At 36.0% G+C, this 70,327-nt stretch overlaps 7 protein-coding genes across 12 annotated transcripts; 3 read left to right on the top strand and 4 right to left on the bottom strand.

Moving 5' to 3' along the window:
- Positions 1-4,557: 4,557 nt before the first annotated feature.
- On the bottom strand, positions 4,558-5,643 carry LOC110719227. The gene has a single exon (XM_021898127.1). The coding sequence runs from the start codon at positions 5,641-5,643 to the stop codon at positions 4,558-4,560; it is 1,086 nt and encodes a 361-aa protein (XP_021753819.1).
- Positions 5,644-8,467: 2,824 nt separating this feature from the next.
- On the top strand, positions 8,468-10,688 carry LOC110719598 (protein LURP-one-related 17-like). Its single transcript, XM_021898570.1, has 2 exons — positions 8,468-8,891; positions 10,095-10,688. Exons 1-2 carry the CDS (start codon positions 8,592-8,594, stop codon positions 10,479-10,481), a joined length of 687 nt encoding a protein of 228 aa, XP_021754262.1. The 5' UTR covers positions 8,468-8,591; the 3' UTR covers positions 10,482-10,688.
- Positions 10,689-12,214: 1,526 nt separating this feature from the next.
- On the bottom strand, positions 12,215-20,874 carry LOC110719597. 3 transcript variants are annotated; one of them, XM_021898568.1, is made up of 7 exons: positions 20,122-20,874; positions 17,774-18,103; positions 15,281-15,436; positions 14,426-14,763; positions 13,640-14,156; positions 13,475-13,507; positions 12,215-13,098 (listed from the first exon to the last, which is right to left on the bottom strand). In XM_021898568.1, exons 1-7 carry the CDS (start codon positions 20,300-20,302, stop codon positions 12,596-12,598), a joined length of 2,058 nt encoding a protein of 685 aa, XP_021754260.1. In that variant the 5' UTR covers positions 20,303-20,874; the 3' UTR covers positions 12,215-12,595. The 3 variants fall into 3 exon arrangements, with proteins under 3 accessions (XP_021754260.1, XP_021754259.1, XP_021754261.1); XM_021898567.1 differs by having other exon boundaries at positions 15,281-15,439; positions 20,122-20,857; XM_021898569.1 differs by lacking the exon at positions 13,475-13,507 and having other exon boundaries at positions 15,281-15,439; positions 20,122-20,865.
- Positions 20,875-25,157: 4,283 nt separating this feature from the next.
- On the top strand, positions 25,158-30,484 carry LOC110719596 (serine/threonine-protein phosphatase PP1). Of its 2 annotated transcripts, XM_021898565.1 has the most exons (4): positions 25,168-25,595; positions 27,690-28,249; positions 29,750-29,962; positions 30,113-30,484. In XM_021898565.1, the coding sequence occupies exons 1-4, from the start codon at positions 25,418-25,420 to the stop codon at positions 30,125-30,127; spliced, it is 966 nt and encodes a 321-aa protein (XP_021754257.1). In that variant the 5' UTR covers positions 25,168-25,417; the 3' UTR covers positions 30,128-30,484. The 2 variants fall into 2 exon arrangements, with proteins under 2 accessions (XP_021754258.1, XP_021754257.1); XM_021898566.1 differs by lacking the exons at positions 29,750-29,962; positions 30,113-30,484 and adding an exon at positions 29,503-29,717 and having other exon boundaries at positions 25,158-25,595.
- Positions 30,485-31,158: 674 nt separating this feature from the next.
- On the bottom strand, positions 31,159-35,883 carry LOC110719595 (lysine--tRNA ligase-like). The gene is made up of 6 exons (XM_021898563.1): positions 35,109-35,883; positions 33,483-34,510; positions 32,410-33,381; positions 32,149-32,255; positions 31,645-31,716; positions 31,159-31,546 (listed from the first exon to the last, which is right to left on the bottom strand). Exons 1-6 carry the CDS (start codon positions 35,253-35,255, stop codon positions 31,233-31,235), a joined length of 2,640 nt encoding a protein of 879 aa, XP_021754255.1. The 5' UTR covers positions 35,256-35,883; the 3' UTR covers positions 31,159-31,232.
- Positions 35,884-40,938: 5,055 nt separating this feature from the next.
- On the top strand, positions 40,939-54,837 carry LOC110719594 (E4 SUMO-protein ligase PIAL2-like). 2 transcript variants are annotated; one of them, XM_021898561.1, is made up of 18 exons: positions 40,939-41,144; positions 41,316-41,516; positions 41,886-41,963; positions 44,033-44,105; positions 44,244-44,309; positions 45,257-45,322; positions 45,414-45,496; positions 46,465-46,516; positions 46,691-46,762; positions 49,725-49,792; positions 49,876-49,924; positions 50,030-50,114; positions 50,227-50,328; positions 51,129-51,180; positions 51,826-51,877; positions 52,701-52,817; positions 52,933-53,811; positions 53,914-54,837. In XM_021898561.1, exons 2-18 carry the CDS (start codon positions 41,326-41,328, stop codon positions 54,502-54,504), a joined length of 2,676 nt encoding a protein of 891 aa, XP_021754253.1. In that variant the 5' UTR covers positions 40,939-41,144; positions 41,316-41,325; the 3' UTR covers positions 54,505-54,837. The 2 variants fall into 2 exon arrangements, with proteins under 2 accessions (XP_021754253.1, XP_021754254.1); XM_021898562.1 differs by lacking the exon at positions 41,886-41,963.
- A 1,775-nt stretch (positions 54,838-56,612) lies between these two features.
- On the bottom strand, positions 56,613-69,990 carry LOC110719593. 2 transcript variants are annotated; one of them, XM_021898559.1, is made up of 9 exons: positions 68,885-69,990; positions 65,957-68,569; positions 65,770-65,873; positions 64,093-64,162; positions 62,715-63,530; positions 61,899-62,101; positions 58,755-58,875; positions 57,892-58,092; positions 56,613-57,210 (listed from the first exon to the last, which is right to left on the bottom strand). In XM_021898559.1, the coding sequence occupies exons 1-9, from the start codon at positions 69,038-69,040 to the stop codon at positions 57,070-57,072; spliced, it is 4,425 nt and encodes a 1,474-aa protein (XP_021754251.1). In that variant the 5' UTR covers positions 69,041-69,990; the 3' UTR covers positions 56,613-57,069. The 2 variants fall into 2 exon arrangements, with proteins under 2 accessions (XP_021754251.1, XP_021754252.1); XM_021898560.1 differs by lacking the exons at positions 56,613-57,210; positions 57,892-58,092; positions 58,755-58,875 and having other exon boundaries at positions 61,982-62,109.
- Positions 69,991-70,327: the final 337 nt, after the last annotated feature.

The following is a 70,327-nucleotide window of genomic DNA, read 5'->3' as shown; positions in this document are numbered from 1 at the left end:
AAAATTACTGGATTTTTCTAATAAAAAATATTTATATTTTATTTTTATAGAATAGAAATTATTTAACAATTTTTTTTGTTTAAAAGAACAAGGCTTTAGTTGATCTTTAGTGAATAAAAAGTTAATTTCTATATATTGTAGGATGGGTGGAATTATTGATTAATAATACCAAAAGATAAAGCACAAAATATGTGAAAATTCTTGTGAAACATATGACACCAATTAATCAATTTTACAAAAAAAAAAAAAATGCTAAAGATAAAACTAAAAGAGTATCATAATGTCCATTTCCTACGTTTAAGCTAAGAAAATACAAATAGTTTGATAATTCCAAACCTGTTAACGTCCTCAAGGTACGTACGCAGTCCCAAAATTGTCTTCCTAGCTTAATGGCATTATTGTTAAAGAATTTACCGATAGAAAAGTTTTGATTAATAAAAGGAGTAAAAGAGTGAAAGAAGATGGGTGAAATTGTTGTAGTGTTATTATTGTATTCTTACTTCTATGGCATTGTATTTATAGCCATGAGTTACACTAATAATACAATAATTACTCACATAGAGCCATATGAGTTCACAAGTGTTTGGACCTATATGAGCATTGTGTAATCAAATCAATAATTGGCATTCACTTATTAGACTTGTCTTCTAACACTCCCCCTTGAATGCCACTAAAAATCTTGTTAGGTAAAACTTTATGGGATAAGACCCATATCCAAAAGAGTACACCAATATTATTGTATTATATGCTTTGGTATACTGCCTCGTTAAAAACCTTGTCAGGAAAAACCCGGTGGGATAAAAACCTGATCGAAGGGAAAAAGAGTGCAGTACATATAATACTCCACCTGATCTCAGCATAGTTCACGAAGATGTCGCATTCCGATTTTGTGAACTAACTGTTCAAATTTCTTCGAAGGAAGTGATTTGGTGAAAAGGTCGGCAAGATTTTCACAAGACTGAATTTGCTGGATATTTATTTCCTCGTCCTTTTGCAGATCATGTGTGAAGAACAGTTTTGGGGCAATATGTTTCGTTTTATCTCCTTTAATATATCCTTCAGTTACTTGAGCGATACATGCTGTATTGTCTTCAAAGATGATGGTTGGGTCTTCTGTTATTGCGTTCATTCCACACTCCTTTTGGATATTACTGATCATCGACCTCAACCACACACATTCCCGTCCTGCTTCATAGAGGGCTATCAACTCTGCATGATTTGATGATGTCGCGGTCAATGTCTGCTTTGTTGATTTCCATGATATTGCAGTGCCGCCATAAGTGAATACATATCCATTTTGTGACTTGGCATTTTGAGGATCTGATAAGTATCCAGCGTCTGCATACCCAATGTGAGCAACATCTTGTTTTGGTTGGTAATATAAACCAAGGTCTTGTGTCCCTCGTAGGTACCAGAGTAAGTGTCGAACTCCCTTCCAATGCCTATATGTTGGTGCATTGCTGTGCCTGGCTAACAAATTCACAGAGAAAGCTATGTCGGGTCTAGTATTGTTAGCTAAGTACATTAAGGCTCCAATTGCACTTAAGTATGGTACTTCTGGACCCAGAATCTCTTCATTTTCTTCTCGGGGTCTGAATGGATCATTTTTCATATTCAAAGAACGAACAACCATTGGGAAGTTGGTTGGGGTTGCTTTGTCCATGAAGAAACGTTTCAAAACTCTTTCTGTATAGTTTGATTGATGGACAAAAATGCCATGACTCAAGTGCTCAATTTGTAGTCCAAGGCAAAATTTAGTTTTCCCAAGGTCTTTCATCTCAAATTCTTTCATCAAGTATTTTGCAGTTTTCTCGAGTTCATTTGGGGTTCCGATGATATTTAAGTCATCAACATAAACTGCAATGATAGCGAATCCTGATTGTGATCGCTTTATGAAAACACAGGGACTAACTTGGTTGTTTTTGAATCCTTCTCTCATAAGGTATTCACTCAGACGGTTGTACCACATCCTTCCAGATTGTTTCAATCCATAAAGTGACCTTTTTAGTTTTATGGAAAGCAGTTGTCTAGGCTTGTGGTTTTCTGGTAGTTTTAGTCCTTCGGGGACTTTTATGTAAATGTCCGTATCGAGTGACCCATACAAATACGCAGTCACTACATCCATTAATCGCATTTGCAGTCCTTTTGTGACTGTCAAACTTACCAGAAATCTTAATGTAGTTGCATCAACCACTGGAGAATATGTTTCTTCATAATCAATCCCTGGAATTTGAGAAAATCCTTGGGCTACAAGTCTTGCCTTGTATCTAACTATTTCATTTTTCTCATTACGTTTTCTTACAAATACCCATTTGTATCCAACGGGTTTTACACCTGCTGGTGTAAGGGTTATTTTCCCAAAAACTTCTCGTTTTTCAAGTGACTTTAACTCAGCCAGCATTGCCTCCTTCCACTTTGGCCAATCACTCCTACGTCGACATTCTTCTACAGTTCTTGGTTCAACATCATTTTCATCAGACACGATGTCGATTGCGATGGAATTTGCAAATGTTTCATTAACGATAACATCTTTCCTATTCCACTGAGTCTTTGTAGAGACGTAATTCATTGAAATTTCATTGTTATCGATGTTTTGAACATCTTGTTCATTCCCCGTAGGGTTGTCTTCTTGTTCGTCCCCTTTTGGATTATCATCATTTTCTTTACTTTCATCCACATTTGGTCTTTCTTGACCTTCTGACGGGGGAACATTATTAGTCTCATTTTCTATTCCATCCAATCTTTTTAGTTTCCTTGGCTTAGAATCTTTTGAACCAAGTGGTCTTCCACGCTTTCTGCGTGCCTGAGATTCATTTTCTATGGCCTTATTACCAGTTGGGATTTCAATACGTGCAGGGGCATTTTCTGCTGGTATATGTGATTTTGTCACCTTCTTTGTGTCTACAAATGCATCGGGCAATTGATTTGCAACACTTTGTAAATGAACAATTTTCTTAACTTCTTGTTCACACATATTTGTTCGTGGGTCTAACATCAACAGTTGTGTTGCATTCCAAATGAGTTCAATTTCTTTCTTATGTGGGTCCACTTTCTCTCCCCCTAAGGCTGGGAATACTGTTTCATTAAAGTGACAGTCCGCAAATCTAGCCGTAAATAAGTCACCAGTCAATGGTTCAAGGTATTTAATTATAGAGGGGGATTCAAACCCGACATAAATTCCCAGCCTTCTTTGTGGACCCATTTTTGTTCGTTGGGGTGGAGCAATGAGAACATATACAGCACAACCAAAGATTTTTAGATGTGAGATACTTGGTTCTCAACCACAAACAAGTTGTAGTGGTGAGAATTTATGATAAGTTGTAGGTCTCAATCTAATTAGCGCTGCTGCATGTATTATAGCATGTCCCCAAGCAGATGATGGCAATCTTGACCTCATTAATAATGGTCTTGCAATCAATTGTAATCTCTTAATTAGTGATTCAGCTAGACCATTTTGTGTATGAACATGAGCTACTGGGTGTTCAACATCAATTCCAATTGACATACAATAATCATTAAATGTTTGGGATGTAAATTCCCCAGCATTGTCAAGTCTTATTTTCTTTATTGTATGATCTGGGAATTGTGCTCTTAATTTGATGATTTGGGCAAGTAATTTTGCTAAGGCAACATTTCTACTTGAAAGTAGACTAACATGTGACCATCGTGTAGAGGCATCAATTAAAACCATGAAATATCGAAATGGTCCACATGCTGGATTAATTGGCCCACATATATCTCCCTGAATTCTTTCCAAGAATTTTGGAGATTCAAGAGCAATTTTGTTCATAGATGGCCTTATTATTAATTTGCCAAGTGAACATGCAGAGCATGTTAATTCATCTGATCGGGGAATTTTGACATTTCTTATTGAATGTCCAACTGAATGTGCTATTATTCTTTGCATCATCCCAGTTGCTGGATGTCCCAAACGATCATGCCATAAAATAATCAAATGTTTGTCATCTAACTTCTGGTTAGATATCATATTGATTTCCACGGGTCGTATGTTTATATGGTATAACCCCGAAGAGTATGCTGGCAATTTCTCATATATATGTTTCTTGCCATGTTTTTCTGCCGTGAGGCATATATACTCTTTTTGATCTGTCGTCATTGTTTCTAGATGATAGCCATTTTGGCGTACATCTTTAAAGCTTATGAGATTTCTTCGAGATTTACTCGAATATAAAGCATTATTGATTATTAATTTCGTTCCATTTGGAAGCATTATACAAGCCTTTCCAGATCCTTCAATTAATTTAGCTGACCCGGAAATGGTGTTTACATTTGCTTGAAAAAACTTTAGTTGTGAAAAATATTTTCTATCTTTTAAGATAGTATGTGTTGTTCCACTGTCCAAAAGGCATTGATATTCGGAACTAACTTCAGGTAGATCCATATCTTCATAAAATAAATTTAAGATTAGTTTAGAATAATATCATACAAACTTTTATTGATGATAAAGATTTAAAGTACATGACTAGAAATTTAAAATACAGGGAACTAAGAAAATACATTAAAACATAGCATATGTTACATTAGTAGATGGGGAACCTAAGCATTGTTGTTTTCTCCAAGAATGAAATCATTCCCAGTTTCAGCATTGTCCATGAAGAAATCGGACACATCAAGGGTAGGACATGGAGCATTTTCTTCATTAACATAATTTGCTTCTGCATTTTTCTCTTTGCCTTTTACAGAATCCTGGTAAAGGTCTACCAAATGTTTGGTCGTACGACAAGTACGTCCCCAATGTCCTGTCATGCCACATCTGTAACATGTGTCTTTTCCTTTTGAAAGAGTTTGTTTGTGGCTTCCAGATGACTGTCCCTTCTGTTTTTCAAAATTTTTGAAATTACTGTTTCTTTGAAAATTGTTTCTACCACGTCCTCGGCCTCGTCCGCGATAATTTCCACGGCCATTGTAATTTCCACGTCCACCTCTTCTTGTAGCATTTGACTCGGGTGGATAGGAATTTGTTGCATTTGCCTCATGATGAGTGGCCAAAGACCCAGTTGGTCTCAGGTTATGATTTTTCAACAAAAGTTCACTATTTTGTTCCGCAACAAGCAATACACTCATTAATTCGTTGAACTTTTTAAAACCTCTTTCACGATACTGTTCTTCCAACAGTATGTTACTTGCATGAAAGGTAGTGAGTGTTTTTTCAATCATCTGTTCATCCGAAACTGGATGATCACAGTATCTCAATACAGACACTATCTCATGTATGGTTGAATTATAATCAATTACAGATTTGAAATCCTGGAACCGTAAATTTTTCCAGTCAAATAATGCCTTAGGAAGGAGCACCCTTTTGTGGTGTCCAAATCTTTCATTAAGGCAATCCCATAATTCTTTGGGATCTTCAACCATCATGTACTCAGTTTTAAGGCCTTCATGTAAATGATGCCTTAACAACACTAAGGCTTTTGCCTTATCTTGTTCAGTAACAGGTTTTGCAACAGTCATTGCAGAAGTGGTAGTATCAGTCGTTTGACCAGAGGGACTTTTATTTTCTTTAACAGTGTGCTCCAAGCCTTGAGCTTTCAAATTCATCATTGCGTCCACTTTCCATTCCAGAAATTTCTTTCCAGATAAATCTAAGATGTTGAACTGTCTTTTCATAAGGTCTTCCATTTTAGCTACAACAAATTTCGTGATAATTAGTTTATAATAACAAATTATATGTACAACTCACATGTTTAGTTCTTCCATATTTATAATTAAGTTAATAAGACACGTGATAATTAAATTTAATAATAATAAACCATAAATAATATAGTCTTTTCTCCCCCTTGGTTTATTATTGTGAGTAATTATATGATTAGACAAAAATTAATCATGTTAGTTGCAAAAAAAAAACAGCAAAACGACAACAATGACAGTAGTAACAATAATTATAATGATAACGATAATATTATACAATGATAATTAATAACAACAAACATACATAATAAAACAAAAACAAGCTTTTAATATACTAAAACGACAAATAAGTGAGTTTTATTTATACATAATGACAAAAATTAATATTGCTACTAATAAAATTACAAGCGCCGTAATTAGAAGGAAATATTGTTTTATCTTCATTAAATCTTCCTCAAAAGTGAAGTTGTGGGTGTTTTGGGTGTTTTGGTTGCCGTCGTCGGGGAACATATCGGAGAAGAAGGGGGTGAATTTTTTTTTAGGTGATTTTTGGATAAAAAGTGGGAAGGGATAAGGGATTTGTGGTGAAATTGGGGGGAAAATCCGTCTTTTATAGAGGTAGGTTTATCCGTTACTGTTCTGTACAACTGTAAAAATATCATATAATAGTCTAACGTACTGGCATAAAATTATGGTCCATATATATATATTTATAATTGTAAAAGGTTATCACACTGGGAATGCAAGCCATAGTGGTCCGAGAGCCCTAATATCTATAAAAGATCATGGGTTCGAAAACGGAAAGAAACACAAAAAGTATGTAAAAGTAAGAAAAATAATAAGTATAAAAGGCTGCATCTTTTTGTTAATCTAGTTAATAATAATATGCATGCAAAGCTACTACTTAGCAATTATAATAACTAAGATAAAAATTTACGTAAAATGAATATGTAATATCAACATGGATCAAACAAAGAAACATCAACATGAATAAACAAAAGATGATAGTAGTAAATTCACAAGTAAGAGAACTTTCACCGTTGTTTTTGAGGTATATATAGTAAATGTTTGAGTTTCTGTTATAGAGGATCCCAAATATGGGCAACTATAGAGCATACTCCTCGAAACATTTAGAAGTAGATAGTATTATTTGTTATAAATTTTTAGAAGTAGGTATAAATATACCTGACTGAAAACTGGTGCTGATAACGTGTTAAAGAATTTACCGATAGAAAAGTTTTGATTAATAAAAGGAGTAAAAGAGTGAAAGAAGATAGGTGAAATTGTTGTAGTGTTATCATTGTATTCTTACTTCTATGGCATTGTATTTATAGCCATGAGTTACACTAATAATACAATAATTACTCACATAGAGCCATATGAGTTCACAAGTGTTTGGACCTATATGAGCATTGTGTAATCAAATCAATAATTGGCATTCACTTATTAGACTTGTCTTCTAACAATTATTTATTTATTTTTAATAATTTTATTTTTGGTGATTTTTTTTTTTTTTTTTTTTTTGGCATAGTTGCACCACTTGCACAATTGCACTTGACTCTGAAGTACAAAGTACATTTACAACAGCTAATCCAACAATAAATGACATACGCGCTACTTTTTCATCCGCTCAAAAAAGGATTAATCATGTGGATTTTTTTTTCATTGAAAAAAAGGTATTCTCTATTTATAGCAATAAATAGTGACATGTAAAAAATCCAGAAAATTAAACTTGAACCCGAAAATTCAAACAAAAAATGTAAGTAACCAAATCAAATTATTAATTTACGTTTGTCGAAAGTGCATATAATTGACCTGAACTACAGGTTTATATAGTTTGTCGAAATCACAAACATGCAAATTGCAACTTGTAAATACAATTGTATCTTTTTATTGGTAGTCATGCATTGTAGTACTCCCTCTGTCCCATAATATTTGGAACGTTGGAATGGACACGTACTTTAATAAAACTACAAGAGTGGGTCCATATAAAACATTTGTTTATTATATAAAAGATTTTCTTTTGTATTTTTATATTGTAAGAAAACAACAAGTGGGGTGGGAGTAGGGTTGGTGAGAAAAGAGAAAATATGGGAAAATATTTTTTTTATTAGTGGTCTCATTCCATATTTAGTAATGTGTCAAGTATTGTGAAACGGACGAATATAGAAACTGTGTTAAGTATTATGAGACGGAGGAAGTACAAAATTATTATAGACCCTTTTTCATGTCATTATATGCAAGTTGTATAGGAGACCCTAATCAAATTAACATATGTAAATTGTGTTTTTTTTTGTAAGTACCGTGTTTAAGCAAAGATGGGACTGATCGAACTGAATACTTGAAATATTGAACCGAATAAGCATGCATGAAAGTTGTAGATGTGGTTTCAAGTTGACAAAAACTCGACCTTAGTATATATAATAATTACCTGAAATACATTTACAACAAGAATGTTACCAATCCAGAAAAAATCAAATCACACCGGCCGTAATCCATATAAAATTCTTCTACTACTTCGATCGTGTAGTATGTTATACTCGAATAAATTACTTTGTAAAATTAAGTATTTCAAATAAAAACACCTTTTAAAAAACACGTTAATATCGCAAGGAGGGTTGAAGTAAAAAGAATTACTCTACAAACGTATATATCTCGAAACTGTTACATTAAAATCAGTCAATAAAAAAAAAAAAAAAAAAAAGTCATAACAAGTACCAACGCGCCTATTAAATATCCATCTGTAAACACGTGGCATCATGGTTGAATGGTCGGCACCCACCCAACTATTACAACTAGCTTTGTGCTTCATTTCTCACTCACTCCTTCCCTTCTTCTATAAATATCTCCTTTCTCCTTCCTTCTTCCCAGTTCAAACTTCACCAATAATCCAACTAAATTCATTTATTTTCACAACCCAAAAAACCAAAAAAAAAATTATGGTTCTATTTCTTAAACCTAAATCTTGTACAAGAGTTACCGATGAAAAACGGTGTTTAGAAGATTGCAAGGAATACATTTACAAGGCCGATAACGATAAAAGTGGTGGTGCATCATCAACTACATGTACGTTTTTAACTGTTTGGAGGAAGTCACTTTTGATGAGTTGTAGTGGTTTTACCGTTATTGATTGTACTGGTAATTTAATTTACCGTGTTGATAATTACCGTGGGAGACCTGGTGAGATTGTTCTTATGGATGCTTCTGGAACATCTATTTTCACTACCCGTCGTCATAAGGTAATTTATTATACTCCCTTCGTTTCAAAATAATTATTCGTTATATTATTATTATTATTATTATTATTATATGGTTATTTTCTTTTTGTGTGGATGTAGTGTAGGAAAGAGAATATGGATAGTGGTGAGGTTGTTGACAGTCGATAAAAACACGAATTCTTATAGTGGTTCTAGGGTGGGTTGTATTAGGACTTTGAAAGAGTTTTAATGGATTTACATTATCATCTTTCCTAGTCAAGTATAGTTTACATAATTGTATGTAACGTAGATATTTTATAGGATTTATTCCTTCTTTAATAAACTTATTGTTTCAGGATATTTGATATATTTACAGTTAAAATTGTGGATTAGTAAATGTGTTACTTTTTTTTATTTTATTTTTTATTTTTTGAGGGAATAATAAATGTGTTACTTAAACGGTTGCAAGTATTGTAATATGAAAATGTGGCCGAATTTGCTTGTTACAAAAGGGGTAAAATAATTGTATGTTCGGTCGAAAACTTTTTTTTTTTTCTTCTTACCAAGAATTTTTTTTATTTATTTACCCTAACGGCTAACGCCTACCACCAAACACCAAAAGAAGCATTATTTTGGGGGGCCACTAAACATTTATCACTGTTCAACCTCATGCTTACAAGTAATGGCTATGACTTTGTTGCCGACTTTGTAACATGATCATTCAAAAGAAGCAACTCAAGCAACTTGTTCAACAGAGCACATGTTAGAATTTGAGTATGTCGCGGTTGAAATTTACGTGCTCGATCTTAATCCCTTAGTGTACCTTATTTGGAATCAAATCTCGTCTATTAATAGATGCTAACTAGTTTAGCTGAGATTAAATCTTGTCTAAATTATTTACCGATTACGGCTATCCCATTACAACACTTATAAAGTAAATATAGCTTTATCTTAGGACGGTGTGAAAACTTGTACATAAGATTATTATTTACCCTTATTGTACTACGTAACGCATTTGATATAGTTGGAAAGAATAAGTCCTTTGAGGCTTTGAGTAATTGGTTTCCAGTCCATAGGATGACTACTCGTCTATAATAGGCTCTCTAAAAGTGGATAAGAAAGAACATATTCTACGTATCAAAGAGAACAAGTTTTAAAATTGTTTTGATAAACTCCTAGATTTTTTTATTTTTTCATAATTTATACTAATACGCATTCTAATCTAAAATTTTCTTTGATGAACAGACGATACGACTAGTGGACGATTGGCTAGTATACAAGGGTGATGCAAGTGATCATCACAATACCAAAACATTCCAAAAAAAGCAGCCTATTTGTTACGTGAGGAAGAATGTTAGCTTACTACTAGCAAATTCCAATGTACTTGCGCATGTTTTCCTAGGGGCAACAACTAATAATCCTATATATGTAATAGAAGGCTCTTACGCGCAAAGATCGTGTAAGATGATCGACAAATCCTCGAAAAAAGTTGTAGCGGAGATCAAGAGGAAGGAGGCAGCGAATGGACATGCATCCTTTGGTCTCGAGGTTTTTCACTTGGTTGTATATCCGGGATTCAATCCTGGGTTCGCGATGACCTTGGTTTTGTTGCTGGATCAGATGTTTAGTTAAGAAAAAACAAATGTTTCTTTTCTAATTGTTGTTCTTGAGTGCCCCTCTGGTTTTTCCTGCCAAGACGAGGGCTGATTCCCCTGTTGTCTTAACAAAGTGGGATTGTAAAACTAATCAATCGCTAACCTGTTTAACTGACCGCGATAGCTGAAGCTTCTTCGGCTAAGTAAAATACATGGAAAGTTGCTTTTTTACTTGCATATGAAATCTATATTTTCCTTAATTCTCCTCATTTCTTGAGCTGTGATTCTAACCGAGCTAGACTCTGGCATCTTTAATACTTACTAGTTATAAGAGTGTGCATATGAGCTAGTTTAACTAAACAAGTCTCAAGTGATCACTCAAAACTGTTTTCGATTACGCTCTTAGATTTAGACTTCTACTGCCTCTGTATGGAGCTCCCTTCAGCCCTTCCCCCCAAAACCTGGTCATCCTCCTAAACAAATGTTATTGCAAAAAGATCTCCCGATTCCTAGCTACTGACGCTTGTTTATCTTCAGAATAGGCGAGTTTCAATGTCGTGTCCGAACCGTAGTTTTATGACGGATTGGTTCAATGTGATTAGACTTGTCAATCGGGTCGTTCGGGTCACGGGTCGAGAAATGCTCAATCCTAACCCAAAGTTTCGGGTTCAGGTCAACCCAACGGATTTATAACAATTTTTTTTTTTTGCTTATTTTAAAAATTTCTGATTTTTCAAGCTTACTTTGCTATTGTTTTCTAATTTTTTAATCGAAAATTTTTCACCATATTATTTTTAACTATTACATTCTGAGTACATAATATAAATCGTCACCATTTCAGCAAAACACATCAAATCCTAACTAATAAAAAATGATAATAAACTTTAAAATAAAACTTTTAAGCATCCCAAAATTTAAGGAAGATCAACATAATAATATATGTGGACTATATAATATCTCTTGACATAATATCTGTACACATATCAATCGGTGGTGTGACGTTGATGTGGGTTGTACGGATGCAATTAGTGTGGGTCGATAATTGATGTAGAGGTGATTGGTGTGGATTTGAGCAAGAGTTATATGAGATAGATAAATGAGAGAGATAAAATGAATGTCCAATGGTAGACAAAACAATCAAACTTAATCAATAAACTAATATTAATTTTCAAATAAGTGTATTTATTAATTAAAAAATAATAATAATAATAATAATAACAATAATAACAATAATAATAATAAAATAATAATAATAAAATCGGGTCGACAAGTCGGGTTTGACCCACAAATTTACGGGTTAAACGGGTTCAGGTTAAACGGGTTCAGGTTAAATCGGGTTACGGGTCAAAAAACTTTGTTCATGACCCATTAAAACGGGTCGGATTCGGATCGGGTTTACGGGTCCGGTCGAAAATTGACAGGACTAAATGTGATCACTTTACTAGTTTACCTTGTGTAAATAAATTTCGTAAAGAGAAAATGCTTGCAAAATTTTATTTACAAGTAGTTATATACAAGTAGATAACCACACTCAGTATGCTGGAAGCAAATCCTTTTGAGAGGCAAAATAATGATGCTCACCTGCTATGTTTCCTCCCTTAAAGAACAAAAAAATTTCGCTTACAGTAACACTTTGAGCTTATACATCCATTTTGTTACACGGTGAGACCGTCTCATACAAGGCTTAACCATTTAGTTGAAGTTAGACAGGTTGGGAATTTCAAATATTATCCAGTGTGGCCGAAAAAGCCTATTTACAGAAAGATCAGACATCAACAATTCAGTTATTCAATATATCAGTGATAATTCTTGCAATTCTGCACATAGGTAACTAGTTATAGATTAAAAATGGCAACAGACAGGAAAGAGGGAACTGAAATTACAATTGCCTCATGGAATGGCTCTGTACAAGGCAAAGAATACCCCCCCGAAAAAGGAACCTCTAAAATCTGTTCAGCTTATAATGTTACAACACTGGAATTTGGGGCCTCACTTCAAGGAGGACCCCACCATCAATCCTGAGCTACACATAAACAACAATATATACAAACTAACATGTTCAGCTAAATTTCATATGCAGTCATAACTTCACAACAGATCTTGGTATTACAAGGAACAACTTCCCGATGAAAGCTGCTAGATCCATTCAAGCTAGCTTCTTGTCCTGTTCCAATCCATTGGCGAAACTTTTCTCAACTTCTGTGGGTTGTGGTTACTCCTATCCAAAACCCTTGGAAGAGGAGGTGGGGGAGCCATAAATTGTGGTTTCACAAAGTTGTTTCTAGCTTCTGTAACAGAATCCCTAGACAATCTGCTTGGGGATGTTCTGTTTGATCTTGGAGCAGAAACAGAACTCAGTCCTATAACTGCATGAATGTGACTAAATTCTTCTCTCCGTTCAACCACAGAGATTTTGGGCTTTTTTGAAGAAGATCCATACTCTATGCTCTTGACTACATGATTGACTAATGTCTCTGACTTGGGTGTCATAAACTCCTCGGGTTTTTCACTAGATCTTGACTTGCGAGCTTTCATGGATTTTTGGAATGGTTGTTTTGACCATTTCAACATTCCGTTTGAAATCCTATTTGAGCTATCACTTGCAATGTCACAAAGCGTCTGAGCAGCAGCCAATACTCTGGGAGAATGCAGTGCTGCCAACAAGAACCAAACAATGATGAGAAGAGATGCACAAAGGAAGAAATTTTAATGTTGGAAAACCAAAGTTGGGTAACCAATCATTTATACATTCTTTGAAGGTATTGAGCAGGTTTCCATTAAAAAAAAGGTATTGAACAGGCAGAACAATACTTGCTCATAGCTAAGAACTTGTAAAATTGATATTATATTTGAAAAGGGTCTGAATATTTTCTTGAAGCATGACACATGGCTCACACCACAAGCCATATAATATATCAAAACAAATAAGTTTATGCTGTAGGTCTGACTAGGATTTATACAGGTGAAGAGGTGAAGCATAGATCTTAAGAGTGGTGAAAATAATCACGCTTTTAATCAATAGCCACATACCACTAATCTTGGAGTGCACATTGCTTCCAGATTCTGCAAACACGTAACACACATCAATCCCAAACACTAAACACAGTGTAAAATTAATTAAAAAAGATAGAAAAGAAAGAGATGAATCCAAAAGGGCATTTCCACTACCAAAAACATAACGAGCTAGGTTCTTACCAGAGGGTGGCAGACATGCTGTTGGGCATGCAGCTGATGAAGAATTCTGCTGACAGCACAGTTGATTGACAGGAATGGATGGACTTCTTTCGATTTCGGGAAGTTTGTACATTAATTGTCCTGCTGGAACAAGACTACTATCATAAGTGAGCGAGTCCAAGTCCACAAAAGCTTCATTGCCCCCTCCAATAAAACTGGCAGTGCTCCTTATCCTTGCCCATCTACCTTGGCATGTGCTTTTATTCGATAATCTTACAGCATCATTATTAGATTTATGGTGCCCGTTAAAATTATGGGACCAGGGAAAAGGCGGCAAGCTAACTCGATGAGATAATGTCTTGCCATTACGTGAATCATTAAGCTTTGAGGATACCACTGGCTTCACTGCATCCTGCAACAAAGAGTCCAAGTCCTTTGGTGGAGGAAGTGCCAACCTTTCCAAAATATTTCTAGGTTGATACGATGGAGAATCCTTTTTGTCAGCAGGAGATTCAGCCTTTACAGACGCTTCCAGATCCTGAAAAAAAAAAAAGGGCATGGTAATTAATGCATAAGGATGAAAAAGGAGACCACTGCCAAGTACAACTAAGACATATTGTTACCATGATGTTTAGGCTTCATCTATTACTGCTGGAGATAAGGGACTAGGAAAAAATGAAATTCTCCCCCATGGAGGATAACTAATTACACTTTTAACCTTAAAAATATGATTCTTGTAAAAATCATGTTAAAACATTTGTAACACAAACAAAAAAACTAAAATAAAAGCTTTCAGTAGCTACTTACCTTTTCACATTTGGGTAAACCTGTAGTAAGACTACAATCATCACCATCAGAACCATTTAACGAACTTGTGTTAGAGGGAGATGATGACAAAGGAATTTTCTTGTTGGTCTCGATATCCATCTCTTCTGCTTGTTTGGCCTGTTGCATCCCTGGAAGCCGAATAACAGAACAAGCCTTTTTAACATAATCCAGTATATTCTCTGTCAGATTAGCTACTTTCTTCCCTTTATCTTTTCCAAGATTAGAACATTTATAGGTTCCATCAAGGAGTTTATCCAAAGAAATGTCATCCAAAAGTTTTGAGACATCATGATTATCTGGCTTGAGACCATATATTCCTGCAAACAAATGTCAAAGGAGCATCCAAGTTAATATGCTAATACACATACATAGCAAGCAACAAACAAAAAGGCTTCGCAAGTATAAAAGCTTTACTTTAAAGACAGCCAGAACTTGACCAAAAAATTAACCGTAATAACTGAGAGTAATTCCAAATTGATGTCTACCATTTTGAACAACCAGCAACTAGAATGTCCTACTAAAAATGACAACTCATTTGGTAAAAAAAAAAAAGGTGCCAGACAAAGTTCTACTTATTGCAGGGTAATTTGTTCAAACAGGATACAATCAAAGCTAAGAAACAATACACTACATACGAGTCATTTATAAATAGATATATGCAAGAAGTTAAGAAGAGTCATGCTAAGACAAAGCTTTAGAGGGTTATAGAAGAGAATTATTAAGAAAGCACAAAAAAATGCCACCCTCAGAAAAATCTTCTTAGCTGGAGGTTATGGAAGATCCAAACCTCAGAAAATTTATAGCAATCTCACAATAGAGATACCAGTTTCATACCAAAAACATTGCTTCCTCCACTTGTAGGACTAAAGTTTGTCAAGCCAACTTTCAGCGAAAATGGATCAAATTTTGCCTTCAGTGGAACTTTAGAACTTCTTCTATCACCCCTTCTGCCATTTATATTGTTCTTTTGTTTAACTGTCTGAGATTTGTCTACTGTAAAATAAATAAAAACCGATATCAGTCAAACTACAAGAAGATCACTGAGACAAGGAATAAGCTTACAAAAAAACTTGAATCTCAATCCTCATATGCCATAAATAAATTAAAAAAAAATACAGACATCGCATTCATGCTAACTATTTTCCACATGAAGACAAAGTCGAGACAAAACCATCGGTTGTTAACTATCAGTTGGCTTGACAGCAATGATAATTGATAATTGCTATTGTACTGCTAGACCAAAAAAGCAACACACCCAGTTCTAGAAAAAGAAAAAGAAAATGAAAGGGAGAAAAAGGGAATACAACACAGATGACTGCCTTAACTTACATCACCTCAAGAACCTTTCGAATACATTAGGTTTGAGAGTTGCAAATCTTTTCTATTGCTTGCATTGTCTTAATCTCCAACCTAGTTGCAAGCAAATCATCTACTTCCTATGTTCTAGTAATATTGCAACAACTGGACTTTTGCACTATTCATCACGCTTGTTTGACCACATGTTATGATTTATACGTAAAGTAAAATATAGTCATGTGGGGTCTTGTTAGATTCGTCTCGTAAAATACTTTCACAATATCAACTTCTATAATTTTTATTCTTATATAATTATAGATATTTACCATATAAAATGTGCTTTGGGATGCGTAATTTCATCCTTGTTGCAATATTTGTGGAATAGAGGAAGTATATTATACACATTTACTACTGACTTAATCAACTAGATCAATGATGGTACAACATATCTAAACATCAAGACAAAACTAGAACCAACTCAAAGAGAAACTAAATAGAGAGTATATTGAAGCCTTGTCTATTACAAACACAAAGCTTGACTAGAACAAGAACAAGTTTTTTTTGGAGATCCTGTATAATACTGCCAAAATTAGGCACCCTCGCTTGACAAGAATAAATGAGACTATTGATGGACTTTGAGCAATGCATGAAGAAGCAATATAGGATCCACAAATACAGCAGAAAGCAGTTACTAATATTTTCACCCCACTCCGTCAATCTCAAAAAAAGAACTAAACGCCTAAACCTAAACCAAGTCAAAGCTCGATATTCTTAATTTGCTGCTAAGAATGGCACATGCTCTTTAGAAAATATATTTTCATCTTGAAAACAACGGATTCAAAATAAAAACCCAAGCGCATTATATACCAATAGAGATGTTGAGTAACTATGTCACACTAAAATGTTTGACAAGAAATCATATATAAAGAGATTATGTTAAAAAATTATATCAACAACATGGCCAAAATGAAATGTAACTTTGTTTAAAAATTTGGAAATGGAGAGAAAGGAAGGGAAGGGAACAACTTCCCTCATCTGAATAGAAGGTTAAGGAAGGAAAGGGAGGGAGAGATCCACCTTTTCCTCTTAAATATTTATCTTTGTTTCCAATTTGAAGAAATTTGGTGAGAAAATGGAGCTCCGTCTTTTCCCTCTTTTTCTCCCTCCCCCCCCCCCCCTTCTCTCCTCTTCCCTCCTATTTTGTTATCTATACAAATTGTCAAAGAACATGAAACCCACTAAAGGGTGAGTAACCTCAAATGAAATTCAAGCTCAATATTCACATACATTTGCTTAGAGACAAGGAATATTGTATGAGATATGGCAAAACAAAAAGCTACACGATCATGAAAAAGTTAATATAAAGCTTGATTAAAATTGTCAATTTAATGCTCTAGAAATCCAACAGCTCAATACCCAAATATTTGGTTAGCAATTGTGGAGGGAAAGGAAGAGAAGGAAAAAAGAGGTAAGAGAAAGGGATATGAGGGGATGGAAAGAGTGAGTTTTTATTTTCATTCCAAATCTTTCAACAATAGGGATATTTGATGTATTAAAAGGGGAAGAAATACAGATCCCTTAAATTCATTTCTCTTCCCTTCTCACAAGTCTTATCTAAATCTTAGCTATGTATCCCTTCCCTTCCCTTCCCTTCCCTTCCTTCCCCTCCAAATCTTTCTATCCAAAAATAGTGTGAATCTAAACATCAAATATTACATACAGTCTCTCAAAAGCACCAAAGATCACTAAGCTTGATTGGGAAGCAACATCAGGATGTGACATACATGGTTTCAAGACTATGACATACCAAGTAATAATCAGATAGATTAAATGAGCTATATATAAACAATTTCTTGCAAAACCAGTAAACTATATTATCAGAAGCCAATCGGAGTTCAGGACTGGAAAGAAGAATAATGATGAATAAGCATCAGGCTGAACAGTGATAAATGCTATCAGAAGCAAAACATTATCTTCCTTGTCAGATAGCAATGCCAGGAACAATATGGTTTTTCACACCCAGCACATTACCTGCATTGGAGCATTTCACTAGGTGCGAGCCAAGCTTATCTGATTCTGTCTTCACTTCGTCGGCCTCTGCATGAGATGAAAAACTGTCCGATTGCAACATTCGGGGTTTCTTAAACAAGCCACTTCCATTTCTTGGAACCTTTCCCACCTTCCTTTGAATCTGTTTTCCTTCATATTCTGACATCAAGATGGTAGAACCACTTGAAATCCCGTCAACCAACCCCAAGGATACATCTTCTGTAGTTGATCTAGATGGAAGAAAATTGTTCCTGCATAATGCTGCATCTGATTTCTTCAACCAGGGAGGTGGCCCAGAAGCAGTGGAAGTACCTGATCAATTTTGGAAAGCATTAGAGGATCCAAAGCAAATTAAAACTTTAATTATCAATATTCTACAGATATTTGCTCCCCTATACGTAACAACAATGTTCCATATTCAACTTGAAGACGAAGCAATTTATCTTGATACTGTATGACATTAACACCAAAATATGTTGGTTAAAATGATTGCATATTTTATTTTTATTTTTTTAACCTATCACGAACCAGAATTTAGCAAGAGTTATATGATTTAAGAAAGCCTCATTGTCCTTAAAGAGTTCTATCCATGTAGGCCCTACTACAAACCAAAACCAGTAAAAAGCTTACACATGACCAAAATCTTTATATTAAGTTACAATTTAAGTTGCATAAAGATAAATAATTGAGAATTTAATTGCTTAAACACAGAACAAATCCATCAACAAACAAAGGGCACTTGAAATCATAGCAGATAGAAGTAACTCACGGCACAAGAGACCATCAGAGTCCAAAAGCTTTAACACCAATGTGACCTTTTTATTCAGGAAGTCAGAACGATAGGAGATGGACGCAAAGAAAATGAAAAGGAACTACCAGCATACACTGCATGGTCTACATCAGGCACGTAGAATTTCACACGATGGCTACAAATATGATTTCTCCGGTATCCAAATACTGATGCATATCCTCCAATAAGACAGCTTCATATACCATAGTTTGTGCATGACATCATTTACTAGCCATTAACAATTTTAAGAGCTACAGAGAGTTGCAACACAGCAAGCAATATTAATCAGACACTTAAACTGACAAACGCCTATTGCTTGAAATGATTCTACAATTGCGACAATCAAACCGTGGGAAGACAAAAGACCAACACCACTCACAATAATTAGAGCCGGCAAAAATTGACACGACACGACAACACGACACAAACCGAACACGAAAAAAAGGGGTTAGTGTCAAGGGTTTTCAACACAATTAATTAAACGGGTCGACACAACACGACACGACACGTTTAATCAAACAGGTTGGGTTAGTGTTGAGATTCTCAACACGACACGAAATTAACCCGCCTAACATAAAAATCAAATAATTTATGGAATTATTGATAAATATATTGAATAAGACCAATATTTTTCAATTCAACACAACAAAACGACACGAATCGAACACGAAAAAAGCGGGTTAGTGTTAAGGGTTTTCGACACGATTAATTAATTGGGTCAACACGACACGACACGACACGACACATTTATTAAATGGGTCGGGTTAGTGTTGACCTTCCCCAACCCGTTTAATTTCCGACACGAAAATGAACACGACACGACATGATTGCCAAGTCTAACAATAATACATGTTCAGTGGATCTGAAACATAGCCAAATACTCACATTAAGACAGAAAGGCATCTTAACAACGCTCATTGCTAGCAATGATTCTACAATTGCGACAATCAAACCATGGGAAGACAAAAGAACAACACCACTCACAATAACAAATGTTCAGGGATCTGAAACATAGCCAAATACTTACATTAAGACAGAAAAGCATCTTATCACACAATCACACACGATATACCAATACAAAAGTAATCTAATACTCAAGACAATATCAAACGATTTCAACCATACTGAAAATTATAAATATTAACAACAAAATTTTCTTCTCTGGTTGCTACAAGAATATCCAAGAGTCTTTTAGGAGAATGTAAAGGACCAGACTTTGCTATGGTTAGCTCTCGAGGCCGACCCAGCTCAAATCCGATTAGTCCGAGCTTAAAATAGGCTCTCTCGATTACCAGGTGAGATACCTCAAGTCAATAATAACTACTGGACATTTCTATATTCTTGATCCAGAACAAAGACAACACAAGATAAGATAATTATTTCCTATCCAATAAAAGTACCAGATTAGTAAAGTAGCCTCTAATTAAAAATCTCCAATCAACCCAATATCCAATCAATCAATAGTTCAATACTGAGCTGAAACACGCAACAAATCAATCAAAACACTAATAAAAAACAACATTAAAATCAAAAAATTCACCTCTATGATTATGTAAAGAGGTATTGCATTCATCAATTTTCGGACCACGAAAAGGCGAAACGGTGTCGGAATCACGAGCTTCTCCATCAGTAGAACAAACCCTAGCTCCAACAAAAACGTCTGAACCCATCAATTTCGGCTTCGAAACATCCACCGGAATCGCCAGTTCAACAGCTTCCATCACCGCCACGTCATCATCATCACTCACTCTTCCACTCAAACCAAACCACCACCAATAAATTCAATTTCAAACTCAAAAAAAAAACCTAATTACAAAGCTGGAACACCTCGGATCGGCGAAATCGATGAATCGACGAAGAACAAAAACCCTAGGAGAGAGAAAATGGAAGCTCGGAGAACGATTTAGAGAGAGAAAGGGGTTGCGGCGGAGGAGAGGCGAAAATGGAGGCGTCTAGGGCAAGAAAAGGAGGGGGGTAGAAAGATAAGTATTTATAGTTTTCGGGAAAAGGGAGAAATGAGGGTGACTTTGGATTATCGGAGGGGAATTTTCCGGTGAGGTTTAGGGTGAAATGACGGTTTTGCCCTTGTTTACGTGGCAAGTTGTGGGGACATGAAGGGGAATTAATTGAGTTTGTAGGGGTTTTTTGGGGATTTTGTTGGTATAAAGTTGATTAGTAGGGTTTGTGGATTGGCCAATTGGGATGTGACTCGTGTTTGGCTGAGCTAGTCAAATGAATGGATAGATTGGGATGTGGAATTACTTAAATGCCCTTGTGAAAGAGAGAGTGTATTTTAGGCTTTTTGGTAGGATTATAGTGTTGTTTATTGCCTAGTTGATACTCCGTATGTTATTACTCGTACTTTACTAGGGTGATGAAAAAGTGGGTTGTAATTTGCAAGTGTGTATATCTCCGAAAAACATTAAAAAAATAAATAGATAATACATACTTCTACTAATTTTTTATTTTGATAGTATTAGTGAGTACATAATATTTCCTTAAAAAAAAAAATAAAAAAAAAAAAAAAGTGAGTACATAATTAATAATTTTGTTAATCATTAATAGGTAGAGGTGATTAACATTGGTCCGGCCTGCTAACCCGGCCCGATCCAGCCCGAAAATAGGGCGGGTTTAGGCGAGCCTAAAAAACGCATTTTTAGTTAAAATACCCTAACCCGGCCCGAAAAAAGCCCGACAAACCCGCAACTTTTTGCAGGTTTGGGCATGAGGAATTATGTCAAGGCCCGGCCCGACCCGATTTTTTATCACCTCTATTAGTAGGCCAATTGATTAAAGTTTTGGTAGTTGTGAGATAGATTATAATCATCGAATGAATAAATTAGCTAATACTGTTAAGCATTTCACATTACTTAATGAAAAACTCATATTCAAATTTTTTTTCCTACTCCCTCCATCCTTTAATTAAGAGCTTATTTGAGTTTTTTGACAGAAATTAAGAAAGTTGTAGATTCCTTACAACTAATGATTGGGAGTACAAATATGCATGTGGGGTTAGAGAGAAGTAGATAGAAAAAAAAAAGTACTCCGTAGTTACGTATAATTGATAAGAAGGACTGAGAAAATATTAAGAACTGATGTCAAAAGTACAACAAAGAAAAAGAGAAAGGATAACAAGTCATCAAAAGGAGAATAATATTGTCAAAAAGTACAACCTATAAATAGAAATAGACTTTTAATTTTAGTTACCCCAAAATGGAATATAATACAGGTTCTTAACAAAAGTCGGAAGGAGTAATTCCTTTCTTAGAATGTACTTTTAATTTATCACTAGTGTTTAAGCCCACGCAATACATCGGGTCATTACATATGATTGATTATTATAATACATTTTAATTTAGAACCTATTTTTTTAATAATTTAATTTAATATTCATATTGTCATTCACTACATATTTCAAAATATTACAAAAAGTATGATATAGCTTGGTGGCAAGGCACTTAGTTTTAGAATTAAAAGTTGCATGTTCAAATATTTATGGTGTTTTTTCTTACTTTTTATTTTGATTAGACCTTGCGATTTGCAATTATATACATTCATTTTCATATTTATTACATTGTTGACAAATAGCTTATTAGATGATTAAACAATCATCCTTCATATAGAGAGTTTGAATAAGTAATGTGGCATAATTAAAGAGAATGTCGGATGATGTGGCACAATGAGAGGTTGAGTAGGTGACATAGCGTAATTAAAAGGGTCTACGTGATTAGTATATAGATGAATCATGATTAGTATGTTGATTAAGAAAAATTGAGGGCGAAAGTTTCACCCATCTCTAAATACTACTTCTACCGACATACCTCTCCAACTCTTTTTCAAGTCAATGTATCACCATCATTCTCAACCATATTCTCCCAACCATAGAGTGCAACCTCAGGTGCCCCCAAAGCTAGAGGTGATCATTGAGCGGGTCGGGCCGAGATTGAAAAAATCAGCCCATTTCTCAAATTGGACCAAGCTTCAAGCCGAAAATTATGTGCCTAAACCCACCAAAACTAGCCAGGCATGCGAGCTTTGAGGATTTCTTAGTGTAGTTTATTGGCTAGTTGTTACTCCGTAGGTGATTACTTGTATTATTCAATAAAAAAAAATTGTGATTACTCATAGGGTGATGAAGAGGTGGGTTGCAACTTGCAAGTTGTGTATATCTCCAAAAAAAATTAAATAAATAAATAACACATACTTCTACTAATTTTTTATTTTGATAGTAGTATTAAAGTTTAAGTGAGTACATAACTTTTCCTAAATAAAGAAAAAAAAAAAAGTGGTACATAATTAATAATTTTGTTAATTATTAGTTGGCCAATTGATTATAGTTTTGGTAGTTGTGAGATAGATTGTAATCATCGAATTAATAAATCAACTAACTACTCTTAAGCATTTCACATTACTTAAAGAAAAGCTCATATTCAATTACTTCCTCCGATCGTTATCTACAAGCTTATTTTCCATTTTTCACGGGATTTAAGAAATTTAAAGATTCCTTAAAACCCATGACTGACAAGTACAAATGTGCATGTGGGGTTAGAGAAAGAAAAGGTAGTTGGTAATTATTGAAAAGAAGATAAAGTGTTAGAAAATGATGTCAAAAGTAAAAAAAACAAAAAGGTTGGTAATTCCTTTCTTAGAATGTACTTTTAATGTATCACTAATGTTTGGGCCAAGGCCGCAATACCCCGAGTCATTACATATGTTGACTATTAGAATACATTTTAATTTAGGATCCTTTTTTTTATATATATAATTTAGTTTAATATTCATATTATCATTCACTACATATTACTACCTCCGTTTTTATTTAGTTGACACTATTCTATTATTATGCTTGCCAACGCACTTTTTTAACGATTAATATCTCTAATTATCGACGTTGTAAAATTATAAAAAATGGATATTAATAAAATATATACATTGAGGCAATTCATACAAGATCTCACTTGATTATATTTTATCGTAGCTATAAATCACAAAAGCTAGTCAAAGTGTAATTTGTGAATAGTGTAAAAGCCAAACGGTGTTTACTAAAAAATAAACGGAGGAAGTAATATTTTGTATTCAAAAGATAACAAAAAGTATGATATAGCTTGGTGGCAAAGCACTTAGTTTTTGAATTAAAAGTTGTTCAAATCTCATTAACAATGTTGAATGACGTGGCACAATGAGAGGTTGAGTATGTGACATGAGATGAATTATGATTAGTATGTTAATTAAGAAAATTTGAGGGAGAAAGTTTCACACATCTCTAAATACTATACTACCGACATACTTCTCCAACTCTTTTTCAAGTCAATGTATTGCCATCACCAGTGGCAAATCTTGGGCCAAAAAACTATGGGGGGCAAGGTTTGATCCCCTTACCTTTTATTCAAAAATAACAATAATTAACCACTATACCATAACTTTTTATATGCAATCATTAGACATTATATTACTTATAATCAACAACTCAAAAATACTTAAGGGGGGTCGGGTCCTTGCCCACCCAAACAAAGATCCCGCCCTGGCCATCACTCTCAACCATATTCTCTTAACCATAGAGTGCAACCTCAGTTGCCTCCAAAGCCAACCCTAACATGACAATCCTTAGTCAGCAGTGGGCCAATCATCACAACATTCCTCAATCACCCCTTTTCGCCCCAGTCACCTCCTACACAACCATCACTATGAATAAATTTCAATAAAAGACAACAAGAAAATTCTTTATATTTATTGAAAAATATAATAAATTCATTGGTCGGAAAGTCTTATAACTTGTACAAAAAATTTCAAAAGCAACAAATGCATATTAATTTTTATTAAAATTAAATTCTAACTTTGCCAATACACGATCTAAGTGATAGGTTAAGTTTCAATTAAAGTCTTAACTCAAACAAATTAAAGAAATTGTGCAACAATAAAAGCAAGAACCCGCATCTTGGACTGTGGAAGCAAACCAGGTTACCCCTTATTCCACGAATCTCTTATTCCCTCGTCTACTTGTTACTTTGTAGGCCAAACTTTAAACTCACCATTTGCATCGATTCCTACTAATTATGTTAAACTTTTGGGCTAGCAAATGGTAACACAACGTTTGGTTAGATGGAGTTGGTAAGAATATCATACGTAATTCTAAAGGTCATATTTCAAGAACGTCATGGCAACGGATTGACTAGATGTGGTATGTATCATTGAGGGAAAAACAATTGTTCATAGGCTACAAATGGCGCTTCTTTGCAATGGGATGAAATTCATTATTCACAATGATTATTTGCAAGTAATGAAAAACTTAAAAGAGCGACATGGTTTGATGTTGCTTTTTTTTATCTTGTTTTTTAGAAAGTAAAACTAATGAAGCAACACATATTGTGTCTTATCTTAACCCTTCTAATTATTCTAGATGTCTTAATCTTAATAATGTAATAATAATGTAATTACCACCAAATTTTGCTTAATTAAAGGGTAAAAAAATTCATAATCAAGGCAAGAAAAATATCTTGAATATGATATTTTAATATCCCTCTTATACTACGGCCACATGACAAAGGTTTGACTTGATAAAATAACAAAAACATTATTTTACCGATAGGGTTTTCAATAAAAACCTAATTTAGGACATCACATATTTTGGGTTTTCTTCATTCTTCTTCTCACCTCCAAAACCCCATCAACGGTCACATAGAAACAGAGCAAAGGTTCTTCCGGGTTGTTAATGGCGGCCACTCACCATTAAAACGACCCCGTTTTTGTAAGAGCTAACACCCAGAATCCTCTGCTACGTGGGTTTACTGTAAGGGTTGATTTCTTGATCAGAAAGATTGAAACTTTAACGGTTGAAAATGGATGTTGGGGTACTTGATGAAATCATACGGCGGTTACTTGATGCTAAGAATGGAAGAACTGTGAAACAGGTTCATCTTCCTGAGTCTGAGATTCGACAGCTTTGTGTTGCTTCTAAAGAGATTTTTCTCAGTCAACCTAATCTTCTTGAGCTTGAAGCTCCAATCAAGATTTGCGGTATAATTTCTAACTAGAAGAAATAATCCAATTTATTTTTCTTATTTTTCAAATTGTAAATTGTAAATTGGAATTTGAATTTGAATTTATTTTGGGTGTAAATTGGTTATCTTTAAGCTAGTATGAGTTTTGGGATTTTAATTCATATGAAATATAATTATATAATTAGGGCTTTTCTTTTTCTTTAATAATATTGATCGGTAAGTTAATTATTAGTAATTATACTTATAACAAAACCTATTGAACCTTTTTTATTATTATTATTATTGAATTTGATTTTGATATGGGGTTGTTCTATTATTTGGTGACTGAGGGATAGTTTGTCAGATTTTGAGATGGTTGACGTTCTTGGATAAGTTAATATAATTTCTTGCTTACTTACCCAAAAAAAAAAAAAAGTATTTTGAGCTACCATTTTGGTAGAAGTTCGGTTGTATATGTCTCTTATGCTGATGAACAATTTTTGTGCTACAATAGGGGGTTAGGTTGTGTGGTGTTGTAAAATTGACTTTTCAGTGATTGCCCACCAAACCATGGCGCATGGTAGACAGTATAGGCATGTCCCGCTAGTTTGATTTTCGTTTTATTGGTGATATACTGATCAATATCTAAATTTGAGATGATGGATGTTATGGAATTTAGTAGCAATTTTGATGTTAGTAGTTCCAAATGTGTCAGAATTGGATCCTTTTTCTTATTTGGATTTAACAAATTAAATAGCAATTTACGTTTCTTGGTGTGGAATTTTCCCTTTGGATAGTTTGTGTGCTTTAAGTTGCATGGTTCACAGTGAAGAAATGAATTGATTTCTTGCCATGTATGCTATACATGGAGCATGTATATGCTTACTTGAGTTTGGTGTTTACGCTCTTATTCCACCAATTTCATTTTTTAATTGGAATTCAATGATCCCTTGTTCAGGATAGTTCGATAGTATATTGCCTATTTGGCTTGTTTATAAAATACTGTAATGCTAACGAATTTATATGTAGTTTTGTAGAGAATTTCTTATGTTTATGGAACTTTATCCCCAAACATATAACATGTGCTTTTCAACTCAATACTTCCTATAAAGTGGTAATGTTTATTTGTGAGGAAAAGGACATGTTTTGAGGTGGATAAGCACTACCATTGATAATGGTATGCTGATTACTAACAAAAGTACATATTAAATTATTTTTGTTACTATGATCAATCACTGCCTACCATCTATTAAAAACATGACTGTAAGGGACATAGTTAGGAAGGATATGGACGTATGTGGGTAGGAACTGAAATAAACTATTTGTTAAGCAACTATGGGGTTAGTGTCATGTGGTGATATAGTGACTGAAACCAATCTCTATGATGGGCAGTTCTAGAATAAATCTGTGAAGATAATGGTCATGCTTACAATGATTGCGTCAAATATGTGGATACTGGATATATTGGTACATGATTCACTTTGGAAAATGACTTGCTACCACACCTGTATGGTTTTTTTTTTTTTTTTTTTTTTGGAGAAATCACACCTGTATGCTTAAGTGGGGGATTCTGAATTGTTTCTCTATAATATTGAGATGTGGGAAATGTTAGACCTCATATTGCATATGCTTCCAATTTCAGAATTGTTCAATGTCTTGATTTTCTATTTTTCCCTTTCTTGAAATGTATATTACCTTTGAGTTACAAGGTTGATAATTGGGTTTGGTGTAATATGTTACTGTCAGTAGCTATCAGCCTATCACATAGATCATCATGTAGTGGGAGACTGGGAGGCATGTGTTTATTACTTTAGTTCAATATTTTGTATATATGCAATATGGTATTTACACTTGAGTGCAAAAGTTAGGCTTCTCATGACGTGAGATGGAATGCTATGCACATTATTGAACAAATGTATAAGATTATCTTCATTGTGCATTTATAATATGAGCATGCTTATTTTGCTGGATTTGGCACTGTGTAATTTGAGCTTATTATGTTGCATGTTTTATTACCAAGTATATGTCCACAAATATTGGTGGAATTATCTGTGCTATTATAACCAAACAACTTAACTGCTGCAAATCTTGAGTTGTATGGAAATGCTAACAAGACTACTTGCTGTCTCAGGAGATATTCATGGTCAGTTTTCTGATCTGCTTCGTTTGTTTGAATATGGGGGCTTACCACCTGAGGCAAATTATTTATTTTTGGGAGATTATGTAGACCGTGGTAAGCAGAGCATAGAGACCATTTGCCTTCTTCTCGCATACAAGATAAAATATAAAGAGAACTTCTTTCTTCTTAGGGGAAATCACGAATGTGCTTCAATAAATCGCATATATGGGTTTTATGATGAGTGCAAGAGAAGGTATAATGTTCGCCTTTGGAAAGCGTTCACAGACTGTTTTAATTGTCTGCCTGTTGCTGCACTTGTGGATGAAAAAATCCTTTGCATGCATGGAGGATTATCACCTGATTTAAAAAATTTAGATCAGATCAGAAATTTAGCTCGACCAGCAGATGTCCCAGATCAGGGCCTTCTTTGTGATTTGTTGTGGGCTGACCCTGAGAAAGAACTTGATGGCTGGGGAGAGAATGATAGGGGGGTCTCATACACTTTTGGAGCGGACACTGTCTCAGAATTTCTTCAGAAGCATGACATCGATCTAGTATGCAGGGCGCATCAGGTAATTGCTCGGCATTATGATTTATTGCTTTTGCTTGATGTAAAAATTGCCTGTAGAAGTGGGATGTAATATTGAGTTATTCTGTAATTCTTGTAATAGTTGCATCCTCGATATTGCTTTTCATGTTTTTATCTGATTACTTGGCTGTTTACGTATAAATAAGGAGTATAAGTGGAAGCCCACTGATTGCTTACAAATTTCACCTTCAATGAAATGGTGTATGTATTGTGTTTGTGTGAGTGCAATGTGTCATCCTTTTTCCTTCCTGCAGTTAAAGGGGTCTCTGTAGGGGTTTGCCTTTGTCTAGCGTTTAGGAGAAGAAGATAGAAACCTTGGGGAGATTTAATGATTGAAGTAGTAGCAATTTCTTTATCTTATCTTTGTGGAGCACCTGAACTTATGAAGGCATAATTTTATATATGGGCAATATGGCTTTAGACTTAATGTTAGCAATTCTGCCGTCTCATCTAATTTGGATGTAATCCTGAGATAAGCCTATGTGTGGGGCCTTTATATTATGTTCGGTACTGAACCAACCCAAATAACGCGTTGTAATTATCATTCCATTCTATTTAGATGGCTGCTTTACTATATACAAGCACACTACATAGCACTTCTAAGCACTTATGTAGTTATATTGTGTTTTGATTATAATTGGACTTGCTGATGATCACCTTACTTTCTGTAATATTTAACTATCCTTGGGGAGTTCTCAGACAACTTCTTTGGAGAGTTTGCTTTATAATACTTTCCCCATGGCAACATATACTACTCCCTCATAATATGATGCCCGTTTCTCATTTTTCACAGGAATTAAAGATAGTAGAGGGAGTGTGTAATGTTCTTAAAAGTATGGACATTCTATATGGGAAAGGTAAAAAATTAAATAATGGCACGAAAATTTGGGAAAATATAGAGTATTTTATATGGGAAAGGTAAATATATGGAAATATAAAAAAGCAGGAACAACATTTTGGGACACCTAAAAAGGAATGTAGGCATTATATTAGGAGTAAACATGCTTCTTGTTGGCTTTCTAACTTTTTTTTCCCTCATGTTGTCCGTGACATTTCTTTTTACCAAGGCTTTTTATTTCTGGTCTCTGCTGCTTCCGGAACATTTTAGCTAATTGTTCTATGTTCTTGTGCTATTTGTGACAAAATGTGTCCTCAGGTTCCACTATTTTTAATTAGTTCTCTCTTTAATTTTCATTAGCTAGAATATAATCAATTATCCTGGTTTGGATTTTTCAGCTTATCAACATTTCCTGGTTGTGGTTTGTCTCTTTGTCACCTTCTTGAGGGGCTCTCTTCTCATATATGAACAAATTTGATTCATCGCTTGTAGTGTGAGAAAATGTGGGACTCTAACTTAGTAGGTTATAAATTTGAGGTTGGGGCGGGTTCAAGCTATCACTTATTTAGTAAATTTTCATGCAAAGCATCCAAATCAAGGAGACTAATGCCTCCTATCTCTCCTTGCTGATTCACAAATTATCAGGTTGTGGAAGATGGTTATGAATTTTTCGCCAATCGCCAGCTTGTGACCATATTCTCCGCACCAAATTACTGTGGGGAGTTTGATAATGCCGGAGCCATGATGAGTGTGGATGATTCCCTGACATGTTCGTTTCAGATCCTCAAAGCTTGTGAAAAGAAAGGAAAAATGGACTTTAATAACCATATGTTGAGACCTGGGACTCCACCGCGAAAGGTAAAAATGCTTCAATAGCAGATTATGTTGTACTTGTAAATTCTTATCAGTGAACTCTACTATTGATCAGCTGTAACATGTTGGTCAATATCATTGGATTATCACCAGATTGGTGAGTTAACGTTACTAAAACAAGTCTCCTGGTTGCAGGGAGGGAAAGGTTAACAGGCTCATGATATCCAGCTAGAAGCTTCCCTGTCAACTCAAAATCTGCTAAATTACACAAGCGATGCAATGTCATCTGTAAGAGAGGCGACTTTTTCAGGATCCTGTGTTTAGTCAAGCAATATTTGACCGTATTTTGTTGTAATAGCTAGTAACTAATGTTAGATCCCCCTCCCCCTATTGAATCTCCTCTTATGGCTCAAGAGTTTTAACTCTGGAAGATAGCAGAAATGAGCAAGCCAAAATTGATGTTCAGATACTTGACAGTTGACACAAGTGGTGATTTCACTTGCTACAAATTTAGTACTCCTTATTTATTTTTGAAAACAGTGATTAACCTGAATTTGAATTTCCTTTGACGTGGTCTTTGGAAGAGTGGGAGCAGAGATCTTGTGTTAAGGACTTGAGGTTTAATGAGAGTTGGACAGGATGTGCTCCAATTTTTTTGGCAAATAGAATGTGTGCATGCCCGTAAAGTGGCAGGGCATGAAAGTTGGGCATGAGATGCACGGCAAGCCATAACTTTGATGGAGTTGTGGGTATAATGCAGGTAAATCTGCATCTGTGACTTGTGAGGGATGTATGGAAAATCAGTTTTAGTCTTAATAAACGTCTAATTCTGTTTTATTACAAGAGCAGTATCGCCTTCTCTAGTCTTGTTAACGAAACAAAATAAGCAAATTCCTAGGCTTGAGGTTAGATTTTTGCTTGATTTGTCTGCGCCTTACGGCCTAAGAGTATGTCCAAATTTTTAACAGTGATTTTCGAACACGAGTTGGTAATTATTTTTTTTCTTATATGTGGAATTCGCTTCACTTGAATTGGATGCAACTATTGCTTCCATTGCTGGATTATCGAACAATAATGGCAACCCTTATTTCTTTCCTTAAGAAAATGTAAAGTGATCAAAATCAAGGCACCACTTGGATCACACCACGGATTAGAGCTGATAATACACAGCCATAGTGCCAACAGGACAATAGTATCGTAGTTTGATGTAAGCTTGATGCTCAATTTAGGAAGCTGGACAATTAGTGTAAATGATTGATAAAGCTATATACTAACGTTTTTTATTTAATGTTTCTATACATACATAAATTGAAAACTAGTTACTACAAAACAGAAGATGCTCCTCTTCAAGTGAGGACTCATCATCTAAGATTGACACCCAAGTTTCTACTACCCTAACTACTTTGCCACCTGAAAAATCTACCACTGTGAATGCCCGAATTGTACCTCCAGAGCTTGGATACTTCACTCTAGGAACAATAGCAGCATTTAGGTACATGGTTTCCCCATCCATTGCTATCATCTTTCGAGAACCTCCGCAAAACAATTCTTTATGCATGTGCCCAAACACTATCAAAGGAATGTTATAGTTGGTGGTCTCTTTCAATTGCAAAATTGCTTGTGCTAGATCTGTATTATAGCATGAGTAATTTAAACTCAAGAACTTGACATATATTATAATTCATCTAGACACAAATATATAGATTAATAAATAGAACACATATTACCTGAATCCCCATGATCTCCAGCTTCTGGCTTCCAATCAATGCCGCATATGTCATCTTTGCCAGAACCAAGACCTGCATCAAACAAAAATGCAAGATTTAACAAAGCACTACAATTTTTGTATCTCAAACACATTGTATAAGTAGTTTACTTTTATATCTAAAAATTGGGTCAAAGAATTTTGTAAATCCACAATTAACCAAGATACCATACTATACATATTTGGGTAATTTCATGCTATACAAATTTAATTTGATATCAAAATCCAATGGGTATATCATGACAATTTGTTCATAATAGACATGAATATTCTGATTTTGAATAAAGTTTACTAGATTTGGAAACTCAAATTTCAACTCAGTATCAACAAATGAGTGTTATGACTGATGAGCAAATGCAAATTTACAGAAATTATCAATTTGACTTTTTTTATTATAAACTTGAAGAGAACTACGAAGTATTGATTTGAGACAAAGTGTAGCTAAATATTCACCACCAAGTTTTACCTCTTGGCCCATTATGTGAGAGAAGTATTATGGAATTTTCCTTTGGAGTCCGTAAAGCAGCCTTGTAAATTTGTTCAGCACTTTCTTCCATGTTATGTACTCCATATCTGAAAATACATATACCAGCAATCAACTACAATAGCTAGCATGCAAAGGACAAAAATTAGCAAGGAAAAATGTAACTGATTAACATTCCATTTCACACAGATTATGCAACAATAACCTATGCTACAACTCAAGCCTGCCATTATAGTTTTGTACCTGGCCATTATAAGCTTTTTCCTGAAAAACTGATCGCCTCCACAAGAAAATGGTCTCCCACCTACAACACTATGCTTTAACGGAGGGAAGTCCAAGCAGTCATATCCAACATGTGCTTCACCAAGGTATTCCAGCTGAAGTTGAACTCCATCTTTCTCCTTATTGGAGAACTTACTAGTAGACCAGGCATCATGATTTCCAAGTATTGCTCCTTTAGGGAAATTAAGCTTCGCGATACTCTTTACAAGCTCAACATTCTCATTGCCAAAGTCACCTGTGAACAGCACCAGATCAGGCTGTAGAAATTGGAGTGCTTTGGAGTCATGTTCTAGTGTCCATTCTTCATGGGTGTCTCCAATGACAACAATACGGAAAGAGGAAGACATAGATGATGATGATGAACAATGACTTTCATCAGTAGATGGCTCAAACAGAGGCTTCATGGCAGGAAAGAACAAGACTTCCTGTATGCTTCGGGAATCAGTCACCAACATTGCTAGATAATCAATACCCAATTCCCAACTAGCAGAAGGAGGCAGCCCATACTCAAGCGCTGTACAAGTCTCATCCAAAACCACTGCTCCACCATCTGATTGTGGATCTTTCAGTTGATCAGTAAATCGTCGGTGCTGTACCATTGGATCATTTGCTTCAGTGCAACCATTGCAAAGCACATTTTTGTTCACAAACAACTTGAAATACTCAGTCAAGCCAGGCTTTGATCTGTGGCACTTGGCCAAAGGATGAATCATTTCTGGATAATCCATAATGAAGGTTGGATTTAAACAAGTTTCCTCCAAAAAATGTCCAACCAGTTTATGAAGCAAGCGAGCTGATGTTAGTGGAGGCAGACATTTCACATCATATTTCGAGCATACATCCATCAAAAATTTGTTAGCTTCTTCACTAGCTAAATCCTGTGGTATGGATAGCTGAGTAAATTTTTCTAATTCATCTATCACATTAATCCTCCTGAAATTCAACAAGTGAAGGTTGTCATAGTGTTCAATATCCAAGAATATGAATAGTAAGATGCAGCCAGCACAAAAATAAACGGACACAATGTAACAAACCTGAATGGAGGTGTAAAATCAATCTCAATGAACTCCTTATCTGGGTCATTTGAATGACATTTAATAATGAAACTACCAGTTAATACCTTCACTATCTCACTCAACATCTTTTCGGTCAGCCACATCAGATCATTGTAATCTGAATATGCCATATAGAACTTGCAAGTGGTGAACTCAGGGTTACGTCTCTGGTCAATAGCCTCATTGCTAAATTGCTTTCCAATTTCATAGACACGGTCTAGTCCACCAACGACTAGCTGCTTTAAATAAACGTCAGGCGCAGTACGCATACATAGCTTCATATTCAGCTCATTATGATGGGTCACAAATGATCTTGCAGAAGCTGCACCCCCAGGAATCATATTCATTATGGGTGTTTCAACCTCTAAAAAATTTAGATTGTCCAGAAACGTCCTCATATATGTGATAACCTTTGAACGGGTCTTGAATACTTCTCTTGCTTCATCATTCAACATTAAGTCCAAGAACCGCATGCTATATCGAGTTTCTTCATCATCCAGGAGGTACAAGTCAGGATTCCTTGTATTTCCCGGGACCCAAACTTGACTCTTGTTCAAATTAACATTCTCTGAAGGTTGTTCTTGTATAGGCATTACACGGAGGCAATGAGATAAAACAACAAAAGACTTCGAAAAAATACTTAGCATCCCTCTCTTTTTCCCAGGGAATCCAATTACGCCAACAATATCAAAACATTTCACAGAAGAATGGAACTTGGAAAATTCAGCTTCCTCCAACTCAGAACTCCTAGTATCAGCGACAACTTGGACTTTGGCACCACCACCATACAAATCATAGAAGAGAAGCTTTGATGAAGATGGGCGCTTGCTCCTAACCCTTCCCGCCAAAGAAACTAACACATCCTCAAGATATTCCCCATTGTCCAACCCCTCATATGTCCCTATGAAATCAGCTACAGTCATCGTAACATTGAACTTATGAGGGTACGGATTGATTCCAGCAGCTTTCTGCGCATCCAGGAATTTTACCCTGCTCTCGTAGTATTGCTACAGCAAAATCAATAGGGAAAGAAAACAAATGCAACTTCATTAAATCAACAACATCGACAGACAGACAGCACCATATCATCTAACATTAACCAACCATCAAATTTTACTTCTACTTCAAATAAATAAAGCGAAAACTTACCGAACGAAAGTCATATAAACAAGAAACAAATCACACATTCAAGTCCCACTTTCAACTACATTTCTAATATGTTACTACTTTCAAGAATTTGTTGCTACTTTTCTTGTCTCATAATAAAAGCATTGTCTTCATTAATTCTAGACAAAAAAAAATGACAATTACATCTAAAAAGTAAGGGTGATTAAACAAAGTCCGAAACAGCTATTCCAAGTTCAATTAATTAAATATTATCATACCTCAAAAAATCTTAACTTTATTTCAAAAATAAGTGATTTTTAACGACAAACATAATCGCAATGATATCCATAGTAAATTTGATCTTCTCAATCAGTTTATTATGCTAATTATTGTAAATTTGATCTTGTCATTCAGTTTACTATACAAATTTTGACAAACTGAGGCCACAAGTTAATTAATTTGAACAAACATTAAAAAAAAAAAAAAAGGGCAAAATACCTTTGAATTTAGAGATGAATGTGAGGAAGAAAGATGCATAGTGGGCGGTGGCAGTGGAGTGGCGGCGGACGGCCGAGGTATTGGACGCCGGTGTTGGAGGACGAGTGGAGAAGAAGCGTGCGTGACAGCGTGGTAGTGGTTTTTCATACTAGTTTGATTTTTATTTTTTTAATTTGACTCTTTTTTTTGGGGAATTTATGAAGGAGCCCAATATTTTTTTTTAAAAAAAAAAAACAAGCTGCGAATTTCATAAAACGAGATCAATTTTCGTCAAAGTAATCAAGCTTTGGGAAAAAAGGACCTAACGATATAAGTTCATTACAATCTCTAACATCCCAACGAGCTACATTATGCGCTAGAATATTACCCGCATGCTTGACATGAGATAAAGAGAAAGAACTAAAACATGAGGCCAACCTACTAATATCATCATAGATTAAAAATATAGGAGAGAAACCCACAACCTTTGATCTGATTGCACCCACCACCTTCTCAGCGTCACTCTCAAGATGCACATGAGTAAAGCCCAGTCTTCTCGAAAGGATTAAACCGAATCGGCAAGCTCCCTACTCACTTCTGATCACCATTTCCAACCCGGTTGCAGCACCAAAATGAGCATCGCAATTGATTTTAATGACCCCTGCATCCGGACAACTCCACGAGCCCAACGTTCTACCTACCTAAGGAGCAACTCTGTTGTAACACCCCAATAATTCTCTCTTAAAAAAAAAACATGTAATACCTTTAACAATCTGCAAGAGAATTACTGACGTACTACCGCTACATGTTCAAACGTTAAGGCTAGTTTAGAATCTAGCAGCGGAAAAACTAACTCAATTATCAATAAGTTTCAAAATCAAATTTAGTCTTACAAGTTGGAACCATTAAGGCCCTTATTCAAAACCCAATAAAAGTAGTAAATAAATCAAATCATAGTAAATTAAATCCAACTTAAGAGTTGCAATAAACTGTGAAAATATCCAACACTCCACTCAAAATCCCACCACCTTGATGCAAGTTCTGATTATAAATAAACATGTGATTAATCTACTCCCCCAATATTATAAGTGTAAAAATTGGATCATTACAGGGTCATTGAAGGGCGAATGCCATGACCAAGAAAGGACACACAAAAGCACGCAATCAGAATCGCTGAGTACATACAAGCTATGAAATATAATAAAGAATTCCTAGCATACTACTAATAAGCAATCAACACACACAATTTAATTACTTACTCAGGCACATGTCTCAACTGTTAACATTACTAAGACTTCATTAATTAATAATAAATAATTCATTTCATTTATTGATTGGATTAAGCAATAGACCAAGTTGTCCCCCCTATGCTCCATTTCGGAACATTAATAAAAGAAAACCCTATGCCTCCTTTCAGAAACATTAATAAACATCCAATGACAGACGGGCGCGACTCCGTGGCCATAGCTAGTATGAGATTTCATCTAACTCCTTATAATTTAATGAAAAACATTTGTAAACAAGAGACTCGTAGATCAGAGAGCCTCAAGAAAGTACACGGCTAATACCCCGTGTACCCCAACCCCTATTTGTCATTACTCTAGATGTGCACAAATCCAGAGTTTTATTGCTCATATTTCTATGCAAAACGATACCATCAATCAAATAACAATCATTTAAGCAATTCAAGTTTCCGATTCAATTCTTGTTTTATTAGTGACAAACAATATTTATTATTGAATCCTTTAACTACCTCGGTGTATAAACACCTTAAGTGCATAGGGCACCTCAATCCTCAACCTCGTCTTATAAGACTTTAATACTTTCTTTACTTATTCCATTTCAATAATAATGAACGATTAATAAAATAATTCATTCCACATATTCACGTACCTTTGCCTCTAAGCTCATCTTGCATGTTAATGCATAAATAATACTTACAAGATAAATTAATATGCATTCCTCATACATGAAGCAAAATCAATCACCACATTAATCACCAATCAAGCTTACTACCATACAATTCCAACCAATCTACAAGTTTCCTAACATGATTCTAAGGTTATCCAAGTCCTTAAACATGCTTCTAAAGTCAAGGTTTTCGTATCCTTGTACGTACCTTGAGTAAACGAATTGGTTGGCCACTTTAGGAACTAAAAATCGTCTTCTACAAAGTCCTCCCCTTTTTGTGTGGGGAAAATTTGGGGATTCACGGGATATTTATAGGAGAGAATTGTAGGGTAGAATTGGGCCAATTAAATAAACAAATGGGTTAGGCTTTATTTTTATAATAATGGATTGTAGGATATAGGTTGATAAAATAATTTAGCCTAAAATAATTTTTGACCCAAATTAATAATTTGAAAATAAAATTCTGGAAAAATACAAATAAATATTATAAATAAAATAAAATTTCATTAATAAAATATTTAAAAATACGGGGAATTACACCTGTTGATTACTTTAGCTGCATATTCATTACTCTCCCTCACGAAATTAACCTATCCTTTCGCCACCTCTACAGCATTAAACGAATTTTGCTCAATAATAACCATGTTCCTGCAATGCCACGTAGCCCACGCAAGGGCAGCCATAGTAACAAGCTCCGCCTTCGATACGTTCTTTGATAGCCATAACAATCTTTCACCAAAGGTGCCAGAAGGAGCGAGGTTGAGGTGAACCAGGAAGGGGCTAGCAGCCCAGATTTCCTTTGTTGTAGCCTGCAGTACAATCAAAGGTAGCGTGCATAATTGTTTCTTCTTGAGCATTGCATACTGAACATGACTTCTCAAAAGTAATGTGACGAAAGAAGAGTTGCTCCTTTACAACTTAAAAAGCCCTTACAAGCTCTCCATAAAAAGTGCTTCAATTTAGGTGGGCATACCAAAGACCAAACCAAACACTAAACCTCAGACATATCCAACCCATGCTTAGAAATCGGATCTCTTTTGCACAACCAATAGCCCGATTTTACATTATATGAACCATCATTTGATGGCCACCAGTACATCCTATTAGGGGGCCAGTTAGAAGACAAAGGGATAGTAAGGATTTTTGCAACGTCATCCTCATTAAAAGTATTACGCAGAACACTCATATCCCACGCACCACAATTGTGATTAATCAAGTCACTTACCCTCAATGACATATCACTAGTGGGAGTGGGAGATGGTACAATCGCCAAAGAATTGTCAGGCAACCAAGCGTCACACCACACATTTATTGAGCTCCCGTTCCCCACACGCCACTTTAGCCCATCAAGAAGCAACTCTTTAGCTCCCCACATACTCCTCCAAGCGTAGCTTGGGTCATAACCCTGACTAGCCTCAAGGACATCACAATTTTTAAAATATTTTGCTTTCAAACAAAGATACATTTTTTGTATCTCAAAATGGCATTGTTGTAGATAAAAAGAAAAGTATGAATTTTTTAATATTTTTTTTTTTGTTTTTTTCTTCTTCTTCCTGCTCATCTTCTCCATCCTCCATCTTTTCCATGCTTTCCTCCATCAGTCAATCTCCATCTCCATTCTCCATCCTTCATCTTCTTCATGCTTTCTCCGATCTCCACCTTCTTCATGCTTTCACCACCATATTTCAGCGGCTTCGCTGTCGAATTAAACTAAAACCCTAATGGAAAATAGGGAAAAGAAGGGTATGCTTAACCCTTAAAGGAAAGGATTGTGTCTTTCTCCATTTTCGCCATGTTTGATTTACCCATTGAAGTTTCTTAACCTCTCCATTAACGATTTCCGGTTCTCCATTGAAAACTTCTGATTTTGTTTGAAAATAGAGATATTTTTAAACAAAATTACAATATTAACCCTACTATTAACCTGCAAAAAGACCATCGTGCCCTGTTGAGATGGTTCAATGTATCTCTAGTTGAGCTACATGAATTTTGTCTGAATTTATAAAGGGCTAGTTAAAAAAAATACTGAGACCTTAGTTTATAACCTTCATAAACAAATTAAGTTAGGTGAGTGTAGGGGAGTGGCGGATGTGCTGGGCTGCTGTTGGTGTCGTGACGAAGGAGGAAGGGTGGAAGCAGGGAGGCAATCAGTGTTGTTGTTGTGTTGAGTGTTGCGGGGTGAGAAAGTGTTGTTGGGAAGTGGGTTAAAGGATAAGGTGTCAGCAAGATGCATCGTATGAGGCCCTTAACTCAAACCCATAACTTGAACTCTCTCCATTTGAACTTTGTAACACAAGCCTTGCACCATGAACAATCGCCTAATCAAAACACAAATCGATGAGAGGAGTCGGGAATAAAATAAAAAGAAATAAGAAATGAAATAAAACAAAATAATAAGAAGCATAACCTAAATAAAACTATACTAAAACAATGAAATAATGGAGCCAAGAATTAATAAATAAAATTAAGAGCAAAAATAACTAAACCATTAAATAAACTAAAGAAACACAAAATAAAGCTTACGGAGTATTTAACTAGAAAACATATAAAAGAGAAATTAAGAGAATAAAAGATAAAAAAAAAAAAAAAAAAGAAAATAGGCCAAAAAAAGGTTAGGTTTCGTGTAATGCATACTAATTTCACTACATTTAATAAAAAATAAAAAAAATTATTGCACAGTAATTTTACTACATTTAATAATAAAAAATAATAATACTCATAATATTTTTATAAAGAGAATTTGTCAAAAACCTCCTTAAAACACAATTTTTGTAGAGGTGATCATTGGGCGGGCCGGGTCGGATCGAGCCAAGGCAAAAAAGCCTATTTCTCAGGCGGGGCCAGATGGGCCAAACTTTTGGCCGAAAAGTTTGTGCCCAAACCCGCCCAAAATGGCGGGGTCATGCGGGCTTTTCGGACCGGGCAAAAACAAAAAAAAAACAACTAAATTTGCATAAAAACTTCTTCCCAAACCCGCCCAAAATTTTAGAAAAACTCCCACCTAGCCGCCACTAGAACCATCTCTCAGCAACCGACACCACCAACCATCAACCTAGCTGCCATCACTGCCCACCCAAATCACTTTGAATCCCCTCAAAAAAATCCCCTCCCTTTCCTTTTCCTTCCATTTAGACTTTTCTCTCTCCTTTGTTCTTCCTAGCAATCCTCGAATTTTGCCAATTTAAAGGGAAAACTCCATTGTTTTGCTCAAATTGCTGCAAAGAACCTCAATTAACCTAATTTTAAGGCAGATGAGTGTTAAGGTTAATGAAATTGATTGTTAAATTCATGCTTTGTATAATGGCCTGGTAATTTGGATAGTGTTTAATCAAGTTTGTGGGGGTGGTAACTCATTATGTCACATTGAATTAACAAGTTCAAGCCTTACCAATTATTCTCTTAGTACTAAATTTTTTTAGAGCTCGCAATCGTGTTCATAGTTGAAATTAAACGGGTTGCGGAGTCTCAACACTAACCCGACTCAATTAGTAAACGTGTTGTGTCGTATTGACTCATTTAATTAAACGCATCAGAAACCCTAAACACTAACCCAATTTGTCCATGTCCATTTCGTGTCGTGTAGTCATGTTATATGAAAACATATTAGCTTATAATTATTGGTTTTTGTATTTTTAGGCAGGTTGAGTCGTGTTAATCTCAAATGTGTCGTGTCATGTCATATTGACTCCTTTAATTAAATGTTAAAAAACCCCATCAGTAACCCAATTTTTTTGTATTCGATTCGTATCGTACCAAATTTTGCCTGCTCAAAACACTACTCGCATTCACACTCGACTCATAATGCACCAGATATTTGGATTTGGAGGTGCAAATCCTTCGGCGCGAGCAACACTAAACATTCAAAATTTTGCCAAAAAAAAGGGAGCCAATAAACACCAACTTTTCCTTAGGTACAATTCCAACCGTAGATCTTTGAATCACAAGTAGAAATATACGGTCCACAATTGATCACTACGGTGCACGCGACCGCAGACAATAACAACCTCTATTTAGAATCTGTTTACTCAACTTCTCCTCCACTTTCTCGAACTTCTTCACTCCCAAACTCTCTGAAAACTAGGCAGAGAGATCGATAAACTAGAACACTCCGGCGAAAAATTTTCCGGTGAAGGTTTGAAATTGCCGGTGAGTATCACATTATGATTTAATATAATGATAATTTTGAGGAAATTTTCCCTAATTTTGCTACGATTCGTTGAATTTGGTTTGATTAATGTAGAAATCTGGCCTAATTTTGCAATCTATTTGTTTGATTAATGTTTGAATTTGACCTAATTTGCTGAAATTTTGGTGTAGTGTGGGTGGAATGAGCGTGGGAAGCGTAGTTTATCAAGTGCCGGCACCGGTAAACGACGGCGGTTCGGGGAAGACTCCGTTGCAATTAGCCCTGGAGGTGAATGCGTGCCGTGTGATTGCTGTTGCGGAGCAGCTTAACATGTGCGCACAAACTTCCGAAGACCCTAAAAAATTTCATCATCTTTGTCTTGCTCTTTCCAGGTTTTTTTTCCCTCTTTGTAAACCCTAATTTTCTTAGAATTTTCGCTTTTTTTGTTGATATTACTGATTGTTGTCATTTTTGGAGTGGCGTTGTTCGAAGAAGATTTGATTTTGATGCTAAATTAGGTTAGGTTGATGGTGTTGGTATCTTAGTAATCAGTATTGATTTCTGAAGCTAACAAGTTGTTTCTTGTTTATGGGTTTTATTTTTGCGGGAGTTTAGGTTAGATTGGTTGGGTGTGTAGGCGTGTAGTACGGAGTAACGTGTAGGAAGGAAATTCTGTTGTTTGTATGGTTTTTTAGGTGGATGGCGAGGGCTAAAGGCGTAAGTAACCATGTTTGTTATGTGCTTGATGTTCAATTATTTAGAAGGCTGGACAATTTGGTCGATGAAGCTCTTCGACATAACCAGGATTTTCAAGGAGGCAATAGCCCGCATGCTTTAAGGCAAGCAAACTTGGTTGCTCATGATTTAAACACTTTCTTATTTTTATACCTCTATAATTACTTCTTTTTGACACAATCTGGAAATTGTAAGACAATCAGAGAAGGGAACTGATGGTATTGTAAGAATTAGAGATAGCGCTTGTGATGCCTTTTTTCCCTTACAAGGGCTTTTAATTTTTATATTGAACTTTCTGGCTTTAAGTTACAGCTATTGGACTGATGTGCATGAATTAATCATGCACTACATTATATGTTGTCGGTTGTTTATTCCATTTCTGCATTACAATTTTATGGAGTTGCAAATGTTGGTAGCTACTTTGGAATTTTAACTTTTTATTTAATCATAGAGCATATTTGTCTGAATTATGTACATGCAGAGTTTCTCTGTCTTAGGTCACTTAGATGTTGAGGACTTGGAAGAGGTAGGTAGTGGCCTACTGAGAACTTAACTAGTGAATTCAAAATGATTGTGTAGTATGATTTGTGTTAGTACATGGGTTGGATTTTTTGTGGTAAATATATTTAAAGTTAAGCATTGATGGGTACACACTGTCTATGACTCTATATAAAAGGCAAGGATGAGAAGGAATACTAATGAAGCTACGAGTATTGCTAGTTGGGCTTGGAAATGTATATGTAACGTGAAATCCAATCTTAATTTTGCAATGCTGAATGACATATGGATGGCAACTCATCATATAGTACAGCTAAGAGTCTAAGACCTATGCAAGGCTCCTTAGGCTTAAGATGATTCAACAGTGGAGTAACAATGTGCTCCCTTTTTATTTTTATTTTTAAGTCACTAGCTTTCGCTCGAAATTTTAAAAGAATTATAGGGTGTTTAAAATACTCGTATTATGGTTGTGAGGTTTGTTGGAGAATTAGTATTATGAGAAACTGAGAAAGTGATAGTGGTTTAATAGTTTATTCATAAATGTAGGATTTGAGTGGAGAGAAATAATTTGAAATATAAGAGTGGGGACTATGAGAATTGAAGAGAGAGAAATAGTTTGCAATGTAGTAGTAGGGGCCAAAGGAGAGAGATATGATAAAAAATAATAGAATGTTTCCAAATGGGGAAGTGTGTCTATAGGCTAATTTTGGAAAGTGTGTCACTAAAAAGGAGGGAGTATAGAGCAGGTTCATGGTTAGCATTGATTGGTAGATTGCAATTAAGGCACAGGTTATTCAACTTGAAAATATGTGGAACAGAAAATTGCGTCATCTATGATAAGGGATGTGAAATGTGATTAATGAAACCTACAATCACTTATTTTTTGACTGTGAGCTCAGTAAAGTGCATGCAGAGCATCAAAAACTGGATTGAGAGGTGCCAAAACTACTGATATGTGCATGCTTCTAACATGGATTGACAGTAGAACTAATAAGTCAAAGTTTAGGAAGAGGCTTGAGATAGCAGCAGTGGCAGCTGTAGTATTTAAGATTTGGTGTGCGAGAGATGCAGCTCTCTATAACATAAAATTGCTTACCACTTTTCGGTATCCAGGATGTACAAGCTTACAAGGTTAGGTGAAGAATAGAATTAAAGGTGTTATGGGGAAGAAAGTGTCCTAGGTTGATAGAGATTGGCTGGAGGACCTATAATTCCGTTCCTTGTGCCTTTTTCCTATTCTTCTTGTATGCTTTTTAGGCATGAAGGCCATATTGTTTGAGAACAAAGTGATCATTTTCAGAAGGTATTGCTGCCGTTATGGTTCATAAGCTGTGACAATGTTGATATCTCAAGCAATATAATCGCTTACTTACCAAATAAAAATATATAAGAAATCATGTGGGGATCTATTGTATGCCATGGGACAGTTTTGAATAATATCCTGTAGTATTTGCTGATACATAGATGTTTTAAACTCATGGAGTTGATTTTACCCTTGTATTAACAGACAATGCCAGTACATGGAAATAGTAAGATTGATAATTATAAACCACATCTCTTACATTTTTTTTGAACTACACAACTGTAGTTCAATCGACCTAGATCATCATTTAGATTCATTTTATTGTTTCACAGCATGATTTGATTTTTATGCTTTGCTTAAAATGAAATGCAGGGGAATAGACTATGGGCTTGCAAACAGCGAGGTGCCAGCCCATGCGTCAAAGTTGCCTCCAGTTTTGAAAAAGGTGCTCCCATCTATTGATAATTCTGTCTTTCTCCTTTGTTTTCTCTCGAAACATTGGCTTTGAGCTCATTGTCTTGAGCCTTGCTTTCATACTTCGAGATTTCAACAGCATTCTGAGCTTTATATCATATTCTCATAGGTGTGTAGCCGAAAAGACGAAATCTTTCTGCAAGCATCTATCATGGTGCTTATGATCTCTGTCAAGGTATGTCACTTATTATAGTTTTGCTTAGTGATGGCGTTTGTGTGGTGAGAAAGCAATTATCTTTGTAGTGGGTGCATTTCTTCATTTATTATTTCAATTCTATTTCTATGGGATTTTTTGATTCTTATTTTTTAAATTTTTATATGTATGTAGAATTAGAGGTGGGGAATGGTGGCATTTAACACTCCCCCAAGGACTTGTTCTCCCCAACAATCTAACTTTTTTTTGGATAATTGTTATTTGTTCTTGTCAAAATCAGACTAGATTAGACCAGAAATATTCAAATCACACCACTCCAGAACTTTTGATTCTTGTTTACTTATTGCTTAATGTCTTTGATCGTGTATTAAAAAACTCTATGAAAATTACATATTGGAAAAGTTTTTAGTGAAACAAATCTAACAGGATCCTAGTCGATAATGTTATTTTTATAGGTTAGTTTAATTTTGTAGTTTAAGTTTAGTTAAATTAACACATTAGACCAAACCAAACCTTTTGTTAAATTAACGCATTTGACCACACCAGAAACACCAGAACAAGTCCTAAGAATTGATTGAGCACCCTTTTTTGATGAGTATTGAAGATGTTAAAGCAACCTTTTGTTATATTTGTTGTGTTTCTAAGATTTTATTTCCTTTTCTCCCTTTCCCTTTATTTATTGTATCTTTGTACTCATTTTTCTGCTTTTCATGGGGTAGTGAATATGTATGAACTCTTTTAATTTTGATTAGAGGAGGACCTGGGTTCTAGGGAAAATGACTCCCTCAGATTATCCGCAAAATTTAAGTTCCTTATTTAGCTAATGAATACTCATCTCTTCATTGAATTCTACTTTATTTTGAATGCTTACTGAGTGTTACATGTACCCATGTGGTCCTTCCAGCTTTTGAGCTACATGTGCGTGTTTGTGTTGAGCATTTTTTGAATTATGGTTATTTTGTGCACAGAATGCTTGCAAACTCGGATGGTTCAGTGCCCAGGATACGGAAGAACTTCTGACTCTTGCGGATGAGGTGGTATCTCATTGCTTACTTTTGAACTTTCTTGTTTTCCTGTCAATTTGATCTTTTTGTTGAAGCTTATCTTTTGATATTTCCCTTGTAGGTTGCAAGCTTCTTCGTGACCAAAAAAGACGTTAACACTGAAGTGTGTAATTTTCTGCCAACTGTTTCTACCATAATGTCCAGGTACTAACCTCATATGTTGTTTGTCATATACTCCCTCCTTTCAAATATTTCTGTTAGGTTTGGGCACTCGTCAAGGGATTTAGTAGTGTCATAGATATTTGGCCGATAGTAAGGGAATAAGAATAAAACAAAAGAGATTAAAAGAGAGTTAGTGAGTGAGAGGAGTCACATGAGTATCTAATGTATACACTTGGGTTGAATGGGTGAAGTTTCCATTTAAAGTACGAGGAAGATTTTTGCAGACATCCCAATTATGTGGACAAAGAGATTATGATCAATACTAAATTATTTTTTCTTTAATCATGGGATGGAGGAGGAAGATTTTTGTGAATGACTATACCGAATAATTACTTTTGGTTCATTTAGCCGACCCCACTTATGGGATTAAGGCTTTGATTGGTTGATGATCATGAAGCTCCTTAGCTTGTTGCTTAGTATTTACATGTGTGAATAATGGTTAACAGGCTAATGAAAGGAAGTAAGAGATTGCAATAAGATGCTCTCCAGTAAATAGAAACTGTAAAATATAACTGTGCTAGAATTGTTAGAGATTCCAGATTCATGTTAACAGTCTATTAGTTACTGTTATATGGTGTGAGGCCATAAGGAGGCAGAGGTTGCAAGAATGCATCCCAACTTGATTATAAATTTTTTTGGCATTTTGCTTCCTCCATTGGGAACCCCAGAATATAGTAAATACTAATGTATTGGGCAATCCCATGGCTCAAATCTTTTTTGAAACAATCTCCTTGCTAGTCTTAAGACTGCAGATTGGTGACGACTTGAGAGGCTAATGGTTTCCCTACTATTATGACAATGGAAAAGTTCTAATCAAAACTTTAGATTTTGAATGTGAAATATTGATTATTGTTCATCTAATTTATCTTAGAAAGGGAAATACTTTGTATTTAGTCAAAATTTTGTCCTTTCTTGTTTAAGTAACTATTTTTTTCCCCCTACATTTATAGGTATTATCCACGATTTAAATTAGGCCATGTTATTGCGTCTCTTGAAGTTGAGGTAGACTTCTAATCCCTATGTAATGCATTATCTCCTTTATTTTTGGTTAAAAGCATACTAGTATCCGATTGAGTCAAGTTTTTTAGCCATACCTTTATTGAGTGGGATAGGTTGAATCTATTTTTTGCTACATTTTGAAATTTGCACACTTACTGTTTCTGGCCTTTGGTGCAGCCAGGATATGGGACTCACTTGGTTGATTTTCACATCTCCAAGGACATAATAATCGCGAAAGAAGAGAAAATAGTAAGTGTTTTTTTTTTTTTGGCCAGCTTCAATTGAAGTAGTTTTCTTTTGGACGGAAGAAACTTATCTTGTTCACTCTCTGTTTCTGAATCCTTCTCGTTTTCGTTTTTCAAGGGACCAACTTCTCCTAGAAGTCAATATGTATATTTGTTACAAAATTTAAAATCTATGTTATGAAATTATGTCAAATATTTACACTTTAAAATAATTATATACATATATATATATATTATTTAATTTTTTCAAAACGACATGTATGGCTTGGTGTTTAATATATATAGTAATATTGTGTGTGTGTGTGTGTGATACTGGAATTAGGGGTGTTAAGGGGAGGGGAAAGCCTATAAAGACTTGGATTGATGTTGATAGGCTGCTATACCAATAATGCACTTAACTTATTTGTCCAATATGAGTTTATCATGGAATCATGTTATTTTTTAATCGTTATTTTGTAGTGATTAAGAGCATTGCAATACAAGTGGTTGAAATAATACCTTCACACTTGTTTATCAGTAAACTGACATTTATACTGTTTAAAGTCATGATTGAATTTTGATACTTCATTTTACATTTAATGAAGTATTGCACCAAATGCATAGAGAGAAATTGAATTGTTAGGACAATCAAGCTTGAAACATCCCAAAATTGGAAGGAGGATTGTCACTCTGACGTGAAGTTTAAATATGTAGTATGTTAGTTCTAGGTGTCTGGAATATGTAGCAACAGATTTCGAAGACTGACGTAATAATATAGAGGATATTGCAGAATAAGTTTGGAACCTAATTGTGGAGTGGACTAGTTTGTAATGGCAGGTTGGAGTTTATGGGATTTACTATTGTTTTCATGTTAGGAACATTGGTAAAGTCTCCTTGCATTCTTCTTCGCAGCTTTGCTTAGCCAACAACTCTATAGCTTATCTTTTTGCGTTTATTGACCACATTTTTTTGTGTGTTGGGGGGTGGGGGGGTTAAATGAGCATACTGTTTTCGACAAACCAGATATTTTTAAAACACTTTAAACTACTCCTTTTGTCCCTTAATTTTTGCCCCATAAATACTACTTTTGGTTATAGGGGACCACACCTTTACTCTCTCAACCATTACACTTGGTCCCACTACTTTTCAATCTCATCAATTTCTTCCCAACCAAAACTTTAAAAAATAATCTTACCTCTATGGAGCATAAAAAAAAAAAAGAGGATAAAGGGAGTATATTGAGGGAAAATTCTGATGAATTTTGAATTCTTTGTGGTCCACACATCAGAAGTTTTTATCTAAAATATTTCTATTAAGAAGAATACCCTTTGCATCCTTTGTGCAACCCCTGGAACCCTTTTGCGAATGTACTGAATTGCTTCTGGTCCTCTGAATTTTATTCTGTCAATAGTGCTCTCTCTATCTTTCCAGTAACAATATGTCCAAGAAGAAGATTTAACCTTAATCTGGTCTACAACTATAACATTGTTTTGTTTGTTGTTTGTCGACATATTTACCTGTATCAGTTTCCACTTTTTAGCTGTTGTAGTTCTTTTGCACTATAAGCTAAGAGTACCATATTTTTATTTGATTATAAGCTCCTGAGTTCTGCACTCCTGCTATTGTCCTTGTCAGTCAGCTTGAAGCAGTATCACTCCTGGGTGCCATAATTTCCTTTGATTGATTATATCCTTGAATTCCCTTTGTATCCAAACGTCTTATAGTCCCTGCACTTGTTATCATCTGACCACTTAATGCACAGAAAAATGTTGAAAGAGAGGTTGATTCAGTAGCAAAGCTCTGCAATATGGTTCCTAAAGTTTTTATCCTTTAAATTGTAATCCAATTAATCCAGAGGGACTCTTAGCCTGAGATACTGAGATGAGTTGCCATTTGTTTCAACCACAGCAGTTTTTCAGATGTAGAAAAAATGTAATTGTCAAACGTCTTCCAAGTCTTAAATGGATTTGCCCTAATATTTTTTTTTTTGTTTTTTTACCCTTTCTGCATAATATATTGGTGGACTGATGGTTTTGGAATTTTGGTGGAACATGAATATATTCCAGTGAACTTGGAGTGGAAACATCCTTCGTGTCATTCTTCTATTTTTATAGAGATACGAAACTTATGCATGCATGAATAAATCTTGAGTTTTAGATATTTTAGTTGAGGTGGTTATGATATCGTAGCTTTGAGATCCTGTAGGTTTCTCCCTCAATATTCAAATCATCGTCTACTTCTAAAGAATGAAGGGTGCAAATTTTTAATTGCTATCACATTTGTTGTGCATTTTCAAATGGCCAATGGGGCAATGAAAGAATCATGAAAATGAGCGTATGTGGAAATTGGAATATATGGCCTATGATCATGCCTACAAGTCACATTAACAGTACTGTTTGCTTCAGCAGAATGAAGATTTTGATTCTTTAGAGGTCATGTCTTGAGGTGGATGAGAGGATGTATTTAGATTTTTGAACAATCTTACCTTTTCAAGGACAGAGGTTGATCTCTTATACTTTTGCTTGAAATCCTGACAGGATGACACTTCAGAATGAATGTGAAGTGCAGAATGCTGACAAGCCATTTGATTTTGTCTGATGTAACATGTCAAGTGTTACCCCAAGATTTGTACTGGCAATGGCTGTGACTACATAAAGGAGTTTAATAGTTGATTTAACGCTGTTAATTTGGAGAGTGTTTTACACGCAGAGCATAATTAGAGTATAGGCTATGCAGTTGGCTGACACTAGACACTCATTTGTTGGCTGTTGGTGTATGGAATTAAATCTCAACATTTTGTTGGCAATTTTCTTATATAGCTTAATCTTAGCGATAGAGACAAGGGCTGGTTTTGCTTAAATTCTATTGTTTGACTCAGTATCTTGTTGATCACTTCATTATTGATCCAGTGTTTTCTTGCTTTTACAATTTCTGCCTATCCTAAAGGTAACGTTTTTAATCTATCATTTTGCTTTCTAATATCACAGTATTTGTTCGTGGCTATGAAAGACAACATAGACACATCATCTTGTATTGTTACCCCTCGACAGGTGAAGTATGTAGTCTGCTCCTCTAATCCTCTTCTTTTAAATTTCCAGATTTTCCCTGCTTACCCTTTTTCTTTATGGATTTGTGCAGTATCTTGCTCAATGGCAATGCTGTGGATCATAGAAGCAGTTCGTCGATGGTTTGTAATTAATCACGAGTACTAGAATCTCATTGCTGATGTCAGCTCCCCCCCCCCCCCCCCCGCTTCTTTTGTCCATCTCTAAAGTGGGTTCTTGTTTATCAGGATCACGGGCCTCAGCTTCCAACTATAGTCAATAGTTCTCTAAAATATGGAATAAATCTCCTTCAAGTGGTGGGACAATTCATTGGTATTTTCCATTTGACATGAGAGTCTGCACTGTGGTCTGATCTTTTTATTCATTTATTTATTTATTATTTCTTTTTAAGTGGCTTTTGAGATATCCTCTTTTTGATGTGAAGGTCATTGCATTCTCTCCATTGCTCTTATGAGTGTCATACCATCTTCTGCTCTTCCTGTTCCTCCAGATTATGATCAGCCCGCATCTGCTGCATTAAGCTCAGGTATACTGTGAGATTATTGGTGACAGTGATTGAGGGTATATGGGCTTATAGTTTCAGACTTGTCTGTGGTTTGGTGCATGCAAGCAATTTGTTCCAACAAAAAGTATATAAACTAATGCTTCAGTCTCTTCTATTTTTCTTCTTTTATATATACATATATATAGGCTCTTTTTGAACTTTTTATATTATTGGAACTGCATGGTTTATTTATGTGTTTTTTTTATAGGAACTAATAGGTATAACTTTTGTGTGTGCGTGTGTGTTGGGGGGGGGGGGGGGGTAGCTGGCTGCGGGAGAAGCTAGTGTTTCCTTAGTGTAGTGTTATCACAACCATCAGGCTAATTTTATCCTATTCATAATAATAAGCCTTCTTCCCTTTAATTTTCTCTCGTTCTCCAACTTGTGGTTTTCTGGCTCTTCTATCTGCCTTCTTCTTACCTCTCCTGACTTTCTCTCCCTCTCCACCCTTCTGACCCTATCATAATTGCCTTAATATCGCAATTGACTGTCAGTAACTCATCAACTTCATTGACATAAACGTTTGAAGTAAAGGCAAAATTATATATTTGCTAAATTACTGCAAAAGGCTTGATCACTCCCTGAACTTTTCCCCCAATCTAAAATAAATTGAAGGTAAGGATTTGGTGATTAAAATTCCAGATTAATGACTACTTTGTCTGTAATTGCTCACCAGTGCAGCTGCTCAATCATGGTTGAACATTTTCATTGATTGTTTACTAGAATGACATACTAGATCTTTGATTGCTCTCTCTGTTTTTTTTTAATTTTTTTATGGTCAGATTCTGAGATTATTGAAGGGCCATCCCGGGTTAGTCTTAACTGCCCTATAAGGTAAGTTTTGTCTAATGTTTACAGTGTCTTCTACTCTGTGCCTTTGTTTCTTACTCAATTTTACTCCTAAATTACTAGTGGATTTTGTGCAGTTTTCACTCATAGGTGTAATGGACACAGATAAATGTGATGTAACTAAAATCTTGTACTGTATTGGGTTGCCAAATGCAAGTTAACACCTATCTAGTAGTAATGCTGATACAGAATTGCTGTATTCATGATTTTTGTTTGCATTTTTTTTTTATTTAATTTTTTTTTTTATTTTATGGTAAGGATAAGGCTCACCGTAGGAGGGATGGGTGAGATTTGACCCCTGGCCTCAAGCCTGAAAGTCGGAGAGCTAGCCAACTTTTCTAGCCTCGTATTTCTGTTGTATTCCTGAATTGCACTTCCCTCCACATTATTGCAGTCATATATATCTACCATCTCAGTTTTTTTTTTGGTTCCTTCCTGTCTCTTTGCTTTTTATCTGTGCTGTCATCATTATCCTTGTCACTGCTGACTGCTGTTAATCGTGAATGTTCAGTGCTGGAGTCGCTGTTGCTCCCTGAAACAAAAATTGACATTACTAATACTGCTGTCTTTCTGACTAACCAAGGGACGCATAATTTAATTTAATTTTATTTTCATTTAATTTGTTGGCAGTAAAACACGCATCAAAAAGCCAGTGAAAGGAAACTCTTGCAAGCACTACCAGGTAATGCTCCTTTAGACATGTTCAAACTATGCTCTTCTGCAGTACATATATGTTCCATTAAATGTTGTAAAAGCTTATCATTTTGTACCTTTATTTGTTTATGTTCTGGGGAAGTATTATAATACTTTCTCCATTTTTTAGTTGCATCTTTTTGTTTTTTTACGGATTCCTAGGCATTTTTCGGAGTAGAGAGAGGTAGAGAGAAAAAAAAAAAAATGGGGCCCATGTGATAGGAGAGATATAGAGAGAATTAATTAGTTAAAAAATAAAGTGATGCATCTAAATTGAAACTTTCTATCTAAAAAGAAAAGGAGGAAGTAGATTGTAAGATTATGGATTATCTGATGCTGCTGAAAGAGTTGTGCAGACCCTTGTATATATTTGTGCGTTGTTGACCTCTTTTTCACACATATATAGCTTAAAGATAATTAGCTACACAAATCCTTCTTGGAAGAAAAAGAGACACTTTTAGTATTGGTGGTTGGAACTTGTTTTTTGCTGTTTGTTTTGTTTATGGTAAGATTGCTAGTTGTGTTAAAAGGATGAGAAAATGATTATATGTTGGTTGAGAAAAAGAAAGGTGGAGGGCTTATTGGTTTGCAAAACTTATGTTTGCTATTAGTTGCTTGCAGATGCCTTGTACAATTACTTTATTTACAGCTTCACTGGGGGAGGAAGGAGAGAGGGGGGGGGGGGAGGTGCCATTTATCAACGGATAGGGTTTTTCGGTCAGGATGAGTTTTCATACTAGATATCACCTGCTCTCTCATTCTCAATTAATTGTTTTTTTTTTTTTTTTTTTTTTTTTAATTTTTAAATGCAGTGTTTTGACTTCAGCAACTATGTCGAGATCATGTCAAAACGACCATCCTGGCGGTGTCCAAGCTGTAATCAAACTGTGTGCTTCACTGATCTTCGTGTTGATCAGAAGATGGTCAAGGCAAGTTGAATCTGCCTATGGAAGTTGTGCAACATATTTGTTACATATGTTGTATTTTTTTTTTGGGTGTTACATATGTTATACTCTTAATACTATTGCTTCAATTATTTTTTAGGTCCTACAAGAGGTAGGGGAGAATATTTCTGAGGTAATTCTATCTGTAGATGGTTCATGGACAGCTGTTTCCAACCATAAACGTAAAGACGTATCACCCGATAATACATCAGCTAACCAGCAGGAGGGTCATGAGCTGGATTCATCTTCTGATATTCTGGAAGCTTGCAATATGTATGATCTAACTGGTGAAGATGATGATATGGAGATTGCTGATCGGTGTGAGCCAATAGATGTAAAACCTGTAATCCAGCATAATATTCAGGGCCCATGTGCTCCTTCAAATATAACCCTACCACCAGTATCTAGATGTACCACAGAATTGAATCAATATTCTTCTGCACAAACTACGCATAGTCCATCTCTTGGGGCAGGGTTAAATTCTAGCTCTATTGGTTTTAACATCAGGCCTCAAGCACATTTTGGTGGCGTTTCAGGTACCTCAACTGGTAATTATGGGATGACTCCTGTGTTGACAGATGCTGTTACTCCTGCGCTAAATCGACAGACTGATAACTTTCAAGGGACTAATTGTCCAGCAAATTCAATGTATAATAATTTGCAGTTGCAAGACGTATATTCGCAGGAACTTCTGAATAGTTTTCTTTCAATACCCAGAAATGTTAGGAGGGATCCATCTGCTATCCAGGCTCTTCCAGTACCCCAGATCCCTTCTAATCCACTGCAGCATGCAAGACCTAATGTGAGATTCCCTGCAGCAAGCGTGTCCTCTGTTCCTTTCCAGGGGCCTGTTGGGTCAAATGGACACGGTTCTAGCCCTTTTGGTAATACTATTGAAAGGCAGCGGACTCATCTTCAATCACAAGCCAGGTCTCTTCATCTGTCAAACAGTACACTACCAAACCATTCAGCTTCCTCAGTAAGATATCTGTGTACTAATTTGTCTTTGATTCTGTTGTTTTAAGCTTTCCAGACTAGTTTGTTACACAACTTGCTTCGTAATCATCATTCTGCTCAACAGGGAATGCATCATATGTTGAGCCAGCCACAACATCTAATGCATAATAGGCAGCCACCTCATCTAGCGCGGACATCACTTCCTCGCAATGATCTTCAGCATGGAGCTCCCCCCAGAGCCGGGCTTACCAACTCACCGAGTACTGTCCAACGTGTTCAGCTGCCTCCACAGGCTTCGCTTGGGAGACAGCTGCAAAGCATGCCTCTCCATACACAGGCGGTCAGGATGCCATCCTCCTTGCCCCAGCATTCGGGAGTAACACCTCAGGTTGTCAATAGGCCTGAAAACTCGATCGATTTTCAATCAGAGCAAAATTGGAGACCCAGTGGTCGAATGCGAGGTGCACTCACGGGGGAAGCTTATTCTCATGCTTTGAGCCAATACATGGGTCAAGTGACTCAGGTCGCACAACCAGCTCAAACTCCTATGCCTAGACCATCTGTGTTAGCAGCATCTTCATTGCCACCTAGCCTTCAAGTCCAGATGGCCAATAGAAGGATAGCCTCTGAGCTGCAAGATCGATCAGCAACCATTGCTGCAACTATCTCTGGAACTGTTGGTACGCAGGCAGAAACATCTCGTGGGCTCAATTAATCTGACATAACGTTTGCAGTATTCATTTTGTGGAGGCTGTATATGAAGATAATTTATATTCTACGGTTAGTTGATCCCTGGTGGGGGCGTGGTGAAATATGTTGCTATGTCGTAATTTTGTGTATTTCTTGCTGGCTACTACGCTTGACAAAGGCTGACCCAGAAGATAGATTTCCTTTATGAATACTCGGTGTCCTAGTGAATCCTAAGTTATAGCGATGTATATTTTAGTTATATGTACAGTAATGAAAGCAAATTAGTTTTGTTTTTATGGTTCTCCAAACAAATACTTGTTAAAACAACCTTAAGTACACAGGAAAATATTTCAGATCAGCTACAATATTAAAAAAAAAAAGCTCTATGATGGAAACTTGAGTCAAATAAGGCTTTGTGAATGAGATACTCAAATTTTCCTTGAATTGCAAAGAGCAGAAAGGAAGGCTGCCATTAAAGGGTTACTCGTTAGGCATCAGAAAGAAAAAGCATTGTTCCACCCTGGCTTGGAATCTAAGCCAGTGAAGTCAGCTCAACCAGGGCGTCCTGTGGAGTCTCAGAATCTCTGATCCTTGTTACTTTATCATGCTAAGAAATGGGATGAAATTTGCGTAATCATATCCACAGAGCATTAATAGCAAGATAGAAATTTTAATCAAAGTTTGCAAGTTTAAGCGCTGTCAATTTGTGCTCACCACACAGTAGATATTTAACACCATTTTTCAACTGTTTCTCTCAATAAGTATTTTCAATACATTGAAAGATTAAGAAAAATAGATTTTCCCAAATCAGGTAGCCATGTAGGTAATTTTGCTGAAACACCCCAAAACAAAAGACTTTATTATCATGAAAATTTAGATTAGCTGTATCATGAGAATTTAAATTAAGAGTTATTGAGAAGCCATAATAGATAATAGGGAAATTCTCAATGATACTCATCAGTTTTTTAATTTTCTCTCTGGTGAACGGCAAAAATTTCAATTATTTTTGATAATCACGAATTATTAGTATATATTACCAATAGCATTAAATCATTAATGATATAATTTGGTTAAAATCTTTAACTAGGGTCAGGTTTTTATTATTTTTTAATAATTAAATTATTTTTATAAAATTTTAATAAAAAAAACCACCACTCCTCTCCCAACAGCCCAACACCCCCTAGCCTAGCCGACGCTTCTCTTCCGGCGCCAGCGCCGGTGCCGCCCACGACCCCCCATTGCTTGTCTTCTTCTCTCTCTTCTTCCTCACTTGCACCTTTGTTGGTCTCTCGTTGAATTTTCATAAACCCAGAAAAAATCAACTTCAATTCTCTCTCCTTGCAAAATCATCAAATTTCATCAGAAAACTCATACTTGATGAAAAACGATGACGAAATTCCCTCATTCGTTCTATCTTACCCATTAATCCCGCCGCAAATTACGCCGCACCCACCTCCCTAATTGGCGTCGCCGTCGATTGGACCACCTTGCTGGTTTTAGGGGGTTTTTTGTGGGGAGGGAGGGTTTGTGGTTTGGGGGGGACGCGACAGGGGGAGGGCCGAGAGCGGTTGATGCGGTGTCGCCGGGAGCAGGGAGATCGGGACTGGGGTCATGGGGTGGCTGGCTGGGTAGGGGAAGAATGGGTGGTGGGATTTTTTTTTTTAAAAAAAAAAATTTATTTTTTAAATTATTTAATTATTAAAAAATAAAAATAAAAAACTAACCCTAGTTAAAGATTTTAACCAAAATTTATCATTAATGTTATTGCTAATATATACTAATAATATATGAATACCAAACCTAATTAAAATTTTTGTTGTTCACCAAAGAGAAAATTAAAAAACTAATGAGCACCATTGAGAATATAATAAAGAGATTGAAGCAGTTCAATTTCTTAAATTCTCATGGCTTGAAAGTTGAAGCAAACTTCAGCAACAAAATAATTCTTATATAGAATAAAATTGCAGTGAGAATTATAGCATCCTATGTTAATAAGAAATTAGTAAATAATATTTAATAAAAAAAAAAACCATACTAGTACATTGTAAAAACCTAAATTTCATTGTTCTAATATATAATCAAAGATATTAAATGTCACTGTTTCAAAAAAAAAAAAAAGATTTTAAACGTCACATTAATAGGAGAACTAATATAGATAATATAAACATTATAATTCTATTATTATCTTTAGACCACAAAAGTCAATGTAACAAATTACTAAAGTAATAGTATTCTAAAAAAAAAAAAAAAAATTACTAAAGTAATACCGTAAGAAACAAAGGGAAAGCAAGCAAAATCAAGAAGCAAAGAAGGGCTAACAGAGTTGAAGAATTAGCGAAAATTCAGACCAAAAATGAATTGTATTGTCTCTAGTCTATTTACGATATCATCAACCTAAGAGTCTCTTCAACAATCCAAGTTATATTTTCTCACTCATGTTGAGCCATGAGACCTTCCAAAATGGACATCACAAAAACCGAAAAACGTCACAGGGTCAACAATTGCTAGTGGTAACCATTCTCACATTTCTTTTGTCAATCCCTGTGTCGAAGGATGCATACCTTCCATGGCCCATAACTTTCTGTGGAAGCTACAAAAGAAAGGTCCCCAACTCTTGCCCATGCCTTGTCAAGCAGACCTTGCGATCCCCAACCCATTCTAAGTGGTAGGACAGGTCAAGATTGTGAAGCAAAAGATTTAAACTGTCCACATCACTTGACCGAGCATGTACCTACATAGATATTAGAGAAGGTATATGTTTGAGATTGCACGGTTGCACCCCAAGATAATCATATCATCATCCAAAGCACAGTAGGAAAAAACCTCGAAGCCAGACAAACAATTACAAGGACATCCTAGCAAGACATCCAAACAGGCTCAGTCATCTCCAAACAATAACGGGAGGCAACTAAAGTCATAGTGCTAAACCTCTGAAAGCTACAATTGAATGTAAGAATGTTCGAGTCAATATGGAGACATAAAAGACACCAATTTCTTCCATGAAGCACAGATACAGCATCCAATTATCCTTCTTAGCAGAGTGTAACTGGTAAAGCACATTAACAGGAGAACAAAACAATTCATATATATATAGAGCAGAGAACATAAGTGATAGTTTACACAATGATTATGACTACGGAAAGAAGACATCAAGGGACAGATATTCTTTGTCATTTGCTTATAGTATAAAGAAACTTCTAGAACTGCAGAACAGTATATTTGGCTTTCTTGCTGCAAACTACCAAAACACCAAGCACCTCAGCACCTCTAATCACATTTTCTTGTCATGGCTACAAAAGTTCCTATTTTCTGTTCAACATAGCAACTCGATGCCAAATTGATGGATATTTATGTACTCCAAACTAATAGCCACTAATGTACATATGAAGAAATTGCCAAATTGAAAGAATACCTGTGAATTTGCCTGTCTACCAGTAATGTTTGCCATTATGCTCGCCCTAGAAGAATTAGGTGAGAAGCCTTCCCATGGCGGAACAAATATAAGTTTAGTGCATTGTATGGGAGTAAAGTTGCGGCTTAGCTTTTCCCACCATGCAGATCCCAATGACCACCATCTTATTATTAAACCATGCTCAGAGAAAGCAACCAGTCCCTGTCATTCAAAACATGCATTGAAAGCGTTAGCATGATTGTACATAGTTCACTAAAATGCATTAGTCACGTCCACAAGGCAAAGAAGAAAATTATTGATCTAAAGGAGCACTATAACAGAGTTAGACTAGGTAAAGAGAAAGAGAGTTTATACCATCCCAGGAATACATAAGCAGAATAGGTCCATAATTAGGCCGAAAAAGGTAACTGGAATCCAAAAGGAATAAATTGTTAAACACTGTGCTGACTCACTCGAAGCTTTCAAGTCATTTCAACAGGAATTGTGTTGACAGCAATACTAATGTGGTACAAACAAAAAGGTATTTGGCACAGGTAACTTCAGAAACACTATCAATGGAGAAAATGGAAGACACTTATCCACGCACACACAAAACCCCCCCAAAAAAAGTCCAAATGAAATCAATAGAAGACTCTTTGATAATGGGATAGTATGACATCAAGGCTAGTTATATCTTATCTTACAAACCCAACAAAAGATCAAATAATAACAAAACACAATAATGATCGGTGTAATTAAGAAAAACTATATCACGGGCTCAATAAACCTCCAAAGAAGTAGAAGGATTTGACTAGGAAAGAAAAAATACAGAACAAAACAGAAGAAAAGTTATATTAAGGAAGTAGTAAGCCAGACAAAATTACCTCCCCATCTGGTGAAAAGGTCAATGTAGATATTGCAGAAAGGACAGTTTCAGGAGCTCCAGAAAACAAAGTTGGGAGTCCGGGGGGTCCACTTGCATCAAGAATCTTGATTTTCGTGACACTAAAATCAAACAGAGAGAATAGGACAAGTTCAGCATCTGAAACAAGCCACCATGAGCAGAAATGGGATGAAGCAGCATATTCTCATTCTTTTGGAAACAACTTAAAACTATTTTTCATAAGAGAATAGAGAAATCAATACATTAGATACTAAGTAACCCATTTGATCTATTATATGCAAGGAATCAGCCCAAGCCTGATATCCGTTTCACTTATGCTAGAAGGCCCAAGAAATAATCAGAAGAATGATGAGTTGGAAGTTTGTTAGAAATCAGTTTTGGGGAAGAGGGTAAAATAGTAATCCATGAATAAGTTGGTTACTAGTTTGTTTTTTTGATTCTCTGTATTAGCTGTGCTTAAGTTTGTTAGCTTGCTTAATTTTGGGTATTAATAGGGGGTTTGGTTAAGGGGAATGTATTAAGAAATATATTGTGGAGTTTGTTGTGGAGAGCACCTTCCTCTCGAAAGAAGGCACTGTATTGTTGAACACTCTGTTTGATAATACAACTATCCCCCTTGGCCACCATTTTCTCTCTCTAATTAGCTTGTTTACTTGCTATTTTCATACTAATTCCCAGCAAACTGGTATCAGAGCGGTGACGATTCAAGCCGGAGAAGACGATGGCTCGCTTGAATCATGGACAACGTTTGGATTTGTTGGAGCAGGAGATCGCTGGGATTCCTTCGCGGGTGGCTCAAGAGATCACGACGGAGATTGCGGCACTCAAAACGACCTCAATGCTCAGCTAGCTGCTGGGCAGGAGAAAATCCGATCGGAGGTCCGCTCATCAATGGTGAATGGGTCACAACACCAGTGGGACAACCCATTCTCCGTGCCGCCACATCTGGACTATGGTCCGCTCATCGAACTGGAAGTTAAGGAAGCTCGATTTGCCACTCTTTGATGGAACTAATCCGGATGGTTGTTCTTCTATTTTTAGTGGCTAAGTGAGGAGGACCAGCTCGAGGCGGCCGTAGTGGCACTTGATGGTGACGCGCTGCTGTGGTTCAGTGGGAGCACCGGCGTCAACCCTTGTTAAACTGGGAAGCTTTGAAGAAGCTGCTTCTCCGCCGCTTCAGAACCACCGCGACCGGCACCTTGCATGAGCAGTGGTTCGCTCATCAACAGACCGGAACTGTGGCGGATTATCGGCATCGTTTCATAGAGCTGCTAGCTCCCATTGATGGAGTGCCAGAGGATATAGCGAAAGGGCAATATATTAATGGATTAAAGGAGGAAATACGGGTCCCTAGAACAATCTTTAAGATATACCTTTGATCATTAATATAAAGTATATTTCAAATTGCACAATCTTTAAGATATACCTTTGACCATTAATTATTTTAATTACGTATTAATACAAATTATAAAAAGCTGATATTAAAACTACACATTAAGAAGAATCTAACAATATCTCACATGACTTTTATGGAATATATTAATGAGAATTTTTGGTCATTTTTTAAAGTTTGATCATGAAAAATAGAAATAGACACTATATTATGGGACAGAAGGAGTACTCAACTCCAATTTCCTATCCCAACATCCATTATGGGAAGGAATTGTTTCCAAGCAAGAGATCACTTGCATACAAGCTAAGAACAAATCCTTGCTCCCTAGAACAGTGCTAAGGGATTCTTTGTTATTCCAATTTTAGTATATATTTGTAGACTACAGGCCAGCCTCTAATTTGAGAACACTGTACACAACATGCAGTTCATCACCGAATGCAGACATCCTGCTTGACTGTAGCAGTGAAACATTGACAAAGTAGTTAACTCCAAATGATGACAGGAAAGTGCACGCTAGAAAGGGAGTACCTAATGGGTGTTTTAACTAGCTTCTAAAATTGGTTCTAACAAAAATTGCTTAGATAAAACTACCTTGAAAGCCAGTCCAAGTGAAGCTTCTATACTAAGTAAAACAGAGATCTTAGAGCTTTGGCTTTAGCTTTCTATGGCTTAATAAGGTCCAGTTGCATTTTCTATGCCTATCAGATTGGTGACTTTGATGCAATCCAAGCAAAGAGTTGTGTACATAACTTTGTCATTACCTTAAACCAAGAATGCCATTTAGGAAATTGATGGACCGACCTATGATCATGTAATTAGATAAATGAAGTTTCTTAACTTTAACTTGTTGCACAAAAAGGTCTTCTGCCACACACCCCCCCCCCCTCCAAAAAAAAAAAAAAAAAAAAATCTCAGTAAGGCGCTGAAAAGAAAATTGTCCAGTATTAAGGAAGCAATGGAAAATGTGGAGATTATTTCAATCTGGTAATTGATGACATTATGACCAGCAAAGCGGCAATTACAATGGCAATAAGCTTAGGCTCAATGAAAAATACTTGACTACATCACTGCACTGGCTCCTATTAGTCCTATATAAAACAACCCAATCAGGCCATCTTAACTGTTAAGGCACCTACTCAAGTAACCAATAACCCATCTATGGGCCTACAGTACCCTGTATTAATCTCAGATAGATGGTGCATATTTGGCTTCACATGAAGTAAATGTGTCACAATATCAAACCAAAAACCACATCACTTTCTAAGCTGCTAGCACATGCTGCAAATTCAAAGAAAGCATGAAGAATGAAAAACCGGAAACTCGTTTGGTTTTCTTAGAGGGAAAATACTAATGAGATTGGCTTTTAGGAATGATATGTCATGTCACTATATCAGAATTTGATATCACGAGGGATTCAAAAAGGATAAATTGGTCTTACTAGATAACATCCCTGCAGCAAGTGTAACAAACAGAGGAAGTGGACCCAGAAAGTAGATGTTAAAACTGCCAAAAAACATCTTTGTTTCCTGAAATGCCTATTGTTTCGATTTTGAACTAGTTTACTTCGGGATAGTACTAGGGATGATTTGCAGTGTCTGATGAAATTAATTCCACAATGTATTAGTGGTATCTGGCCCTTTTTTCATGGAAAATTTTACTCTTTAACTATCTATTTCATTATCTTAAGATAAGTGATAGAAGATTGAAAAATTTAAGATAAAATTCGCATACCTTTGCATGTCATAAATATGAATACTTGCATTGTTAACCTCTGCAATAGCATCTCCAACAGCTAAGCGTGTAGAGGTATCATTGAGAGCAACCATTGGATAAACACGTACAACCTCTTTCAAAGTTGCCATTGAACTCTGGAGGCAAGTCTTGCGCATAACTGTATTGGCAGGATCCATTGTTTGCAAGATGAAGTTGATCACCTGCACATCTGTCTGAATGTCAGAGCCATTAAATGTTCAAGCAATGCAGAAAAATCATAAGTTATTTATCAGATATAAAATTCTAAAACAAAATTCAATAGAAGTAAGTTTACTACATTAATTCATTTGGAGTATTTTAATAACCTATAAGTTGTGATACCATTAGCCACTTGAAAAGAAAGCAAAGAATATCACTTTCAATTAGAACATGATACAGATTAACACAACTTTTTGGCACAAACCATGCATATGAACAGTTGTAGCCTGATTGCCTGAATAATAGCACTCAGGGTGTGTTCTCTTCAAAATATATTGAATGATTTGGACTTGTATGTTTGAACTTTTAACTTATATGATCTCATTTCATTGAACTTATTATGTAACTTTTTGTCTGAATAAGTTGCAACACACCCAGAAACTTGCAGTTGCCTAACAGATTGTGTTTAGACATTCAGATATCCTTCAAGTAAAACAAATGCTATATACTATCAAAGAAGAAGGATGCCTAGTATTCTTGTCATTATTTTCCAATATTATATCCAACAATTTCATAGACACTGTTTTCCAATATTGAATCTAACAATTTTATAGACATAAGAATGGAATCGCAAACCTTATTTAGATACTGAGCTAAGTTTCTGGGCGAACCACGCATGAGCCTAATGAAAGTCATAAGGGATACTATATGAACTGGTGAATCAGAGGCAGTAGACCAAATAAGGCCTTCGACTACACTCAGAAATCCAGGTATATCTGCCAATGCTAAACTTGGAAGAAGAATGTTGACTAAAGTTTCCCGAAGTTTAGGAGGTACAGCTGCAGCCACAGATGAAGTATTCGCAGAAGCACCACTTACACATTCTATTTGAAAGAAAATGTCCTCAATAAAACTATGAATTTCAGCACCTATACATGCTTTCCATGTTGTCTCCATGCCTTCAGCTAGGAGTTCAGCAGCTGTACAACTATATTTCTCATTCATAGCCATGACTAGTTTTATTAGTGGATGGACGACCAACATGGCAAGGCTGGGTTTTACAAGACTTGGATACCAAACAGCTAGAGCTGCTGCAACAATAATATGAGATGCCATCGCATCTTGACTTGTTCCACCAACACAAGAAATCCAATCCTGCAGTTCATAAGATTCAAGCCATTTCTGTATCTCAGCTTCTTCAACTTGCAAAGATGCCCCTTGAATTTCTGCAGACCTTTCAGCATGCAGACAGCTAGCCTGGGTTCCTGTCTTTTTCTCATTTACCAATTCGCTTTCTCCCACTTGACCTACAGAGTTTACAGTATTCGTGTGTTCAGTTGTTCTCAAGCAACACAAGGGTGGAGGGATAGCCCTTGAAGCAGCACAGTGAAATAAAGATCTGGCAGCCAAACGAACATGCTCATCTTCATCTTGCCAGAAGCTGACCAATAGCTGAAATTGAATGAAAACCACATATTTCAGGATCAATATAAAACTTGAAACAGAAAGATGCATATAGCTGAGCTACTTGGGTCTTAAATGAGAACCGATGTGGACTGAGGAGTGTAACAATCAAAAGGTTGATGTTCAAAACCTTGTTGTTTGTTCGTTTTTTTTTCTTATTATAATTTATTATTTATTCACTTATTTTTTTTAAAGTTATGGCTTATATTCTTAATACTCCTAGCTGAAAGAGACAAATTCGTTCTTACAGAACTTCGAACTGTTCATGCTACAGTCTTACAAAATTTCCTGCTACCAGCTTTGGTTAGTACAACAGAAAGTCTGCATCAATAACAGCTTATATCGCTTCAAAATTTTGAGAATAAGCAGCTATACAGCTCAATTCAAGAAGAGTATCAAGTCTATCAACTATTTAATACTAAGAAACTGAAAGGTTGTCGAACAAGTTAAGAAAAACACAAAATTCATCCAAATCACACACAGTAAAATCAAGAAACACAAAAAGGAAATGCATGCATTCAACAAGAGATCTAATTAAGGTCTCGCCAACCTGTAGTGATGGAGGCTTCACACCAGGAACTTTCTTAGCGAAATTACGTGTATAGAATGCAGATAAAGCACTGCATCATGGATTCAAAAAGTTAGATTGATGATCCCAGGATAATAATAAGGCCGAAAGAAGACATATCATAAATCGTTGTACCATTAGTAACTACTAAATAATGGCGAAGAATGCAAATCCAACATCCAATGGATATGCTATGTGACCACATTATTACCGAATCCATTTTCTATGAAATGTGGCAGTGATGAAGATAATGTCCTATTTGTTTTATTGCATTGGACTATATGTGAAGTTTGTATAATTGTGTGTTATAACTGTTTAGAGCTAAACAGATCCGGGGAGAATCATTAATTTGCTTTAAAATTTTTTGCAGGAGACAGGAAACACTTCAGGCATACATAAAGTTTACAAGTTTGTTATTTAAAGTAGAATGGAAAATGTAGTATTCGTATTCCGGTCAACAAATCATGTTTTCCGGCTTAAGTAAATCTTCCATTGTTTCCTTTGTTTGCTCACAGCTTTTCTTCTTCTTTCCTAGTTACACACTTGGAATAACAGCGTGGGAATATTAATACTAGGCTGTGATCACTTGCTTAATGGGTGTTACTTTCCTTTTTTGAGGTCTTTAAGATTTTCAGATAATATATGCTTATATTTTGATGTATACATATCCAACAAGAAAATTTTCTAGCCCTTGTTTCCTCTCTTTTTTTATTTTTCATAATTCCCTGCTAACTCTTATGTATTCATTTTTCTTAAAAATATTGGTGTTTGCATGAAAAATAATAGTTCACTTTTTCAGAAAGAACAAATTTATTGGTAAAGAAGAAATTTGTAGATACAATATGCAGAAATATTTCCATTTTAGAAAATGTATCCCAGAGTTTCCACAGTGAAAATTGGCCGAGTCAAGTAAAAAATTTGGGAAAGTGCAGACCTTAAATTTGACGTGTTCGGTGTTCCTATAAGCTTACATCTAGCCAAAAGGCCTTTAGGGTACCATAATAATTGATATCCATAGAAATTTAACATACCCCCAGATTGATTTCACACATAGATGTACAGACAAAAACAACAAAGATGTATCAGACACTTCATGTTGGAGCAAATTTACTATTCATCAACCATAGAGAAGCAATCTCTCTCTTCTCCTCACTTCTCGATAGCTTAATTTAGGGGACTGACTGAATATCAAGTTAGAAAGGTATCTGTATAATCCAAAAAGTTTGGTAAATGATTTGACATGGAATCAAGTTATTTATTGAACTTTGGACCTTTATTCCAGGAATAACAGTTAGTTTAATAAAACATATTCAGAATATTAAACTGCAAGTTTTTAGTAGGTTGTATCCCAGCTCCTGTGTCCAACTTTAAAATATTGTTCCTGTCCAAGATTTTTCCATTGTGAATTGGACACTATATACAAAATTTAGATAACATAGCATGTACATAAAAGTTAACATTATTCCCACCTAATATTCCTGCTAAGCATGTAATTTATTCAGCTCAATGAATCAATTGCCACCAACTAGATGATAAAAAGCTTCTCAATGCAATTATGAGATAAGTTACTTATACCACAATAAATAAATAAATAAATAAATAAAAAAAACCAGTCTACGGATAACAGATGATGACATTCTGCAATAGGCACTGCAATACCTGCTGGCTCCTGAACAAGAGTGGGACAAGCTAACCATGCTCTGGGCAAGGGACAGCATTGTCAATGACCTCAGTGCACAAAATTTTGATGATGATTTCCAAAGCTGACAATTTAATTTGGGGGCTTAGGATACTATGCGACACGTATGAAAGAAATTGACATAATGTAATAGGAACATCAAATCACCTGAAGAGCAGAACTGAAAGCAGGGAATGTTATTGTAAAAGATCCTCCATCCCCTTCCAAACCAGGAGCCAACATAACGTTTTCATATCTTTTTATATTCATTTCCATCATAAGTAAGCGCTCAAGTTCAACATCGACACCCCATAGATGCAAAAATGAGAGGCTGAATTGCAGTAAGCTTAATCTAAATGAGTCAATGCATTGATTAATCTTCGTCATATCTCGAAGATTCCCTTGCTCAACAGAATAATTTGACATAGTCCCCAGCTCGGAATTAATTGATACCTGTGATTCATTTAGAGGGGCATCTGATTTGTTTCCTTCAACATCCCCAAAAACATCAGGAGATAACAAAGCTGAAAGGTCAAAACTTAGAATTGCAATTCCAGATATTGGACGGGAACATCTAATTGGAAGCTTTTCATGGTTTCCTGTACTTAGTTTAACAGATCTGGCACTACTACTACTGAGTGATGACGAGCTGCGCTCTGTCAGATTTATTTCACTGAATGAAACAGACACACGGCTTTCTAGATTAGATGGCAACGAGCTTCCTTGTTCTGTCAATGATGGGATCAATGAGGATCTCGAGGTATTATAATTGGATGCATGCCCAGATATGTTAACACCTTTGCAAAAGTTATTAAACATTGAGTGAGCTGCTGCACTGCGCAAAACCCGCTCTCTAGAACCAGCCTTCATATCCCATATGTATAAGGCGTCCTTTGTACCTGATGCTACTGACAGATTCTGAGAAAGGCAAGCCAAATAACCTCTCACACCATCCCATACCACTTGCAGAGGATAGCTAGGATGTCCTGGAAACATTCTTTCAACACGCAAAGTCTCAAGAGACACAAGGGCAACACAACAGTCCTCACCAACAGAGAGAAAACATTCATTCCACGGATGATAACTTTGCAATGGTGGCAGGATTATTTGGCGAACAGGGGCCACATGGTGGTGCAGCACCATAATTGTATTGCAAGTCTCAAGATCCCATACACGAAGTGTGCAATCCATGCTCCCTGACAATAGAACATTGCTGCATACCTGCTCAGTGGAAGCCCCTGTCATCTGGTGCGCTGCCAAACATAAAACTGGCCCTTTGTGTCCCAAAAATTGTTTTTTGGATGCATCAGAGTTTATTTCCTGCGCCAAGAAGTTGAACTGGACTAGCTCTATTAGACCGCTATGATAGCCATACACAATTGCATACGGGGTATGAGCATATAGTGATATAATCATTGTTGAAGAAACAATATTTTCTTTTGTGCAATCTTGATCATCTTTGTGCAAAGTGCCTGCAACTACCTGGTCTAGAGTACTAGCCATTGTAGTCAAAGGAGACACTCCAGGAGTATGCTTTGAGGCCTCAGAGTTTATCACATAACTTGATTCATCAGCCCAATCGTCAAGGAAGTCCCCTTCTCCAAGTAACCTACAGATTTTGCCAAAGCTCTCGTGGTCATCAGGCAGCTGATGCAGTGACCATATAGTTACACGAGGTCTCCACAAGGAAGGCTCCTCATTATGAAAGCAAATTGATTCAATTCGAAGAAAGTTTTGTTGCAATTGAACAAACTTACTTGACAATTTCACATTCACCGGACAAGCAGTAGCAGGTATCTGATTTACAACCTCATACTTGAAAGTGTCACCCACATAAGATAACTCGTATATGATGGCTGATCCTCTCTCATCCCACACAGAAAATTTCAAACCTATGACATTGTGAACATTTCCGGACTCTGAAGTACAAGTATGGTCAGAAGTGAAAAACATGCCTCCAGCGACACGTGATACACTGAAATCAGCTCCACCACGATGGTTGTCTTCAAAAGAAATGACTCCAATTACCATAGCACTGGAAACTAAGAAAAAGATGCAGCCGGTTTTATACACTAATCCAAACAATTGCCCAAAAGTGGCTACAGATAATACCAATTCTCCTTCATAAGGCCTGTTATTCACAAGAGAAGAACTTTGATGCAGCTTCACCCCACCCTCTTCCAGATTATAGTCTTTAACCAATGGAATACACTGACTTTTACCAAATGAATCAATTACAAGAGCGGAATGCTTTTGTTTGTCATCAATAAACTCAACTAGGGTCATGAACTTTAGTGGCCCAATCGACAATTGCCCATTAAATACAGTTTGCACAATATTGAGGGAATATGTATCAACAATAATAATAGTACATTTCAGTGGTTTTTTGCTCAAAGATTCCTCATCCCCAGGAACCTCACCCCCTTCAGTCGAATCCACATTTTCAGCGTCCGAACTACGTGAATTATCAGCAAAACACGAAGCCACACATACATATCTCCTATTTGCCGGCAATGCCTGAACAATGGATGGACTGCCAACCCAAGCAGGCAACTTCCTTCGACACCTACAATGTCCACTCCCTCGACTCCAAACACACAATAAACCATCACTACACACACTTACTAATGCAGCCTGATCGCTGCCGGGCAGACTGTCAAACCCTACACCACTATCATCATTATCAACCTTTTCATCTAATGAAGGTAAAAGAGGATAAGCAACGCAAAGATCAGCTATTGGCGCAACATGACCACATAACATAGCAACAGGTTTAATCTTCTGCAACCAAACACAATTACCAAAACTAATCACCAATCTCAATCAAATCAAATGTGCCATTTTCATGATTGTAAGCATTGAATTGAATTGCGAATAGTTTAGAAGTTGATTACTTAATGAAACATGTACAAATACGGAAACATTGCTGAAACTTTGATAAAATGTTGCAATTAATATGAAACTTGGATAAAACATTGCAATATACGCAAAATGAAGTGAAAATTAGTATGAATTAACAGAAATTTGATTGAATTTAGTTGGTCAATTCATCAAACAGTTGGTGGACATGAAAATGTGTGTGAGAGAGAGGCTGACCGGAGAAGAGGTATCGTCGGAGAAATGCCACCAGACGACGGAGCCGTCGGAGGCGCCGGTGTAAAGAGACAACGGTTTGTCGATAACAGCGACGGCGGTGATGCGGTGAGACGGCGGATTCTTCGGCCAAATTCCGACGATCGATCTACAGTTCATCGCAATTTTACTTGATCACTGATTTTGTGTTTCTCTCTCATCAATTCCGGTATAGAAGTTGTGTGCGACGGTGAGACGTTGTTCGGGTTAGTCAAGTGACTCAAGTCCGTAGTCATTGAGGTGGACTGGGTCTTACTGAGTGGGCTGGATAGTGAGGTTGTTGTTTTTGGTGGGCTGACAGAAATTTGGTCCAGATTTGAAAAGCAAGGATATCTACTTATTTTTTATTTTTTTTTTGAAAGATTTTCTCTTACTTTCTTCGCTTTAGAATAATGAGGAAGCCCAATTTATCTCTTTGTTAAACAACATTCGTTTATCAAATGGCAAAATTGTAAATGAATCAACAATTTTTGCCTAATCATCATGACATATTTGTAAATAAATCAACTATTGTGGGGTCTATTTTCTAGTCATCATGGCATGATTATAAACAAATCAACGGTTTTTTCACCATATACCACTGAGTTTTCACTTAATTCACCATATACCATCGAAAACTTTTAATTTCACCATATACCACTGAGTTTAACAAAAATGTCATAACATCCCCTTTTCCTTTACTCCGTTAGTCATTATTAGTTAATTAAGCCACGTGGCAGCCTCTAATGGACTCTTATTTTAATTAATTAATTAAGTAATTTAAAAAAACTTTTTACAAAAATTATTAAAAAAAAAAAACCACCACCACTTACTTGCCAGCCACTATCTCGCCCTCCCATAACCGCCACCTAGCCTTACCCCTCGTCTCCGGCTCCCAACTGCTCTCCCCACCGCGCCGCCGCCGCACAACCTCCCTGCCCTATGCCGGTGCCCACGTCCCTCCTCTAAACCACCATACCCAACTCGAATTCCCCCTCCCTTCCCGGCTTAAAACTACTAGCCAAAACACCTTTGCCAAAAACCACCATGCTGAAACCCAACGCCGGCGACATAGATCCCCCCTCTCACGTCGCCGCCGCTCGATTTAGCTGCAAACAACCAACCCAAAACCACAAAACCCAAAATCAAAACTTAGGTTTAGAGGGGGGGGGGGGGGAAAGGGGTGGAGTTGGAAGAGGGAGGGGTGACTTAGGTTCGTCGACACGGGGAAGGGGTTTGAGCGCCATCGATTTGTGCGTCGGTGGTTAGGGAGCGAGAGTTTTTCAAGGGAGGGAGAGGGTTTTAAGGTGGTGGGATAGTGGTGGTGGCTAGTTGGGTCAGATTTCGCGCCGGCCGATCGGATTCCACGCCGGCGGGCGGTGTCAGGTTATGGTGGTGGTTGGCTGGGTGGACATAGGTGGCTATTTT

The sequence above is a fragment of the Chenopodium quinoa genome, unplaced genomic scaffold (assembly GCF_001683475.1).
Source record: "Chenopodium quinoa cultivar QQ74 unplaced genomic scaffold, ASM168347v1, whole genome shotgun sequence".
Lineage (NCBI taxonomy): Eukaryota > Viridiplantae > Streptophyta > Magnoliopsida > Caryophyllales > Amaranthaceae > Chenopodium > Chenopodium quinoa.
This window is presented reverse-complemented; position numbering and strand designations above follow the sequence as displayed.

What these genes read in the sequence shown, in the direction of transcription:
- LOC110719227 (XM_021898127.1), bottom strand. Translation starts at nt 5,643, where the DNA reads ATGGAAGACCTTATGAAAAGACAGTTCAACATCTTAGATTTATCTGGA.
- LOC110719598 (XM_021898570.1), top strand. Translation starts at nt 8,592, where the DNA reads ATGGTTCTATTTCTTAAACCTAAATCTTGTACAAGAGTTACCGATGAA. An exon ending in TCACTACCCGTCGTCATAAG is followed by an intron (nt 8,892 to 10,094) that starts GTAATTTATTAT and finishes TTTGATGAACAG; the next exon opens with ACGATACGACTAGTGGACGA.
- LOC110719597 (XM_021898567.1), bottom strand. Translation starts at nt 20,302, where the DNA reads ATGGAAGCTGTTGAACTGGCGATTCCGGTGGATGTTTCGAAGCCGAAA. An exon ending in AGTGAAATGCTCCAATGCAG is followed by an intron (nt 15,440 to 17,773) that starts GTAATGTGCTGG and finishes TTTATTTTACAG; the next exon opens with TAGACAAATCTCAGACAGTT. An exon ending in AGCATGTCTGCCACCCTCTG is followed by an intron (nt 13,508 to 13,639) that starts GTAAGAACCTAG and finishes ACGTGTTTGCAG; the next exon opens with AATCTGGAAGCAATGTGCAC.
- LOC110719596 (XM_021898565.1), top strand. Translation starts at nt 25,418, where the DNA reads ATGGATGTTGGGGTACTTGATGAAATCATACGGCGGTTACTTGATGCT. An exon ending in AGCTCCAATCAAGATTTGCG is followed by an intron (nt 25,596 to 27,689) that starts GTATAATTTCTA and finishes TTGCTGTCTCAG; the next exon opens with GAGATATTCATGGTCAGTTT. An exon ending in TAGTATGCAGGGCGCATCAG is followed by an intron (nt 28,250 to 29,749) that starts GTAATTGCTCGG and finishes ACAAATTATCAG; the next exon opens with GTTGTGGAAGATGGTTATGA.
- LOC110719595 (XM_021898563.1), bottom strand. Translation starts at nt 35,255, where the DNA reads ATGAAAAACCACTACCACGCTGTCACGCACGCTTCTTCTCCACTCGTC. An exon ending in GATTTTACACCTCCATTCAG is followed by an intron (nt 33,382 to 33,482) that starts GTTTGTTACATT and finishes GTTGAATTTCAG; the next exon opens with GAGGATTAATGTGATAGATG. An exon ending in TGGAGATCATGGGGATTCAG is followed by an intron (nt 31,547 to 31,644) that starts GTAATATGTGTT and finishes GCTATAATACAG; the next exon opens with ATCTAGCACAAGCAATTTTG.
- LOC110719594 (XM_021898561.1), top strand. Translation starts at nt 41,326, where the DNA reads ATGAGCGTGGGAAGCGTAGTTTATCAAGTGCCGGCACCGGTAAACGAC. An exon ending in CTTTGTCTTGCTCTTTCCAG is followed by an intron (nt 41,517 to 41,885) that starts GTTTTTTTTCCC and finishes TCAATTATTTAG; the next exon opens with AAGGCTGGACAATTTGGTCG. An exon ending in ATAGAAGCAGTTCGTCGATG is followed by an intron (nt 49,925 to 50,029) that starts GTTTGTAATTAA and finishes CTTGTTTATCAG; the next exon opens with GATCACGGGCCTCAGCTTCC.
- LOC110719593 (XM_021898559.1), bottom strand. Translation starts at nt 69,040, where the DNA reads ATGAACTGTAGATCGATCGTCGGAATTTGGCCGAAGAATCCGCCGTCT. An exon ending in TGAAGCCTCCATCACTACAG is followed by an intron (nt 63,531 to 64,092) that starts GTTGGCGAGACC and finishes ATTCAATTTCAG; the next exon opens with CTATTGGTCAGCTTCTGGCA. An exon ending in CATATTTATGACATGCAAAG is followed by an intron (nt 58,876 to 61,898) that starts GTATGCGAATTT and finishes GTTTGATTTTAG; the next exon opens with TGTCACGAAAATCAAGATTC.